This window comes from Lynx canadensis, chromosome B2 (assembly GCF_007474595.2).
Source record: "Lynx canadensis isolate LIC74 chromosome B2, mLynCan4.pri.v2, whole genome shotgun sequence".
In the NCBI taxonomy this organism is placed as follows: Eukaryota; Metazoa; Chordata; class Mammalia; order Carnivora; family Felidae; genus Lynx; species Lynx canadensis.
The window spans coordinates 29,418,207-29,488,818 of record NC_044307.1 but is presented as its reverse complement, the minus strand read 5'-3'; the positions used below and the strand labels follow the sequence as shown (position 1 = coordinate 29,488,818).

General features: G+C 42.5%; 4 protein-coding genes and 1 pseudogene across 7 annotated transcripts; 1 reads left to right on the top strand and 4 right to left on the bottom strand.

Annotated features, from left to right (window-relative positions):
- Positions 1–17,483: 17,483 nt before the first annotated feature.
- Positions 17,484–21,730, bottom strand: RPP21 (ribonuclease P/MRP subunit p21). Its single transcript, XM_030314984.1, has 5 exons — positions 19,068–21,730; positions 18,895–18,995; positions 18,717–18,799; positions 17,774–17,899; positions 17,484–17,627 (listed from the first exon to the last, which is right to left on the bottom strand). The coding sequence occupies exons 1-5, from the start codon at positions 19,122–19,124 to the stop codon at positions 17,530–17,532; spliced, it is 465 nt and encodes a 154-aa protein (XP_030170844.1). The 5' UTR covers positions 19,125–21,730; the 3' UTR covers positions 17,484–17,529.
- Positions 20,282–33,616, bottom strand: LOC115513670 (E3 ubiquitin-protein ligase TRIM39). 4 transcript variants are annotated; one of them, XM_030314982.1, is made up of 8 exons: positions 33,532–33,616; positions 31,061–31,520; positions 29,790–29,885; positions 24,925–25,155; positions 23,717–23,739; positions 23,019–23,134; positions 22,121–22,305; positions 20,282–21,822 (listed from the first exon to the last, which is right to left on the bottom strand). In XM_030314982.1, the coding sequence occupies exons 2-8, from the start codon at positions 31,511–31,513 to the stop codon at positions 21,751–21,753; spliced, it is 1,176 nt and encodes a 391-aa protein (XP_030170842.1). In that variant the 5' UTR covers positions 31,514–31,520; positions 33,532–33,616; the 3' UTR covers positions 20,282–21,750. The 4 variants fall into 4 exon arrangements, with proteins under 4 accessions (XP_030170842.1, XP_030170840.1, XP_030170839.1 ...); XM_030314980.1 differs by adding an exon at positions 32,830–32,874 and having other exon boundaries at positions 20,282–22,305; positions 33,532–33,588; XM_030314979.2 differs by having other exon boundaries at positions 20,282–22,305; positions 33,532–33,613.
- On the top strand, positions 32,869–60,436 carry LOC115514879. The gene is made up of 4 exons (XM_030317050.1): positions 32,869–32,917; positions 33,265–33,751; positions 57,779–57,833; positions 60,103–60,436. Exons 1-4 carry the CDS (start codon positions 32,869–32,871, stop codon positions 60,130–60,132), a joined length of 621 nt encoding a protein of 206 aa, XP_030172910.1. The 3' UTR covers positions 60,133–60,436.
- LOC115513671 (60S ribosomal protein L21) lies at positions 44,076–44,613 on the bottom strand. Its single transcript, XM_030314983.1, has one exon. The coding sequence runs from the start codon at positions 44,592–44,594 to the stop codon at positions 44,112–44,114; it is 483 nt and encodes a 160-aa protein (XP_030170843.1). The 5' UTR covers positions 44,595–44,613; the 3' UTR covers positions 44,076–44,111.
- A 3,848-nt stretch (positions 60,437–64,284) lies between the features above and the next one.
- On the bottom strand, positions 64,285–64,612 carry LOC115514878 (annotated as a pseudogene).
- Positions 64,613–70,612: the final 6,000 nt, after the last annotated feature.

Here is a 70,612-nt window from a genome sequence, read left to right as displayed (position 1 = left end):
ATTTTTTTAAATGTTTATTTATTTTTGAGAGAGACAGAAACCGAATGAGAGTGGGTTAGGGGCAGAGAGAGAGGGAGACACAGGATCCAAAGCAGGCTCCAGGCTCCGAGCTGTCAGCACAGAGCCCGACACGGGGCTTGAACTCACAAGTTGTGAGATCATGACCTGAGCCGAAGTCAGACACTCAATTGACTGAGCCACCCAGCCGCCCCTAAACGTATTTTGTTGAGTGATTTTATCATGGATGGATATTGTATTTTGTCAAATGCCTTTTCTGTGTCTATGGAAATGATCATATGCTTCTTATCCTTTCTCTTATTAATGTGATGTATCACATTGATTGATTTTTGAATATCAAACTATGCTTGCAACCCAGGAATAAATCTTGTTTGATCATGGTGAATGGTTTTTTTAATGTATTGTTGAATTCATTTTACTAGTATTTTGTTGAGGATTTTTGCATCTATATTCATCTAGGATATCAGCCTGTAGTTCTCTTTTTCAGTCGTGTCTTTATCTGGTTTTGGTATCAGGGTAATGCTGGCCTCATAGAATGAATTTGGAAGTTTTCCTTCCTTCTGTATTTTTTTCAAATAGTTTGAGAATAGGTATTAACTCTTCTTTAAATATTTGGTAGAATTTGCCTGGGAAGCCATCTGGCCCTGGACTTTTATTAGTTGGGAGTCTTTTGATTACTGATTCAATTTCTTTGCTGGTTATTGGCTTGTTCAAATTTTCTATTTCATCCTGTTTCAATTTGGGTAGTTTATATGTTTCTAGGAAGTTACCCATTTCTTCTAGGCTGTCCAATTTATTGGCATATAGTTTTTCATAGTATTCTCTTATAATTGTTTGTATTTCTGTAGGATTAGTTTTTATTTCTCCTCTTTCATTTGTAACTTTATTTATTTGAGTTGCTTTTCTTTTTTTCTTGATTAGTGTGGCTAGAGGTTTATCAATTTTATTATTATTATTTTTAAAGAACCAGATCCTGGTTTCATTGATCAGTTCTGTTTTTGTTTTTTAAGTTTCTATGTGACTTATTTCTCCTCTAATCTTAAAAATTTTTTATTTATTTATTTTGAGCAAGTGAGAGAGAGCACGAGGTGGGGAGGGACAGAGAGAGAAGGAGAGAATCCCAAGCAAGCTGTGCATTGTCAGCCCCGATGCTGGTCCCATGAACTATGAGATCATGACTAGAGTTGAAATCAAGAGTCAGATGCTCAACTGTCTGAGCCACCCAGGTGCCCCTCTTTTCTAATCTTTATTATTTCCCTCCTGCTGTTTTTAGGTTTTGTTTGCTGTTCTTTTTCTAGGTCCTTTAGGTGTAAGGTTAGGTTTTTCATTTGAGTGTTTTCTTGCTTCTTGAGGTGGACCTAAATTGCTATATACTTTCCTCTTAGGACAGCTTTAGCTGCATCCCAAGGGTTCAAACGATTGTGTTTTCATTTTCATTTGTTTTCATGTTCTTTTCTACTTCTTTTACTTCCTGGTTGACCCACTCATTGTTTAGTAGCATGATATTTACCCTCTATGTATTTGTGGTCTTTCTAGGCTTTATCTTATGGTTGATAGCGTTGTGGTTTGAAAGAATGCATGGCATAACTTCAATCTTCTTGGGTTTGTTGAGGCTTGTTTGTGGCTTAATATGTGATTTATTCTGGAAAATGTCCCATGTGCACTTGAAAAGAATGTGTATTGTGCAGTTTTAGGATGGAATGGTTTAAGTATATCAGTAAATCCATCTGTTCCAGTATGTCATTCAAAGCTACTGTTTCTTTGTTGATTTTGTTTAGATGATCTGTTCATTGATGTAAGTGAGGTGTTCAAGTCCCCTACTATTATTGTATAATTATCAATGAGTTCCTTTATATTTGTTTTAACTGTTTAATGTACTTGGGTGCTTCTATGCTGTGTGTACAAATATTTACAATTGTTATAACTTCTTATTGTATCGTCCCCTTTATTATGATATAATGTCCTTTGTCTCTTGTTACTGTCTTTGTTTAAAGTCTAATTTGTCCAAAAGAAGTATTGCTATTCTGGCTTTCTTTTGACATACACTTACATGACTGATGTTTCTCCATCCCCTCACTTTCAATCTGCAGGTGTCTTTCTTTTTTTTGTATTTTATTTATTTTTATATTTAAAATTTTTTTTCAACGTTTATTTATTTTTGGGACAGAGAGAGACAGAGCATGAACGGGGGAGGGGCAGAGAGAGAGGGAGACACAGAATCAGAAACAGGCTCCAGGCTCTGAGCCATCAGCCCAGAGCCTGACGCGGGGCTCGAACTCCCGGACCGCGAGATCGTGACCTGGCTGAAGTCAGACGCTCAACTGACTGCGCCACCCAGGCGCCCCTATTTTTATATTTTAGTCAACATACAGTGCAATATTGGTTTCTGAAGTAGCATTCAATGATTCATCACTTACATGCAATACCCAGTGCTCATCACAACAGGTGCCCTCCTTAATACCCATCACCCATCTAGCCCATCTCCCGCCCACCTCCCTCCATCAACCCTTAGTTTGTTCTCTGTCATTAAGAGTCTCTTGTGGTTTGTTTTCCTTTCTTCTCTTCCTCCTTATTTCCCATTTGTTCATCTGTTCCACATATGTGTGAAATCATATATTTGTTTTTCTCTGATTGACTTATTTCTCTGCAGTTGTCTTTGGGTCTAAAATGAATCTCTTTGTAAGCAGCATATGGGTAGGTCTTTTTTTTTTTTTTTATCCATGCTGTCACTCTATGTCTTTTGATTGGAGAGTTTAGTACATTTATGTTCAAAGTAATTATTGATAGATATGTATTTCTTGTCATTTTATTATTTGCTTTGTATTTGTTTCTGAAGATTTTGTCTGATCCTTTATTTTCTTTTTCTCATGGTTTGCTGATTTTCTTAGTGATATATTTGGATTTATTTCTTTTTATTCTTTGCATATTTATTAATGGCTTTTGATATGTGGTTACTGCTAGGTTTTATATAATCTCTTCTGCATATAACAGTCTGTATTAGGTTGATGGTCATTTAAATTTGAGTCCATTCTTTACTCCTTCCCAAGTTTTAGATATATGTCATTATATTTTACATTCCTTTATTTTATGAGTTCCTTCACTGATTTTTTACAGAAATATTTATTTTCACTGACTTTGTGTTTCCTTTCCTTTATACTCTCAGTTTTGGTCTCTTTTTCCCAAAGAGTCCTCTTTAATATTTCTTGCAGGGCTGGCTTAATGGTCATGAGCTCCTTTAGGTTTTGTTTGTCTGAGAAACAATTGCTCCTTCTATTCTGAATGATAGCCTTCCTTGCTGGACAGAGTATTATTGGCTGCAGATTTTTCCTAATCAGCATTTTGAATATATCATGCCACTCCCTTCTGGCCTGCAATGTTTCTGCTGAAAAATCTCCTGATACACTTAAGGGATTTCCATTGTAAGTTCCTGCCTTCTTTTGTCTTGCTGCATTTAGAACTTTTTTTTTTGTCACTATATTTTGACAACTTTTTTGTTAAAAAAATGTTTTATTTATTTTTGAGAGAGTGCAAGTGGGGTAGGGGCACAGAGAGAGGGAGACAGAGGATCTAAAGCAGGCTCTGTGCTGACAGCAGTGAGCCCAATACAGGGCTAACTCACAAACCATGAGATCACGACCTGAGTCAAAGTCGGACACTCAACTGACTGAACCACCCAGGTGCCCCTATATTTTGCCAATTTAGTTACAATATGTTTGGTGTAGCTCTGCTTTGTTGATTTTGATGATGGTTCTCTGTGCCTCCTGGGTTTGGATGTCTGTTTTCTTTCCTAGATTAGGAAAGTTTTTAGCTACTATTTCTTCAAATAGTTTTTCTGCCCTCTTTTCCCTCTCTTCTTCTTTTGGGACTCCTATAATGTGAATGTTGTTATGTATGATTGAGTCACTCATTTCTTTAAATCTATTCTCATTTTGCATAATCTTGTTTTCTTTTGTTCAGCTTGATTACTTTCCATTTCTAGGTCATGAATTAATTCCTCTGTTTCTTTCAGCCTGCTGTTCATTCCATCAAGTGTTCTTCTCAGTTAATTTAATGAGTCTTATACCTCTATGTTATTCCTTATCTCTATGTTAAGGGTCTCATTCATGTCTTTCACTCTTTTCTTAAGTCCAATGAGTATCCTCATGATCATGGCTTTAAATTCTCCATTATGCATGTTACTTATATCTCTTTTGCTTAGATCTCTGGCCATGGTCTTGTCCTGTTATTTCATTTGGGATACATTTCTCTGTCCTGTCATTTTGTCTAAGTTTCTGTGCCTGTTTCTCTGTGTTAGGAAAGTCAGCTGTGTCTCTTGTTCTTGGGGGTAATGGCCTTATGAAGAAGAGTTCTGTAGTGCTCTATAGTGTAGTGTCCCCTCTTCCCCAGAGCTTGGCACTTCCACGAGAGTCTCCAATGTTGTTGTGTGTGCTCTGCTGTTTTGTCCTGGCTGCTTTATCCTTCAGGCCAGTCATCTGCAGAGCCTTTCTTTGCCTATTGTGGGCAATTTTTTGCCCCTGGCCTGAATATGGCACATTTTAACTAGGTATGCTCTGGCCTCTTTGTGAAATGAGATCTGTCACCACTGCCACAGGAACCAAGGCTCCAGAAAATTCCCATGTGGGGAGATGTGGTCTGAGCAGGGCCAGTGTTCTGAGGCGGGGGGTGGGGGGGTGGGGTGTCACTGTGCTGGGACTGATGCAAGAGTGACTGGGAAGGGTAGTTCCACTGGAGCTAGGGGACAAGGCTAGATGTAAGCAAGTTAGATAGCAAGTGTTGGTGCTGCACTGGTTCCTGCAGGTGGCCCTTGGTTATGCTAGGGTGTGTGAGGGGGGGCGGGGGGGGAGGATGGCATTGGCAGTTCCTTTGTTCCCAGAGGGATCTCCCAGTGAATGCTCTCTGGGATGTGCTCGTTGAGCAAATACCTCCCCACTGTGTATTCCAGACACCTTTCAGATCACTGTTTCCACACTGTATGTCTGAGGGCTGTTTGCCCTGCCTTTTCTCCAAGGGCAGCACAATGTCTTCTGGGCTCTAGCCCAGCAAGCCTGCTGACCTTTAAAACTCCAGGTTTTAAGCTCCTTTCATTGCAAAAACTCATGAAATTCAGCCTTTCTCAGTTTCCAAACCATCTGCTTGGGTATTCGTTTTCCCTGTGTGCTGGTCTGTTTCTCACCCTTCTCCATGACTGTGGCCACAGGCATTTCTCTCCAAAACTGCATCTCTGCACTTCCTACCTTCTTCAATGTAGCCTCTTCTCTACCTTTAGTTGTAGAGTTTGTGCTGCCAGTCTTGAGGTCAATTTCTGGGGTATTTAGGATGATTTGTTAGTTATCTAGTTGTATTCATGGGATGAGATGAGCCTGAGGTCCTCCTACTCTGCTGCCATCTTTAATAGCTATGTTTTAAATTAGAGATACACAGCTATTTATTTATGGTTGAATTTGGATTTGCATAACAAATACTGTGGTAGTGAGATGCCTCCTATGGTCCCTGCCTCCTGAGATTCATGCCCTTTTGTAATCCTTTCCTCTAGAGTATGGGCCAGACTTAATCATGCAATTCTGGTGAACGGAATACAACAAAAGTGACGGCATATTGCAAAAGACTGTGAACCCATGGTGAGCATCCTGTTGACCCTCCCTCTATCTCTAATGAAAGCCAATTGCCATGTTGTAAATTGTCATATGGGGAGGCCCACATGCCAAGGAACTAATGTGACCCGTCAATAGCCAGGAGGGACCTGAGGCTTCCTAACAGCCATGTGGATGATCTTGAAACCATATCCTCCCCTAGTGAAGCCCTTAGATGGCTGTAGCCCCAGCTGATATCTTGATTACAGACTTCTGAGGGACTCTGAGCCAGAAGATCCAGCTGAGCTATGCCCAGATTCCTGTTCCTTAGAAATTGATATAAAATTGACTTCAGAAGATGGCAGCGTAGGAGGACGCTGGGTTCACTGCATCCTGCTGATCACTTAGATTCCACCTACACCTGCCTAAATAACCCAAAAACCGCCAGAAGACTAGCAGAACAGATTCTCTGGAGCCAAGCGCAGATGAGAGGCCCACGGAAGAGGGTAGGAAGGGCGGAGAGGCAGTGCACACTACAGGGACTGGCGGGAGGGAGCCAGGGTGAAGGGGCGGCCCACCGGCCAAGCAGAGCCCCCGAGTCTGGCTTGCAAAAGCAGAAGGGCTGGACGGAGTGTGTTTGGACAGCCAGTGGGACTTAACATCTGGAAGGTTATAAGTTAGCAGCTCTGCTCGGAGAGCGGGAAGGCTGGAGGACAACAGGAGGGAGAGTTGCTAAGCCCCGGGATGACAGAGCTCAGTTAGGCAGGGAACAAAGGGGCTCGCCAGCGCCATCTCCCTTGCCCATCCCCCAGCCAAAATCCCAAAGGGAACCACTTCCTGCCAGGGAACTTACTTGCACCCCGCAAACACCCAACACTGTGCTTCTGCGGAGCCACCCCTCCGGTGGCAGGTCTGACTCCCTCCCGCTGCTGCAGGGTCCCTCCTGAAGCAGTTCACCAAAGGAGAAGCAGGAGAAGCGAGCTGAGCCTGCCCCTCCCGCCCCCGTGCACCTTGCCTACCCATCCCAGCTAATACGCCAGATCCCCAGCACCACAAGCCCGGCAGTGTGCAAGTAGCCCAGATGGGCTATGCCACCCCACAGTGAATCCCGCCCCTAGGAGAGGGAAAGAGAAGGCACACACCAGTCTGACTATGGCCCCAGCGGTGGGCTGGGGGCAGACATCAGGTCTGACTGCGGCCCCACCCACCAATGCAAGTTATTCAAGACAGCACAGGGGAAATGTCCTGCAGTTCCACACCACTCCAGGAACTATCCAAAATGACCAAACGGAAGAATTCCCCTCAAAAGAATCTCCAGGAAATAACAACAGCTAATGAACTGATCAAAAAGGATTTAAACAATATAACAGAAAGTGAATTTAGAATAATAGTCATAAAATTAATCGCTGGGCTTGAAAACAGTATAGAGGACAGCAGAGAATCTATTGCTACAGAGATCAAGGGACTAAGGAACAGTCAGGAGGAGCTAAAAAATGTGATAAACGAGATGCAAAATAAAATGGAAACGACCACGGCTCGGATTGAAGAGGCAGAGGAGAGAATAGGTGAACTAGAAGATAAAACTATGGAAAAAGAAGCTGAGAAAAAGAGACATTAAAAAATCCAGGAGTATGAGGGGAAAATTAGAGAAGTGATGCACTAAAGAGAAATAATCTACACATAATTGGTATTCCAGAGGAGGAAGAGAGAGGGAAAGGTGCTGAAGGTGTACTTGAAGAAATAATAGCTGAGAACTTCCCTGATCTGGGGAAGGAAAAAGGCATTGAAATCCAAGAGGCACAGAGAACTCCCTTCAGATGTAACTTGAATCGATCTTCTGCATGACATATCATAGTGAAACTGGCAAAATGCAAGGATAAAGAGAAAATTCTGAAAGCAGTGAGGGATAAACGTGCTCTAACTTATAAAGGGAGACTATAAGACTTGTGACCGATCTCTCTTCTGAAGCTTGGCAGGCCAGAAAGGAATGGCAGGAGATCTTCAATGTGATGAACAGGAAAATATGCAGCCGAGAATCCTTTATCCAGCAAGTCTGTCATTTAGAATAGAAGGAGAGATAAAGGTCCTCCCAAACAAAGAAAAACTGAAGGAATTCGTCACCACAAACCAGCCCTACAAGAGATCCTGAGGGGGATCCTGTGAGACAAAGTACCAGAGACATCGCTACAAGCATAAAACATACAGACATCACAATGACTCTAAACCCATATCTTTCTTTCTTTCTTTTTTTTTATAAATTTTTAAACGTTTATTTATTTTTGAGAGACAGAGAGAGACACAGCATGAGCAGGGGAGGGGCAGAGAGCAGAGAGAGAGGGAGACACAGAATCTAAAGCAGGCTCCAAGCTCTGAGATGTCAGCACAGAGCCCGACGTGGGGCTTGAACTCACGGACCGTAAGATCATGACCAGAGCCGCAGTCGGACGCTCAACCGACTGAGCCACCCAGGTGCCCCTAAACCCATATCTTTCTATAACACTGAATGTAAATGGACTAAATGCGCCAACCAAAAGACATAGGGTATCAGAATGGATAAAAAACAAGACCCATCTATTTGCTGTCTACAAGAGACTCATTTTAGACTTGAGGACACCTTCAGATGGAGAGTGAGGGGATAGAGAACTATTTATTATGCTACTGGAAGTCAAAAGAAAGCTGGAGTAGCAATACTTATATCAGACAAACTAGACTTTAAATCAAAGGTTGTAACAAGAGATGAAGAAGGGCATTATATAATAATTACAGGGTCTATCCATCAGGAAGAGCTAACAATTATAAATGTCTATGTGCTGAATATGGGAGCCCCCAAATATATAAAACAATTACTCACAAACATAAGCAACCATATTGATAAGAATGTGGTAATCGCAGGGGACTTTAACACTCCACTTACAGAAATGGATAGATCATCTAGACACACGGTCAATAAAGAAACAAGGGCCCTGAATGAGACATTGGATCAGATGGACTTGACAGATATATTTAGAACTCTGCATCCCAAAGCAACAGAATATACTTTCTTCTCGAGTGCACATGGAACATTCTCCAAGATAGATCACGTACTGGGTCACAAAACAGCCCTTCATAAGTATACAAGAATTGAGACCATACCATGCATGCTTTCAGACCACAATGCTATGAAGCTTGAAATCAACCACAGGAAAAAGTCAGGAAAACCTCCAAAGGAATGGAGGTTAAAGAACACCCTACTAAAGAATGAGTGGGTCAACCAGGCAATTAGAGAAGAAATTTAAAAATATATGGAAACAAACGAAAATGAAAATACAACAATCCAAACGCTTTGGGACGCAGCGAAGGCAGTCCTGAGAGGAAAATACATTGCAATCCAGGCCCATCTCAAGAAACAAGAAAAATCCCAAATACAAAATCTAACAGCATACCTAAAGGAACTAGAAGCAGAACAGCAAAGGCAGCCTAAACCCAGCAGAAGAAGAGAAATAATAAAGATCAGAGAAGAAATAAACAATATAGAATCTAAAAGAACTGTAGAGCAGATCAACAAAACCAAGAGTTGGTTTTTTGAAAAAATAAACAAAATTGACAAACCTCTAGCCAGGCTTCTCAAAAAGAAAAGGGAGATGACCCAAATAGATAAAATCATGAATGAAAATGGAATTATTACAACCAATCCCTCAGAGATACAAGCAATTATCAGCGAATACTATGAAAAATTATATGCCAACAAACTGGACAACCTGGAAGAAATGGACAAATTCCTAAACACCCACACCCTTCCAAAACTCAATCAGGAGGAAACAGAAAGCTTGAACAGACCCATAACCAGTGACGAAATTGAATCAGTTATCAAAAATCTCCCAACAAATAAGTGTCCAGGACCAGATGGCTTCCCAGGGCAGTTCTACCAGACGTTTAAAGCAGAAATAATACCTATCCTTCTCAAGCTATTCCAAGAAATAGAAAGGGAAGGAAAACTTCCAGACTCATTCTATGAAGCCAGTATTACTTTGATTCCTAAACCAGACAGAGACCCAGTAAAAAAAGAGAACTACAGGCCAATATCCCTGATGAATATGGATGCAAAAATTCTTAAGAAGATACTAGCAAATCGAATTCAACAGCATATAAAAAGAATTATTCACCAGGATCAAGTGGGGTTCATTCCTGGGATGCAGGGCTGGTTCAACATTCGCAACTCAATCAACGTGATACATCACATTAATAAAAGAAAAGATAAGAACCATATGATCCTATCAATCGATGCAGAAAAGGCATTTGACAAAATTCAGCAACATTTCTTAATAAAAACCCTCCAGAAAGTCGGGATAGAAGGAACATACTTAAAGATCATAAAAGCCATTTATGAAAAGCCCACAGCTAACATCATCCTCAATGGGGAAACACTGAGAGCTTTTTCCCTGAGATCAGGAACACGACAGGGATGTCCACTCTCACCGCTGTTGTTTACCATAGTGTTGGAAGTGCTAGCATCAGCAATCAGACAACAAAAGGAAATCAAAAGCATCAAAATTGGCAAAGATGAAGTTAAGCTTTCACTTTTTGCAGATGACATGATATTATACACGGAAAATCTGATAAACTCCACCAAAAGTCTGTTGGAACTGATACATGAATTCAGCAAAGTTTCAGGATACAAAATCAATGTACAGAAATCAGTTGCATTCTTATACACTAACAATGAAGCAACAGAAAGACAAATAAAGGAACTGATCCCATTCACAATTGCACCAAGAAGCATAAAATACCTAGGAATAAATCTAACCAAAGATGTAAAAGATCTGTATGCTGAAAACTATGGAAAGCTTATGAAGGAAATTGAAGAAGATATAGAGAAATGGAAAAACATTCCGTGCTCATGGATTGGAAGAATAAATATTGTCAAAATGTCAATACTACCCAAAGCTATCTACACATTCAATGCAATCCCAATCAGAACTGCACCAGCATTCTTCTCGAAACTAGAACAAGCAATCCTAAAATTCATATGGAACCACAAAAGGCCCCGAATAGCCAAAGGAATTTTGAAGAAGAAGACCAAAGCAGGAGGCATCACAATCCCAGACTTTAGCCTCTACTACAAAGCTGTAATCATCAAGACAGCATGGTATCGGCACAAAAACAGACACATAGACCAATGGAATAGAATAGAAACCCCAGAACGAGACCCACAAACGTATGGCCAACTAATCTTTGACAAAGCAGGAAAGAACATCCAATGGAAAAAAGACAGTCTCTTTAACAAATGGTGCTGGGAGAACTGGACAGCAACATGCAGAAGATTGAAACTAGACCACTTTCTTACACCATTCACAAAAATAAACTCAAAATGGATAAAGGACCTGAATGTGAGACAGGAAACCATCAAAACGTTAGAGGAGAAAGCAGGAAAAGACCTCTTTGACCTCAGTCATAGCAATTTCTTATTTGACACATCTCCAAAGGCAAGGGAATTAAAAGCAAAAATGAACTACTGGGACCTTATGAAGATAAAAAGCTTCTGCACAGCAAAGGAAACAACCAACAAAACTAAAAGGCAACCAACGGAATGGGAAAAGATATTTGCAAATGACATATCGGATAAATGGCTAGTATCCAAAATCTATAAAGAGCTCACCAAACTCCACACCCGAAAATCAAATAACCCAGTGAAGAAATGGGCAGAAAGCATGAATAGACACTTCTCTAAAGACATCCGGATGGCCAACAGGCACATGAAAAGATGCTCCACATCGCTCCTCATCAGGGAAATACAAATCAAACCCACACTCAGATAACACCTCATGCCAGTCAGAGTGGCCAAAATGAACAAATCAGGAGACTATAGATGCTGGCGAGGATGTGGAGAAACGGGAACCCTCTTGCACTGTTGGTGGGAATGCAAATTGGTGCAGCCACTCTGGAAAACAGTGTGGAGGTTCCTCAGAAAATTAAAAATAGACCTACCCTATGACCCAGCAGTAGCACTGCTAGGAATTTACCCAAGGGATACAGGAGTACTGATGCATAGGGGCACTTGTACCCCAATGTTTATAGCAGCACTCTCAACAATAGCCAAATTATGGAAAGAGCCTAAATGTCCATCAACTGATGAATGGATAAAGAAGTTGTGGTTTATATACACAATGGAGTACTACGTGGCAATGAGAAAGAATGAAATATGGCCCTTTGTAGCAACGTGGATGGAACTGGAGAGTGTGATGCTAAGTGAAATAAGCCATACAGAGAAAGACAGATACCATATGTTTTCACTCTTATGTGGATCCTGAGAAACATAACAGAAACCCATGGGGGAGGGGGAGAAAAAAAAAAGAGGTTAGAGTGGGAGAGAGCCAAAGCATAAGAGACTCTTAAAAACTGAGAACAAACTGAGGGTTGATGGGGGGTGGGAGGGAGGGGAGGGGGGGTGATGGGTAGTGAGGAGGGCACCTTTTGGGATGAGCACTGGGTGTTGTATGGAAACCAATTTGACAATAAATTTCATATATTGAAAAAAAAACTGACTTCAGTGAGCAAAACAGCACCCCCAAGTGGGGGCCAGAGACACACCAACCCCTGCCTCTGGGTCCACCCCTGCACCCCCCCCCCCCACACCCTGCAGGTGCATCTCCACTAGGGCAAGTCCACCTGAGAATCAGTGCAGCCCGCCCACCTCCCAGCAAACCAGCACAATACCTTTAACTACAACAAAGAGTGCTACAAAGCTTCAGCTCTACGGTGAATAGGATCTAGCTTCCCCCACCCAACCCCACCACCCCCAGGATACAGAACAAGCAATTTATATTTTTATTTATTTTAAAAGAAGTTTAGTTATTTATTTTTGGATCTAGCTTCTTTTAACAAACAGACAAGACCACAAAACACAGCCTCCCCCCCAACCCTTTTTTGAATTTACAACATGAGAAGATGGAGAAATTCACCCCAAAAGAAAAAAACAGGAAGAAGGAATGGTCAGAGGTTTAATCAATACAGATATAAGTAAGATGTCTGAACTAGAATTTAAAACAATTATAGGGGGCCTGGGTGGCTCAGTCAGTTAAGTGTCCCATTCAATTTTGGCTCAGGTCATAACCTTAAGGTTTATGGGTTCAAGCCCAGTGTTGGGCTTTACACTGTCAGTGTGAAGCCTGCTTGGGATTCTCCTGCTCTCCTTCCCTCTCTGCCCCTCCTCCACTTGTGTTTATGCATGCTCTCTCTCAAAAATAAATAAATAAACTGAAAAAAAAATAAAACAACAATTATAAGGATACTAGCTGGGTTTGAAAAAAGCATAGAAGTCACAAAAGAATCCCTTACTGCAGGGATAAAATAACTAAAGCTGAAATAAAATGCTGTAACTGTGAGCAAACCAAAACCAAAAATAAAAGGTCCAAATCGTCAAGAAAGAAGTCACACTTTCACTATTTGCAGACAACATGATACTCTACGTAGAAAACCTGAAAGATTTTGCCAAAAAATTGCTAGAACTAATACATGAATTCAGCAAAGTTGCAGGATAAAAAATCAATGTACACAAATCGGTTGCATTTCTATACACCAATAACGAAGCAGCAGAAAGAGAAATCAAGGAATTGATCCCATTTACAACTGCACCAAAAACCAGAAGATACCTAGGAATAAACCTAATCAAAGAGGTAAAAGATCGGGACCCTAAAAAGTACAGAAAACATATGAAGAAAATTGAAGAGGACACAAAGAAATGGAAAACATTCCATGCTCATGGACTGGAAGAACAAACATTATTAAAATGTCTGTAATACCCAGGGGCGCCTGGGTGGCTCAGTTGGTTGAGCGTCTGACTCTTGATTTTGGCTTGGGTCATGATCCTAGGGTCATAGGATCCCATGAGCTCAGCATGGAGCCTGCTTGGGATTCTCTCTCTCTCTCTCTCTCTCTCTCTCTGTCTCTGTCTCTGTCTCTCTCTCTGTCTGTCTCTTTCCCCCGACCCTGTCTGTAAAAAAAAAAAAAAAAAAAAAGTCTCTACTACCCAAAGCAATCTACACATTTTTTTAAAATAATTTTTTGGAAGTCTATTTATTTTTGAAAGAGAGAGAGAGAGAGAGAGCAAGCGAGGGAGGGGTAGAGAGAGAGGGAGACACAGGATCCAAAGCAGGCTCCAAGCTCTGAGCTGTCAGCACAGAGCCTGACGCAGGGCTCGAACTCACGAACCGCGAGACCATGACCTGAGCTGAAGTCAATGCTCAACCGACTGAGCCACCCAGGTGCCCCACAATCTACACATTTAATGCAATCACTATCAAAATGACACCAGCATTCTTCACAGAGCTAGAACAAACAATCCTAAAATTTGCATGGAAACACAAAAGGCCCCAAATAGCCAAAGCAATCCTGAAAAAGAAAAGCAATGCTGAAAGCATCATAATTTCAGACTTCAAGCTATATTACAAAGCTGTAGTCATCAAGGCAGTATGGGTCAAAAACAGACACATGGATCAATGGAACAGAATAGAAAACCCAGAAATAGACCCACAACTATATGGTCGACTCATATTCAACTAAGCAGAAAAGAATATCCAATGGCATAAAGACTGTCTCTTCAAAATGGTGGTGGAAAAACTGGATTGCAAAATGCAGATGAAACTGAACCACTTTCTTACACCATACACAAAAATAAATTCAAAATGGATGAAAGACCTAATCATGAGATGGAAACCATCAAAATCCTAGAGGAGAACACAGGCAGCAACTTCTTCAAACTTGGCCATTGCAACTTCTTACTTGACACGTTGCCAGAGACAAGGGACACAAAAGCAAACATGAACTATTGGGACTTCATCAAGATAAAAAGCTGCACAGCAAAGGAAACAATCAACAAAACTAAAAGGCAACTTACAGAATGGAAGATCTTTGCAAAAGACCTATCTCATAAAGGGTTAGCATCCAAAATCTATAAAGAACTTAGTAAACACCCAAAAAACAAACAATCCAGTTAAGAAATGGGCAGAAGACATGAATAGACATTTTTCCAAAGTAGACATCCATATGGCCAGTAGACACATGAAAAGATGCTCAACATCACTCATCACTAGAGAAATACAAATCAAAACCACGATGAGATACCACATCACACCTGTCAGAATGGCTAAAAGTAACAACACAAGAAACAACAGGTGTTGGTGAGGATGTAGAGAAAGGGGAACCCTCTTGCACTTGGAATCCCTCTTAGTGGGAATGCAAACTGGTGCAGCCACTCTGAAGAACAGTATGTAGGTTTCCCAAAAAGTTAAAAATAGAACTACCTTACAATCCAGCAATTGCACTACTCAGTATTTACCAAAAGGATACAAAAATCCTGATTTGAAGGAGTACATGTACCCTGATGTTTATAGCAGCATTATCAACAATAGCCAAAAAAGAGCCCAAATGTCCATTTGATGAATGGATAAAGATGTGAGATACACACACACACACACACACACACACACACACACACAGCTGTCAAAAGAAATGAAATCTTGACATTTGCAATGATGTGGATGGAGCTACAGTGTATTATGATAAGTGAAATAAGTCGGTCAGAGAAAGATATCATTTGATTTCATTCATGTGGAATTTAAGAAACAAAACAGACAAACATATGGGAAGGGAATAAAAAAGAGAGGGACACAAACCATTAGAAACTCTGTAAAAAAATTTTTTTTAACGTTTATTTTTGAGAGACTGAGCACAAGTCGGGGAAGGACAGAGAGAGAGGGAGACACAGAATCTGAAGCAGGCTCCAGGCTCTGAACTGTCAGCACACAGCCTGATGCAGGGCTTGAACTCACAAACTGTGAGATCATGACCTGGGTTGAAGTTGGACACTTAATTGATTGAGCCACCCAAGCCACCCATAGAGACTTTTAATGATAGAGAACTGATGGCTGATGGAGGGAGTTGGGTTGGGGATGGGTAAATGTGTGATGGGTATTAAAGAGGTCACTTGTTATGATGAACCCTGGGTGTTGTATGTAAGTAATGAATCATTGAATTCTACTCCTGAAACCAATATTACACTATGTGTTAAGCAACTAGAATTTAAATTAAAAAAAATTAGTAAACATGAAAAAGGACACAGTTTTGGAAGGAGGAATAGGACCATGACCTCTAGTTAGAGGAATCTATTCTGATGAAAACACAAAACAGATGAACGAACCACAAACACCTAAGTGAACCATACTCCACATGGTTTCATCTATTTCCCAACTGGAACATGATTTCCACAGTCTCCCCACACGAGGGATATCACTTAATGAACTCAGCCATAAAATCAAAACTCAAAGTTCCCTCATTATCCCACTATGGGCATGTTCAGTCATGTGCAATCAACAAAACACTCCAAACAAACTTAGCCAAAAATCAGACCCAGTGTAGAAGAATGAATAAGATCAGAAATGAGACTCACGGATGCAGCCAAGGAACAAGAACTGAAGATGAAAAGCGTCCAGGTCTACAGGAGGTGCATTTTCAGGCTACATGTTTATGTTGGTTGTTACAGTTGACCCAGGTAGACACTATCTCCAGAAATAAACTGTTACAAAGTAACTGAGAAAGTTACTTGCACACTATTTACTATTTTTCATGCAAGTAACCTATTGACATACAGAGTCAATGGGAAAACTGAGTCAAGGATGAAGGCAAAATAAAGATGTGGCAGATTGCTACACTGGTGGTCCCAGGGAACAAATGAACCTTCTGGTATGCATGCTCCTTCCCTGTTGAATCTGGGCTTGGTTACTTGCTTTGTCAAGGGGACATCAATCAGCAAGTGTGATGAGAACAGAGGCTTGATAAGTACTTGCACCTTAGAGCTTGACCTCTTAATTGCTTTTGGTGGAAGCCAGAGGGCATGTAAGAGGTCCAACCTCCTTGAGAGACCTATGCTGTGAGAACATCAAAACCAGCTATGTAATAGGCCACACAGAAAAGCAAGGAGGTGGCAGACATGCATATGAATCTTCTGGGGTCTTCTAGACCAGGTACCACAGACAGCAGCTAAATGCAGCTGAGTCACTCCAGCTGATGCCATATGGAATAGAAGAAACTAGCCAGTTAAGCTCTCAGAAAGCATAGTCCACAAAATCATTGTTTGAAGCCACATCATGCAGTGATTTTTATGCAGCAATAAATAAGTACAACACAGGATTTATAAGAGCAAGAGAAGAAAGAAAATTGTATTCTGGGAATCGTGAATTTTGTTTGTATATGTTTGAGGGAAATTGATTAGCTGGCACCCAGCAAGAGGTCAGTCTGAAATTCTGTCTTTGAGTAAGTTCCCTAGGGACATCAAATAAAACAATTTTTGTTGTTTACTCATTCTCAAGAAAATCCTGAGGGTTTATCTATGGGGCACAGTTGTGTACTGTCCACCAACGTCCTTTCGTTATCACCTTTGACCTTGTTCAGGTTTGTACCACTTCTCATATTAGAATTTTATAGAAGAAAACCAAGAGATTGGGAAAGATCAGCTTGGAGTGAGCCTGGAGGATCTGAAGCCATTCTGACCCCCTAAACTTTTTTTCCTTGTCTAAAAACGACATCAGTGGCATCAGCAGTCTGTTTAGCCCTTTAGTCAACAGTGAGGGCTACCTAAATAAAAAATATTCTATGAAGGCTCAAGCTCTTGCCAACAACCCTGGATCCTGAGTTCCAAATGTGGCATTGCACTAAGGAAGCAGGGATGAAGGAGCACTGGGGTCAGTATCCTGGAAATGGAAGCTGCTCAGTGGGCAAGTGGTTTATAGAAATCAGGATCTCCCCAAATTGTAGGAATATGAACATGGTAAAGACAGAGAGGTTAGCCAGTGACAGAGAAATACAAACTGAAACAGAGGAAAATAGAATGAAGAGCTGAAATACTCACAGAATCACACAAAGTGAGACACCAATATACTTTATTTATTTCGAAGATAAGATGAATCCATCACTGGTGGCTGGAGCGCTCATGCTGCACTTTCTCCTCACAGAGGTGGGCTAGAATGGGGTGGGCTGTGTTTGGCAGGGGTTGTGGAGATTTGGGATCTGTGTAGATGAGAATTTGGGTTTTATAAGACTGTGGCACCTCTCCCAGCAACGTAGAATCCACCTGTGTAACCTCATCAGATCTATGCCCCCCATCACTCCTATCTTCCTGGAGTATCCTCAGTTTTCCTCTACAAACCTCTCACCTGCATGGCTCCCCAGCTGGGCCTCAGGCCGGTCTCCCCAGAGCAGATGATCAGGATCATTGAGGAAACGTTGGCTGCGCTGGCATGTTAGGCAGGTCTGTACTGTCCAGCGCTGTCCCCTGCATCCTGGGGTTTAAGCAGGGGTGGGGTGGGGAAAGAGTGCCCAGATTTAGGAGAAGAAAAGCTCTCCTTCATCCAATTTTGCCTCCACTGTTTTCCGGTACGAATTCCAACCCTCCCCAACTTTGCATACAAATTTGAGATGTCTTACCCCTGCTTAAAGTCCATCAATTTTTTTGTATCCTTTAAGATAAAGTCCAAAGTCCTTAGAAGTCTCTTTAAGATCTGCCCTGTTTCCTTCTCCAGCCTCATGCTTTAATCTTGCCCACCTCAAACTCCAGGCTCCTAAACTCTGGTCTCCTTGACAGCACCACAAGCTCTCTTGTCTCAGAGTCCTCACACATGCCTAGAATTTCCATCCCTTCACTCCTTTTGCTTATCATGAACCTCATCACTACTGGTATAAGTAATGTTACCTCCCCAATTAAAGCATTTTTCTACACTATTTTAATTGTTTCTTAGTCTATTCTATCAGACTATAATTTCAATGAGAATAATGTATCTCATACAATACTTGATACACCTTAGAAAGAAAAATCAATATTTGTTGAATGAATGAATGAAAACAGTGATGTGAATCCTGTCCTCCACAATGCAAAATAACACCTATTATTATGTATGGGTGGGTTACCTCTTATAGCAACATCATTTCCCTATTGTCCAGATCTTAGTTTGTCCCAGAGGAGTTACCAATTTAACCCAAAGCTGGAAAATGTCGGCTGCTGCAAATCCCACGCTAGACGCCCATCTAAAGCAAGGAAGGGGATCCCCTCCCCAACCCACTACTGCACCTCAATCACCCCACGTTAGTAGGAGCACTCACGTCTCTGACGCTGGGTGCAGGTGAGGCCAGGGATAAGAAGGGAAGAGCAGCCACGACAGAGGGTCCTCTTCACTGAGGGGTCCCTGTGGGCGGAGGGGGATGGTGATCCGAGCGCCTGCGCTCATTCTCCCCATTCTTCCCACGTCCCGCCCGCCACCAGGCTCCCGGAGCGTCTCACCGCCGCAAGACCAGCCGCTTTGCGATGGTCCTCTCCGTGTGGCAGTAAAACCTCGCCAGTGCCTGGTTCTTGGGGTCCTGCGCAAGGACACAGTGGGCGGCCTAGGGGAGGGAAACCGTCACTCGGTGGCCGGCCAAACCCAGTCGCCTCCCCAAACGCCCCGACGGACTTGCCTGGTACAGGAAGTTTAGCCTCTGGAAGGCCTCTCGGTCCTTTACTGGGCCAGCCATCGACGCTGCACTAGCGCCTCACAAGCGAGCGACCGCAGGTCCTGCCCCTCCGATAGCTCCGTCTCGGGCGCCTGCACAAGGCCTCCTGGGAAGTGTAGTTCCTGGGCCTCTCTCAGGGAGATCCTTACTCTGGCGCCACCCTGTGGCCTCACAGACCCAGCTGTTTGTAAACCCATACTCATCCATGCAATCCAAGCCCAGGGCGCCTTTCTGAGTTTTGGCTTTCTTCTAGTCTTCCTCAAGCACATGACCAACTGTACTAGGTAGGAAAGGCTAGTGGAACAGGAGATTATCTTAAACTAGGAAATATTTTCAGGACAGAATACTGGTCTCTTTATGTAGATAGGCTGGGGAGATGGTTATATGCAATTTATACCCGCTAGAACTTCTTCCCTACTCTCCACAAGCCAAAGGTAGATAGATGCCTGGAAGATCTACAGACTGAAGAAACAGAAGTTATACATTCAAAAAAAGCACTGGTACTGGTGGGAGTGAAATTGGAAAGGATCATGAGGGTGGTGGAGGGAGGGAAGTACAGCTTATTCCCATTCCTTTCCACTTACCCAAAAAACACTTCGTGTTATGCAGTTCTAGACACATAGTAGGTGATCCTAGCTAACTCCTAGTCTTAGGTACTGGAGCACAGAAATTTTGACAGCATCTCCTGTCTCTGAAACTCTCCTCTCCCCCAGACCCCTACCCAAGGCATATATTTAACATCCCTTACTCTGACCTCAGTCTCCTGTTTGTTCTGTTTGACATCCTGTGTTTACCTTTGTCTCATAGATAATGACCAGCATTTCCTGAAGTCAAGAGTAGAGGAATGTGGGGTGGAAGGGCATAACATGAATGAACCCTGAGACAGGGAGAGGGCAGAATTAAGTAAGGAGAGAATGAGGCCTCTCTCCCTTCTCAAACCCCATCAGGCCAGGCAGGGAACCAGCCCTTCAGCTCAGAAGAAATGGCCCAAACTTCCTCTGGGACTAATTTCCCAAAGTTCCCTAAATTCAAATGAGGAGTATGTTTAAAATGTAGAGGCCCAGCCCTACCCCAGACTTTGATCAATCACTGAGGATAGCCCCAAGAACATGCACTTTTAACATCAGTGATTCTTACATAACACAAGGCCATTGTCAAATTACCACACAACACAGAGATCACTTCAGTGGATCCTTTGTTCCATGTTATGTTTTACCAACCAAAGCATCTTGCCACAAAGAACCACAGTCAAGGCACAAAGGTAAGAGGAGAGTCTGGACAAAGTCCTGTTGAGGTGGTAGGAGGAAGTGAAACACTCTCAATAAACTGCAGTTTCTTGTCCCAATCTTCTGTGAATCCCTGATCACCCAAGTAGCAGATATTCCAAATCATTTTAGTTTGGTTTGGCATGCATCGCTTTAACCTTTTTTGACAACATATGTACCCTACAAGTTGTTTATTTTGGCCTAATGTTAAAATGATTTACATTCTCTGATAGGGGAAATGGCAAAAGGTGAAGGATGGCAACAAATATGCAAGAGACTGGCTCTTGTGAACACTAGTTCCAGGCCATATGAACATAGGCTAAAGGAGGTTGCCTATGTGACACTTTGCTCTACATACCCTGTCTTCTACCCTGTCCTCAGGGTGAGGAAGACTCCATTTTCCTTCTCCCTTTTTGGCTTGGACACCTTAGCCAAGTAACAAGGCTGACAACTTGGGAGCAGATACTTAGTAACATTCTTTAAGGCCAGGGCTTTGGATAGAAATACCTTTCTCTTTCCTCTAATACTTGACTGTCCTTTCCAGGTCCCCTTGGGAAAGCAGTGAAAGGGTAGACATGTCTTGAGGGGTCTCTGGCACCTCACCTCTGCAGGAGAAAGGTGACTGACCGATTCTTGGAGACAACCAACTCTAAGGAGACAGGCAATAAGCCAGCTTTGCTGAAGGCTGAGGCAGGGACTTGGGTTCTCCTCTCATTTCTTCTCACCCTCTCCTCCCCACATTCCTACCTCTGGCCAATCCTACTCATAATGGCAACTTACTCTGGGAGTAGAAGACCAAAGAAACCCTGTTAGGAATCTGTTCCTTTAGCCCCTTTCCCAACTTCCTTTCTAATCTTCTTGATGCCCAATCTCTGCTCTCAAAAACAAAAAACAAACAAACAAAAAAACTCCTTAACTTCTAGACCCACAAGAGCAACTATCATTCATCTTTATTTTAGTCTAGAGGTACACAGACCCCTCTGATCTTTCTCAACAAATAAGAACCCCTTAAAAGAACGTACAGGGGTTTCTGTTTCCTCTTCTGGTTTTGAGCAAGTCAGACCCTCTCACAGACTTTTTGTTTCTGGAAAAGCCTCTCCTTCCTTCCTAACCTATCCATGTGCAATAGAAAACCTGATGGACTTCAGGGGAGATAACCCCTGGGAACTAATTCCCCACCCTGACGGTTAGGAGAGAGACAGCTGTGTGCTCATCCCAGACCAGTCCTACATACTCCTCCATATAAACCATTCTAGAAACCAAGGTGCTTCTCCTAAACAGTGCAGGACTGGAACCAGGCAGACACGAAGACATTCCAGCAGGTCACAGGAAGGAAGGCCCATAGCTCTTGACCCTGACTCACCCCAATTATTCCCACATCCCTACCTGTCACTCCCAATCTGTTGGGGGCCTGATTGTAAGTGGTGCAGCATTCTTCCGACCAGCACGGATGCCTGGATAGAAGAGGGGCCAAAGTTTCTCAGTAAAAGTATCAGTAAAGGTGTAGATATGAGAGCGGTCTGTGACATTGTAAAAAGACAGTGTGCCGGCCTCATAGTCTAGGAATATGCCTACCCGTTTGGGTTTCACCTTGATGTGCAAAGGGGTAAAAGGCGTGGTGGTGGCTGCATATTTGTCCCCGTTCCACAGCCGCACCCGCCAGTAGCCAGTCTCAGGGAGTGGAGTCAGCTCGCCCTTTCGGCTTACGGAGTCCCGGCACACGCCCACTGCCCAGTGGGTCTTATCACCCACCTCCACCTCCCAGTAGTGTCGGCCTGAGGTGAAGCCCTCAGTAGCCAGGACACAAGGATAGAAGGTGAATCGCCGTGGTGTGTCAGGGAGATCCCGGAGTCTTGTCTCCACAAACTTGACGCTCTTACGATCTTCAGACAGGACTAGGTTAGGGTGAGCAGTCTCTGGGTCCAGGGTCACATCCGCTGGCGGGAGAAGCCAGAGTGGGGAGCTAGATGAGGATGGGAATAGCTAAATGCCCCTGCCTCACTCTCCCAGCCTGCCTTTACAAACTTGTTTCCTTAAAGGTCCCCAGAACACCATGGTTTGATTAACTTTCTCAATCCATGCTGTCACCTAAGGGAGAGGAGGGAACAACAGCTTCCCTTCTTACCCTGGCCCTAAAGTAAACAGATAATCTCAATTCTGCAAGGGCTGATGGTTTAGGCTCCTGCCTTATCCCTTTTTCATCCCCCTGTGACATCATCTCACTGAGTGATGAAGCACAAGTCACAGTCCAAGGGCCAGAAAGGACAGAAAATGTTAAGAAAGATACACAGCAAGACAGCAGCATAGTCCAGGGATAGGGTGACCATGTATCTGGTTTCCTGGAACAGTCCTGGTTTGTGACTATTTTCTCTGAGTAAATATTAATGGCACTCCCTCTCGTTCTCAAAAAGGGACAAGTTTAGGCATATTATTTAACTTCTATGGGTCCCTATTTAGAAAAGTGTGGGCCTAAGAGTAGATGACACCTAAGCTCTGTCACTCACAGTGAGATTGAAAGCCAGGTAAAGGGGTGGGTGTGGCCATGGGCACAAAATGACAGATGGTACAACTGAAGCCCAGATAAAGTGGGACTTAAAGACTTTCTTCTCTGCTGATTTCCTCTGCTAGTTTATTTTTGGGAACAACTCACCAATTAGCTGTTTAAGGATTTTCCTTAGGGCAAAGTACTGTCGGGGGAAATTGCTGAAGTTCTTTTCCAGCTCTATGGACACTGAAGTCACCTCCATGGTCTTCACCTTCTCACATCTAGGAGGGATAGGGAGATAGGGGAAGAAAGGGCAGGGTCAGGGGAAGCTCCAGCTGAGTGAGTATGCAGATATTGTCATATTTAGGGAGAAACTAAAATTCTCCATCCTCCCATTTTCTCCCTCCTCCCTGAAGACAAGTACTTACTGCTTTCTTTTGCCAATCTATGGAGAGCCATAGGGTCCCCTGGACAGAGTCTTATTTTAAGAATGAGTCTCAGAACTTTCTGGGGGTATTGCTGTATTTCATGCAAATGGGTAATCACCCTCCCCACTCTCCCAACCCCTTCCTTTGTCTGTCTTGTTTGGACACATTTCCACCCATGGACAAAGGTAGCATCTGGTTCTACATTACCTTGGTTTCTTCCTTACCAAGTTAGTCCTGATGCTCAATGGGGAAATGGTAATGTACTCTTACTCCCAATGATTTGCTCTCTAACAGCCTTCATGGACGCAATGAACCTTCTCCCACATCCTATCCAGACACTGTGTGACTTTCCCATCATTCTCCCCTACTCCTTACTGTACCCTTGGTTTCTAAGCCAAGACCTAACTCACTCAAAGAGATGCAAGAATCACTTACTTTTCCAGGGTACTTTTGACATCCTAGAGGGAAGGAGAAAAGAAAGCAATATTGGTCCTGGTAGTCAAGGGTCCTAAAGGCAAAAGGTTCCCCCTCCTCCCCAAAATTCTAGATCTATAAAATAGGAATAGGGCAATCTGAGGGTCAAAATGCAAAGGGAAGAGCTCCAGAGGGATCAGAGTACATCTTTCCCAATCTGATCTCTGTTTTCAACTTTTGGATAGCATCAAGCTTGGTAATTTATATCACTTCCAAATGGTTTCTTGTGTGTTTGTCTTGCTCCTCAAGGACACTGGGAGCTCAATGCAAGGGACAGGGATTGTGTCTGCTCTATACTCTGTCCCCCAAGTACCAACCACACACCTGTCTCCTTGAGGATCAGTACAGACTGGTGGCATTGGAATGAATCACTTTCCTGTTGTTGTTGTTGTTATCCCCATCTGGTACTGGTTAATAAACATTGATAATTGTGTGCCAATCCTGATTTTTGAATACTTGGGGTCCAGAAGACAAAGAAGACAAATCTTTGCCCCCCAAGGATTTCCCAGTTTAATGTGGAAGGCAGAACACACATACATGAAAGGACACAAGAATAAGTACCAAGCAATACATAACATGCAGATAAATGTACAATGAAGCCTCACTGATTCAAATGCTGGTAATCTGATCTCTAAAAAGAGATGTTTCCTACAACCTTGCTAACACCATTCATCTGCTTAAAGAACAAATTATTTCAAACATTTTAGAGTCATTATTTACATAGCAAAAGTTAATATATTATTTATACATAATTTCAAGTGTCCTTCAAACTAGGTTTCTATTTTTTTGTTTGTTTGTTTGTTTTTAGCACTAGGTAAATCAAGTTCCAGGACCTAAAAGTAATGGCAACTGCATTCACATAATTTTTAATGTATAGTTTTTTCACTGATTCAGACTAGATTTCCCTCCTTTCAAAGGAGTGAATTTTTTCTTTGGTACAAATTAAGCACATATTGTTCACAAGACATAAGAACACAGAAATGATTAGAAGGGGATGGGAGAAATCAGAAGAAGACTTTCTGTAGAAAAAGATCCTTTGAGTATGTCTGGAAGAAAGAACTGGATTAGAGAAGCAGAGCAGGAGGGTGAGCATCCCAGGTTGACAGAATGGCCTGTGCAAAGCTATACTGCACTTGACCTGAGAGGCTATACAGGGGCAAAGGTCGAACCTTAAGCATCTCGAAGCCCGACTGTAAGCACTTGCCCTCCACCTCAGCAGCCAAGTGGGCCAGGTCCCGGCGCCTGTCTCCAAGGTGAGCAGCATTTTCTCGGAGGCGCTGTAGAATGTCCTGTTCCTCCTCCTCCAGGCGTGAAAGCAACATCTGCTGTTCTTCATCCAGCCGCCTATGAAGCTCTTCAAATTCCTTTAAGATCTGTTGTCGGCGACACTCCACTAGTCTCTAAGAAAATAGGGAAAGCATTATACTTAACAGGGCCAGTGGGGCATAAGGGAGCCTTTCCCTACCCACCATGTGTATGAATTAACAGATTTCCAGTGTCATTGCAAATACTCTAACAGGACACTCATGTTTCTCTCCATTGAAATCTCCTCTAAGTAATGGCTCCATCCCCATTATCACCCCTACTGGTGACTTGGGAGTGAAGACTACTGGGGAGATTAAAAAAAAATCAGTGTTTAAAAAAATTTTAATTTTAGGGGTGCCTGAGTGGCTCAGTCAGTTAAGCGTCCAACTCTTGACTTCAGCTCAGGTCATGATCTCATGGTTCATGAGTTCAAGCCCCACATAGGGCTCTGTGGCGGCAACACAGAGCCTGCTTGGGATTCTGTCCCCTGCTCTCTGTCCCTCCCGCTTGCTCTCTGTCTTTCTTTCAAATAAAAATAAACTTTAAAAAAATTATTTGAAAAAATATTTAATTTTCTTTATTAAATTAACTTCTAAAAAAGCTATACTTCTGGTTTGGTGAAAAAAATGCAAGATATAAGAACTCAATAATATAGAGACATCTATTATTATGGATATAAGATATTTTTGCTAGTTCCAATGCTAAAGTTATAGCCAATGAAATTTATCAAGAAAAGGAAAATAATAAATACTGGGAAGTTGGAGACCAGATGATCATCATTTGTATATTGCTAGACATCTACCCACTAAAAACCAGAGACCAACTGGAAAAGTATCAGAATCAGTAAGATTTTAGTTATGAGTTGTTACCAAATATATACAGTTGACTGTTGAACAACATGACTTTGAACTGTGAGAGTCCACTTATACACAGAATTTTTTGGTTCAATATGGTATAGTACCATAAAGGTATTTTCTTTTCCTTACGATTTTCTCAGTAAGTTTCCTTTCTCTAGCTCACTTTATTGTGAGAATATAGTATACAATACAAACATATAAAATAGGTATTAATCACTTTTTATGTCATCACTAATGCTTCTGGTCAACAGTAGGCTATTAAGAATTAAGTTTTTGGGGAGTTGAAAGTTATATGCTGATTTTTGACTGGACTGGGGTTGGCACCCCTAACTTTGTTGTTCAAGGGTCAACTGTATATAGATTTCAGGGAATAACATGTTAATAGTTTCAAGTCACTTCAGACAACTGACAGTTCCCATCCCAGGAATAGGTTCCAGAAATTTGTTAGTGAATTATATATTGAAATTTGACATTTTTCTCTCAGCTACCACACAGACTTAAACCTTTAACATTCCTGAAATTTGATAATATGGGACTAAAACACCAGCCATAATACTTTCTGAGGGTTATTAGCAAGCACATCCTTCCTTCTCTACCTCCACTGCAACAAGTGATCCGCTCAGACATATTCTCCAAGTGTCATATGACTGATGGGGAGAAATAAACCCAACAGGGAAGCAAGAGAGAAGCAGAGATTGGGACTCTGGAAGTAAAATGCAGATAGAAACTGAAAGGTACGGCTGAGGGTGAATACAGAGGGGCTGCAAAGCCTTACAAGCCTGGTGTTTCTGGATTTCAAGCTAATTCTCAGCAGAGGCTGGCTAGCTCCAGTTCTAGAGTTGCTGCTTCCCATTCTACTGCTGCCTTCTCAGGTACACACTGGAACAAAATATATTCTTAACACATTTACTCTGTGAAAATTAATAAAAGGAAACCTGGCTAAAATGGTCAGGTTGCCAGCAGGGGGAGCACTCACGCCCCACCACTGGTCAACTGTTATCCCAACAGGTAGAGATGTACCTTATAGGTCCATACTACCTTACTACACCAGCAGGAGGAAGAAAGGTTTTCTTTTTGCAGTCAACAAGCCCAGCCAATGATAGACTGTCACAACCTAGCCAATAAGAAGTCACTATACTCTGAACTCCGAGTTTACTCCAAGGATTTTCTTCCCAATCCCCGCCTTTCCTATATAAAAGAGTGGTCCTCTCCTTTGTTCTCTGGACTTGCCTATGGTTTTGCCTTAACTTGCTTGTCCTGAATTGCAGTTCTCTACTATTCCTGAATAAACTCAATTATGCTGATAAAATAACTGAATTTTATTTCTAAGGTTACCAACCCTTGAAATACAACCTTTTTTCCTGTGTGTGTGTGTGTGTGTGTGTGTGTGTGTGTCTGTGTGTCTACATGTGTGTCTATGTTGAGAGGTGATGTATGGGTAGAATTTAGGATTAATAACTATGTTTAATAGGAAGCCAAAGGGGTCTCTCTTATATAATCCCATCATTCTTCTCTTTTTTTTTCCCACTCTATAGTTGTATGGCAGTGGTTCTTAATGAAGGTGTTACTTCCCACTAGGTATATTTTAGAAACAAGGGGCATCTTTTTGTTTGCCATAATAGGGGGTACTCTGGTGGGCTGCTAGCACTCCAATGTGTGAGATGACCCTGCAACATGCACAGTCCTGCATCATTTTCTATGTTCCGCTGGATATTCAAAAACATAGGCCTAGACTTAAATGCCATTTTATACATAAACAGAGTAATTCTTACCCAATTTTAATATACCTGATTTTTTCAGAAACAGCTGAATAAAACTAAGACTGTATTTTGGTTTTCTTAGAACTTTATCAAAAGTAACTTATCATTTTGAAAAATTATGTCATTAAGAGCTAAGCTGCTTGTGGTGCTTGTCAACATTACTACGCAATTACCTGAGTCTGAATTTGTATTTGTTGCATTGTTGATGGTGTCACAGAGAGATGCAAGGATAAAACTATATTGTGGTGTCTTTCAGGATAGTAATGCCCAAATATTTACATACCAGATTTTATTATAAATCACTTTCCTCTATGTTGTGTGTGTGTGTGTGTGTGTGTGTGTGTGTTTGGGCATAATAATCTCTTTTTAAAATTATGCAGATAAGTTATTTTATCTATAATTTCCACTTCAGCATGGTTAATTACAAATTATTTATTTTTAAAAGGGGCATTGGGTCTGATTCTGGAAATAGGGATGAGGGAGAGGTTTCGGAGAATTCAAATGGTTACAAAAGGAATGTTGGTGGTAGTTTCAGAGACCACTGAATTTTTAAAAATACCACAGTTCTGTTCAAGCATTTAAAAGGTTTTTAAAAATTTTTATTCCCCTCTTTATTCTTTACCTTTAGGAAGGTGATCAACAGGAACAGGAAAGTTAATGACTGGGAATAAGCTTCGTTTTCACATATTTTAAGTTTCTCAGGAGCCCTCCAAAAGAACAAAGAACTTTTTTTTAAAGTTCACCTTTGCAATCAAAATTAATTAATATTTTAAAAGTTCAAAATCTTGTTTTATTCAAATATATAAAGGACTAAGGTAATACTTAGTAATACTTAATAATACTTGTTTTCTGTCAAAATGTTGTCATTGTTAAAAAATTAGTGTTCCTACTATTTTCAAAGTTGTGTTTAATCTCTGGTGATCCCTAAATCTCAACTCCAAAAGCGAATTATTTCTTCTGGAAGCTTTTAATGAGGTCAAATTTCTATGTTGTCTTCTTATGAATTTGCAACTGTGCTTTTTGTGCCATGTCATTATCTGTTTTCTCTACTTGACTGTAAGCTTAAGCAGGACAGGGACTGTGTGTTTGCTCATCATTGTTCCCCAGTGTCAAACACAGAATTTGGCCTATACTGGAAACTTAATACATATTTATAGATTCATGCAGAGCTAATATCCCTGATTTTGTCCCATACTGGCTATGTGATCTTGGACTAGAACTTATCCAAGTTGTTTCCTCCTGTGATGACTAGGGGTAATAATACTCACTTTACAAGAGATCTAAGTTCACCCTTGCTAAAGATGACCTTCAGGACTTCCTTCCCTTTGTCTGACAGCTCATCTAGGTCCCACTAAAACTTAACACAGCCCTGTACATTTGGAATGTCATGGACACCCAATGAATTAACACACAGGACTCAATAAACAGTTATTACTGCCACTATTAGGAATTGTTCACTGTCCAATAAAATAAGACAGTTACCAAAATATCATGCTACAACTATGGTAATACATGAAAGAGAAGTAAAATTATATGAAAATTAAGAAAATCAATTTCTGAAGGGTCAAGAAAGGCTACATAGGAAGTGGCTTTTATCCTGCCTGAAGGACAGATAGGATCCTACAGATGTAGGGTAGACAGGGGAACAGTCTAGGAATGAACCAACATCATCTAGCATACCTGAGCTTACTTAAGAGAATGTAGTCCTAAAAGTCACTGGGCATTTTTGTGAGCTCTTGGTCAGTTGCTTCTTTCTTCCACCCCAGTGAGCCTTCCAAATTCTCCTCTCCTCAATCCCTCTAAGAAACTCCTATCCCTGCTCTCTCCCTGCCTCTCTTCCTGTTTTACAAGAAAAAAGACCAATGCGCATGAACTCCCTCAACTTGTCAGATGTAAAATATTCTGTCCATCCTTCCTTCACCTCTTACATCCTTCTCTACAATACTTAATTCATGACAAATACTTTAATGCAATGTTTAATGACAAAGAAGCCTAACAAAATACCATTGTTTTTAAGAGAAAAGCAGTTTTCCAATGAATCAGAACTGGTGGATTAAATAATGTATGGTTAATTGACTGCAAAGCAGCCCAAATGGAATCACCTGCCTTTACCTTGAGCTCTCCAGGCTTCTTCTCCTCAGAGGACTTGCAGCGGGTGATCTCCTGCAATTTCTGCTCCAGGGGCTCCAGGCACTTCTGCAGTTTTTCCTGAGGGTGGGAAGTGGGAGAGGTGGGATTTTGGGGTGGCTGGCATATCCTACATTCAGAGGTTAACCCATTAGTTTGAAACCATTTGTTTGCTTCCTGTCTATCTCACCACCTCTTGATCCCACTTCTTTCTTTGTCTGTCATTTGGGGTGTCAACTTTTGGTCCCTCCTCCTGCAACCAGTCTGTCCCCATCATCTTCCTTGCTCACCAAGAACTTTCCTTTCACTGAATCTCACAGTTGTCCAGCTGTCACCAACTCCGTGTCCTTCCCCAATCCTGTCATTTTGTTACTCAAGTGACTGCCTATTATGGTCAAAGTGACTTTCTGTATTCTGATAGTCTTCTTTAAACTTGTCCTCTCATCCAACTCTAACCACCTGCAAGTAAATCCGTATTACTTACACTGTAGACTACTTTAAATCTTGCTTCCAAGATTTTATTAACATAATTAAGCAAAATACTTGATACAGTGCTAACATATTAAAATCTTTAGTTCCTACTACTTGAACATTTACCCTGTGTCCCAGCAGTACTTAAATCAGATGCCACATTATCCATTATCTGGGAAGATGCAAACATCTTAGTCTGGTGGGGATCAGTGTAAACTGATGTTATCTATTCCCAATACCAATGGGAAAATAAGGAACATTTTGAGCAGGGGGATAGAATGAAACCAGACTAGGGGCACCTGGGTGGCTCAGTTGGTTGAGTGTCCAACTTCGGCTCAGGTCATGCTCTCACGGTCTGTGGGTTTGAGCCCCGCATCAGGCTCTGTGCTGACAGCTCAGAGCCTGGAGCCTGCTTCCGATCCTGTGTCTCCCTCTCTCTCTGCCTCTCCCCAACTCTCACTTTGTCTCACTCTGTCTCTCGAAAATAAATGTAAAAAAAAAAAAATGAAACCAGACTACTTTTCAGTTTTTCCTAAGTTTGATAATCTCCAAGTGGTTTCATTCATTTATATAATACATTACAACACCACACATATCCCCATGCTTGGGGATAACTGATTAGATGTACTCTGTGCCCTCTGTGTTTGTAGCTCTGAGGGGACTAGAGAGTAAAGACCAGTTATGGTCTTGCTGTTAGGAGCTTAGGATCCTTTACCTAGGGAGTCTCCCATCTTCTGTGCTCCTCCCTCATGCCCCATGTTGGCATCATGTGTGTGGTTCCCCACCTTGTACTCCTGTGTGGCATCATCCAGTGGCACGACGGTGTGGGCCCGGTGGGTGTGGGAAATTGCACATATCAAGCATACAGCCTCCTGGTCCTCATAGCAGAAAAGGCTGAGGGCCTCATGGTGCTGGGGGCAGAGGCTCTCATCTCGGATCTTCCGCTTGACAGCCTGGAGCTGCTTGGCAATTTCCACCATGCTGCCTAGCTGTCGATTAGGCCGGAGACTGCGGTAGCGAGATGTTTTTCGACAGACAGGACAAGGGAAGTCCCTCTCTAGGTCCTCCCACCAGCGGGTGATGCAAGCTTTGCAGAAGTTGTGCCCACACTCAATGATGACAGGCTCCTTCAGATACTCCAGGCAGACAGAGCAACTCGCCTCCACCTGTAAGTTCTCCAGAGCTGCAGCTGTAGAGGCTGCAGAGGCTCCAGCCTCTAACAGACTTGTTTCTGCCATTATTTAACTTAGGGATGAAAAGGGGGCAGAGAAAGAAAAATATTAGTTGGAGGTTTAATTTTTTTGTGTCCCTGGACTGGCATATACTCCCATGATAAATCCTAACTCCAGTTAGCCCCATCTTGGTATTTTACATTTTCTCTTCCACTAGATACAACCTCTCTTTTGTTTCTCTATTTCCAAACCTTGTGACTCCCAACCATCAATCTAATTTTTTTTCCTGTTCAGCAAACTGACACCCAACCACCAATCTCTTTTGTCTTTTACCTCTGCTTTCTCTTATTAGAGGCTTCTTTCAACTCTAGCCCAGCACACTTCTTCTGATCCAGGCTCAGTACACATGTATCTTAAAAGCAGACCATTGTATCCCTACTAGATATAGTTTTCTAATAGTGAGAAAGGATCTTGGGAAAGTGAAACATGCCATAAAAGTCCAAGTATTAAGATTTCTTAACTATATTTTAAAGTTTAATGTTACAGAAGAGTTTTATTACAATAGCCCCCTGGAGCATAGGCTTCTCTGCCATTGTCCTCTGTTTCAAGGGTAATAAAAGGAATATTAGGCAAGGGTAACAATCTCTTCTTTTCAGGAAAACTTGAAATTATTCTTCCCTTTATTAGAGTAGTCTAGGGGAAGTGTGTCTTCTTCTTGGAATGACATTATTCACCCAACATCTCATTTATTTGAGTGCACTTAGACATTTAGGACTGCTGAAAGTGATTAATACGTGGCAACTACACTAAAGAGTATATACTTCTTGAAAGTATATACTTCTTGAAAAGAAGGCTGACAAGTCTATCCTAAATATTCAGCAGTGACTGGAGTTTTGAAATAGCTACTGATAACTAATACCTTGGATGTACTGTGCCTCCAACTAGTAGGTTCTGGAGTGGCTGGGAATTAGAGAAAGAGGCAATTAAAGTCTCCCTCAAGTTAAGGCTCAAAATGTTGGAAATGCATCAAAGAGATTTATAAAGCTGGTCCCCCACTCCTTCCTTGAAAATCACCACTTTTATCGATGAAACCATGGATTTCTCTATCCACCCTCCCTTCCAACAGAAGAAAGGAAATTTAGTAGGTCGAAGTGCTAAGAAAGAAGTGGCCATGTGGTGAATAGGGTTAACAATGATTACTGTATATATTGTTGTTGGCACACATGAAAAGTGTTTAATTTGGAGTTGGAGCTGATACCTTATTTGGACCTGAATTCTTTCCTCAACTAGGAGAGAAGTTGAGTTAGATGATTTTTCTTTACCGAAGAGAATCCAACTAGTGAACCTGTCCCTTTTTTCTAGAAATTAGGTGGTCTCCTCACCTGGGGTAAGTTGAACTGTATGCAGAGTTAGGGACCAGGATGGATCTAGACTGGCAAAGAAGTGGTGTGAAAGAGAAATGGGGAAAAGGTTAGGGATGCATAGAGAGGACTTGGAGTTACAGCCATAGTGAGGCCTCGGGTGCCTCCAGGTTGGTAATTTCTTTCCCTCTATTCCTTGTGTCTCAGTAGAAGGGCAAACTTGAGGGACGTCCTCATTTTGTTTCTACCACTGTCCGGGGTCCCACCTTGTGACCCTCTCCTGAGCGTCGTCCACAACTCATGCCCACCCTCGTCTCCATCTTCTCTCGCCAGATCTGGCGTAGGGGGATTGGAGAAGGGGAGAGGAAACGTCGTGGTTGACAGGGAGGGAGGAATGCGTGTCCAGGTGAGGAGAAGGTGTGACGTGAAGGTGGGATGCCCGCCGCTATGACGCAGCCGAGGCCCGCGGTGACGGCGTCAGAGTTTCACCCGGGGAGGCGAGCGGCAGCGGGACGGGGGAACGGCGGGGTAGCCAAGCAACGCCGGACGCGCTGACGTCGCCGGGGCGGCAAAACGTCCGCCCGGGCCCGAGGCGGGCGGAGGCAGCTGTGGTTACGTGCGGGGGGCCGGTGACGCAGTCGCGGGGCGCTGGGACGCGGCGTGCCGAGCCGGCCGGCGGGGGCAGGCCCCAGGGCCCGGGCGCGGCAGCGGGACAGCACCTACCTTCCCGGCTTCAGGTCCGGGAGTGCGGGGCGCGGAGCCGCCGGAGCGCTGCCTCCCTCCTTCCTCCTCCCCCCGCCCCCGCCCCGCAGCGCGACACACAATACTCGCCGGAAGCGGAAGCCGCGCCGAGAGGCTCGTGTCAGTGGAAGCCTTGGTGTCGGCTGGCGGCCGCCGCAAGGCCTAGCAGTGCCTGCGGAGAAGGAGAAGGAGGGGGTCAGAGGTGAGAAACAGCTGGAGGAATCAAGAGCGAGAAGGGACCCGGAGGGGCAGGTGGCCGAAATGCGGTCGTTCAGGTGACCCGAGGAATCTTCAGGAGAAAGAGGGCCGCGCATGCGCCTGGTTGAGCGCTGAAGCCCCATTGCCCGCAGGGCGCCGATGGGTGCCAGAGACCGCTGCAGTCCCACTCGGGCTGCGGGCCCCGGCTCTGGCCACGCTTGCTGGTCCCGGGTGGGACTGGGAGCCGCTGGGGGCAGGGCAAGGGAGGTTGCGGACTTTGAGCTACACTTATCCTCTCTTCAGGCCAGTCCAGGGAGAAGGTGGCTAGCTGAGGCGGCGGCCAGTTACGTGGCGGACCTGCAAGTTTCAGCTGTCACGTCACTTCCGACTGGTTGAGTTTTAGCCTTTTAACATTACAGGATTAGGTAAATTGTCCCTGCCGTGGGCTTCAAATGCTCCTCGCATTCCTAGGCGGGCTTTAAAGACATTGTTTACCTCCCCCAGTGGAGTGGGAGCCCCGGGAGAGCTGCCATTCTGCTGCTCACCTTTCTATCCTAAGCTCTTCGCTCGCTGCCCGGCCTCTAGCAAGCGTGCGGTAAACACCTGTTAAGTGGGTGCGAGCCAAGTCCCATTTCTTTTCACTTTTCGGGCTATGACTTGAGATCTTCCCAAAGAGCAGATGATGCTTGTGTGGGAACTCCAGACTTTTGCATTATAGCCTTCCTGCTTTCCTCTTCTGTTACTGGAAGCTTTGCACGCCTGTGACTTTGGAGGAAGACTCTGCTGATAGAGGTATGATGAGACTGGGGAGGAGGTCCTGAATAGAGGTGATGGAGCTGGGGAGGACCTAGTGCAGGGTAGAGGTGTGATGAGGCTGGGGAGGAGTTAGTGCTAGGAGTGTCTGACATTGTTCATAGAAAAGGCAGCTTGTCCTGCCTCTTCTCCCCCAACACTTGGTATGCAGAATGCTGACTGAAAGAGATGGGCAAATTTTGGTGTACCCTATAGGAGGAAATGGCCCAACGGCCTATCTTGTTCCTATGTAAGTTGTGATATTGTCTACAAACACAGTGCAAGATTTAACCTTTTACTCCAGGGGGCCAGAGACGATTTACTTGCAGAAAATATCAAATGTAGGGATTTAGGGTCATGCATACTACATATAATTGGTCTACTTCCCCCACCCCCCTTTTTTTTTCCTGGTAGCCAATGATTTGAAGAGGATTAAACTTGGGAAATTAACATTTACTTTTTTTTCTCCTTGCTGTTTGACCATTAGGAATTTTAGTGGCGGTAAAATTTAGTTTACACAACGCCTCAATTCTAAGATAGGGTAGTTTGAAAGCCACTAACTGGGGAGTTAGCCTCTTTAGCTTCACCTTGGAGGGTGGCTGGTGGTGGTGAAGTTTGGTTTTGGTTTTGATTTGTTCATTTGTAACTTTTAAGGTGTTGCTAGCACTCCATTCTGGTTTTCTGTTTGTAGATGATCAGGGATATGGTTAGACTAAGGACATTCCCAGGAGGAAGTGCATTTCAAAGGTCTATGAAGAATGTGTTTGCCTGGAGAGTAATAGATAATTAACAAGACTTTATGCTGAATATGGAAGGAAAGGCTGGAGAATGTTTAGGTAAAAGTATAAAATTATGTAGGGCATGTAATGTGACACAGAACATAGGGGTTGGCAAATCTTTCCTGTAAAGAACCAGATAAGCTGTACTTTTGGCCTTGAGGCTCATACTTTCCTCTGTCTTTGTAGTGTGAAAACAGCATTAAACAATACCAAACAAATGACCATTGCTGTGTTCCAGTAAAACTTTTTGTATGGACACTGAAAATTTAATTTCATATGTCATAAAATATATGTATTTTTTGATGGGAGCGGGGGAGCACATGTGAGGAAAGGGAAGAGGGAGAGAGAGGGAGGGAGAGGGAGGGAGAGGGAGGGAGAGAGGGGAGAGAGAGAGAGAGAGAGAGAGAGAGAGAGAGAGAGAGAGAGAGAGAATCTTAAGCAGGCTCCATGCCCATCATGCAGCCTGACATGGGGCTCGATATCATGACTGGGAGGTCATGACCTGAGCTAAAATCAAGAATCAGACTCTTAACTGACTGATCCACCCAGGTGCCCCTACTTTTCTTTTGATTTTACCCGCAGTCATTTAAAAATGTGAAAACCATTCTTAGCTTTCAGGCCATATAAACAGGTAGCAGACCATAGTTTATTGACCCCTGACATAGAACAATAATGAAGTGTACCCAGTATTTTTCAAGGGAGATTTGGGAAAGAGGGTGAACACGATGCTATGATTTTATTTCCATCGGTCTATGTAATAATCCACAAAATAATAATGAAGGAAGCCTCAATCTTCCCCCACATTTGTTATTATGAGTTGTGAAACTTGGTAGGCTGAGATTTATGAATGTAGTAGGATACAAACACATTCTTTAGTCACAGAAGTGTCTATTCCTTGTTTAGAATTGAAAGGGATTGTAGTTCAGGAGATGTGGAATAACACTGATTTGTAATGTTGATTTATACCAAGGGATTTCTACCACAGGAGTATGAAAAAATTAATTATAGTAATGAGATAAAGGGTAATTAAAATTAAAAATATATACATTTTAATACCGTTTTTATATCTGGAAAGGAGAAAAGATATCTTGAAGCCACTGAGTTTTATAGAGGAAATGAGTATAGTAGTAGCGCATGTAGAAAACTGGTTGAGGTCAGATATGGTAGGTTGGGGAGGGAGAGGGTTCACCTGTTCAGACATTTGAGATTCTTAGAAAAGGCAAAGCATCTAATTTTCCCCGACCACTTTTTTTTTCAATTTCTCAAATTATGGAAAAATCATAAACAAATAGAGAGTGTTTTGTTTACATTTTATACTTCATAGTGGCTGTTTTTTCTTCCCAGTTCAGTGATACAGAGAGCTATCTCATTTTTTTTCAAGTTTGTGTTGTTACTTAATTGTGTATATGTATCATTGTGTATATGTATCATATGTATCATTTATTCAACCATTTTATTAAGAGTAAAGATTTAGGGGGTTCCTGAGTGGCTCAGTCAGTTGTGTCTGACTTCAGCTCAGGCCATGATGTCACAGTTTTGTGGGTTTGAGCCCTGTGTCGGGCTCTGTGCTGACAGGTCAGAGCCTGGAGCCTACTTTGGATTCTGTGTCTCCCTCTCTCGCTGCTCCTCTCCTGCTTGCACTCTGTCTCTCTCTCAAAAATAAACATTAAAAAATTTTTAAAAAAAAAGAAAGAATGAAATATGGCCTTTTGTAGCAACGTGGATGGAACTGGAGAGTGTTATGCTAAGTGAAATAAGTCATACAGAGAAAGACAGATACCATATGTTTTCACTCTTATGTGGATCCTGAGAAACTTAACAGAAGTCCATGGGGGAGGGGAAGAAAAAAAAAAAGAGGTTACAGAGGGAGAGAGCCAAAGCATAAGAGACTCTTAAAAACTGAGAACAAACTGAGGGTTGATGGGGGGGTGGGAGGGAGGGGGAGGGTGGGTGATGGGTACTGAGGAGGGTACCTTTTGGGATGAGCACTGGGTGTTGTATGGAAACCAATTTGACAATAAATTTCATATTAAAAACAAACAAACAAAAAAAGAGTAGACATTTACTTTCTTTCCAAGTCTTATTAAATAAAGGCTGTAGTGAAAATCTTATCTTGTTTTCCTCTGTTTTATTTAGATGTATAAATAGACATATAACATTGTGTTAGTTTAAGGTGTACAATGTATAATGATTTGATATATTTGCACATACATCATGCCATGTTTTAGTAGGACACATTTCTGGAAGTTGGGCTGCTAGGTCCAAATGCATGGGAATATAAAATTTTAATAGAGTCCTCTAGTTTCCTTCCCATAAAGTTGCACCTGTGTATACCCACACCAGCATATTATGAAATAGTCTGTTTCTCTACAATGGAGCCAGTGCTGAAAGTTTCATATTTAAAAATTTTTGCTAATGTTTTTCATTTAAGATTTGAATGATTGTATAACAGATTTTATTCTGCAGGTGCCATACATTTTTCAACTTTTTATTGGCAGATGGGAATTTATTTAGTTTCCTTTTTTTGCCTTAGTTTCCTTTTTTTTTTTTTTTTTTTTGCTGTTACACTAACAGTGTTATGGTAAATATTCTCTGAAGATATGTCCTTATAGATTTATATGTGCTAATAGATTTATTACTGAGAAAAAGTTTCTGGGGTTGTTTTAATTAAAAAAAATTTTTTTAATGTTTATTTTTGAGAGAGAGAGCATGAGCGGGGGAGGGCAGAGAGAGAGGGAGACACAGAATCTGAAGTAGGCTCCATGCTCTGAGCTGTCAGCACAGAGCCTGACGTGGAGCTCGAGATCAGAGATCAAGACCTGAGCCGAAGGCAGACACCTAACCAACTGAGCCACCCAAGTGCCCCTGGGGTTTTAATTTTAATGGATATTGGGGTATTGTTTTTTCACAAGGGTGTTATTCCTTACATTTCCCTGGCAGCAATGTATGCGGTGGCCTCCTTTCCACATCCCCAGTAGACATAAGTATGATCTGTGTTTGTATGTTTTTCTAGTCAGTAAAGAAATGTCTTAGTTAGTTGAATTGCATATCCTCTTCCTTAGTAATTTTGGGTATCTTTTTGTTATTGTTTGTCAATGGGATTTTTCTTTGTATTTCCCATTTTTCCTGTATGATTCTTTGTCTTTTTTATTCAATTGCTACATATATATAAAATATACGCATGACATGTTGTCTTTATTACAATATCCATCCTGACCTCCAAATTCTTATTTACTTTCCTAGATTTTAAAAAAGTTTTTATTGAAATACCAGTTAACATACAGTATAATATTAGGTTCAGGTGTATGACATAGTGATTTGACACTTCCATACATCATCCAGTGCTTATTACAAGTGTACTCCTTAATCCCTATGACCTATTTAACCCATTTCCCCCCAACTGCCTCCCCACTGGTAACCATCAGTTTGTTCTCTATAGTTAAGAGTCTGTTTCTTGATTTGTCTCTCTGTCTCTCCCCCCACTCTCCCCTGCCCTATGTCCGTTTGTTTTGTTTCTTAAGGTCCACATAGGAGTGAAATCATACAGTATCTGTCTTTCTCTGACTGACTTACTTCACTTAGCATAATACTCTCTGGCTCTATCCATGTTCTTGCAGATGGCAGGATTTCATTCTTTTTTTATGGCTGAGTAATATTCCAGTGTGTGTGTGTGTGTGTGTGTGTGTGTGTGTGTGTGTGTGTACACATCTTTATCCATTCATCAGTTGGTGGACATTTGGGTTCTTTCCATAATTTGGCTATTGTAGATAATGCTGCTATAAACATTGGGGTACATATGTCCCTTTGCTTAGTAATTTTAAATAGTTATTTTTAAATGTTTTTTTTTTAATTTATTTTTTTTTTAAATTTACATCCAAGTTAGCATATAGTGAGTGCAACAATGATTTCTGGAGTAGATTCCTTAATGCCCCTTACTCATTTAGCCCATCCCCCCTCCCATAACCCCTCCAGTAACCCTCTGTTTGTTCTCCATATTTAAGAGTCTTATGTTTTGTCCCCCTCCCTGTTATATTATTTTTGCTTCCCTTCCCTTGTGCTCATCTGTTCTGTGTCTTAAAGTCCTCATATGAGTGAAGTCATATGATATTTGTCTTTCTCTGACTGACTAATTTTGCTTAGCATAATACCCTCTAGTTCCATCCACGTAGTTGCAAATGGCAAGATTTCATTCTTTTTGATTGCTGAGTAATACTCCATTGTATATATATACCACATCTTCTTTATCCATTCATCCATCACTGGACATTTGGGCTCTTTCCATACTTTGGCTATTGTTGATGATGCTGCTATAAACATAGGGGTGCATGTGCCCCTTCAAAACAGCATACCTGTACCCTTGGATAAATACCTAGTAGTGCAATTGCTGGGTTGTAGAGGTTTTTTTTTTTTTTAGGTTTTTATTTGTTTTGAGAGATTGAGAACGAGCAGGGGAGAGGCAGAGAAAGAAGGGGACAGAGGATCTGAAGCAGGCTCTGTGCTGACCGCAGAGAGTCCAATGTGGGGCTCGAACTCATGAACCATGAGATCATGACCTGAGCTGAAGTTGGATGCTTAACCAACTGAGCCACCCAGGTGCCCCAACTTCGATTAGTATTTTTGTGTTCTTTGGGTAAATACATACTAGTGCAGTTGCTGGATCGTAGAATAGTTATATTTTTAACTTTTTGAGGAAACTCCACATTGTTTTCCAGAGTGACTGCACCAGTTTGCATTCTCACCAACAGTGCAAGAGAGTTCCCATTTCTCCACATCCTTGCCAATACCTGTTGTTTCTTGTGTTGTTGATTTTAACCATTTTGTAGTTATGATTTGTGTTTCCCTGATGATGAGTGATGTTGAGCATCTTCTCATGTATCTCATAGCCATCTGGATGTCTCCCTTGGAAAAATGTTTATCCATGTCTTCTGCCCATTTTTTAATTGGATTATTCATTTTGGGGGGGGGGGTTGAGTTGAGTTTTATAAGTCTTCATATATTTTGGATACTAACCCTTCATCAGGTATGTTGTTTGCAATGTCTTCTATTCCGTGGGTTGCCTTTTAGTTTTGTTGACTGTTTCCTTTGCTGTATAGAAGCTTTTTATCTTGATGAGGTCCTAATGGTTCATTTTTGCTTTTGCTTCTCTTGCCTCGGGAGATGTGTCTAGTAAGAAGTTGCTACAGCCAAGGTTAAGGAAGTTACTGCCTGTGTTCTCCTCTAGGATTTTAATGGTTTCATGTCTCACATTTAGGTCTTTAATCCATTTTGAATTTATTTTTGTGTATGGTGAAAGAGAGCGGTCCAGTTTCATTTTTTGCATGTTGCTGTCCAGTTTTCCCAGCACCATTTGTTAAAGAGACTTTATCCCAATGGACTTTCCAGCTTTGTTGAAGATTAATTGACCCTATAGTTGTGGGTTCATTTCTGCAGTTCCTATTCTGTTGAGGTATATTTCCTATAACCCTACTTTGTTGAGGGTTTTTGTCATGAATGGATGTTGTACTTTGTCTCATGCTTTTCCTGCATCTATTGAAATGATCATGTAGTTCTTATCCTTTCTTTTATTAATGTGGTGCATCATGTTGATTGATTTCAGAATATTGAACCCTTGCAGCCTAGGAATAATCCCACTTGATCATGGTGAATGATTCTTTTAATGTATTGTTGGATTTGGTTTGCTAGTATTTAATTGAGAATTTTTGAATCCATGTTTATCAGGGATAATGACCTGTAGTTCTCTTTTTTAGTGGAGTCTTTGTTTTTGGTGTTAGGGTAATGCTGGCCTTATAGAACGAATTTGGAAGTTTTCCCTTTTTTCCCCTAATTTTTGGAATAGTTTGGAATAGTTGAGGTATTAACTGTTCTTTAAACGTTTGGTAGAATCCATCTGTGAAGCCATCTGGCCCTGGACTTTTGTTTGTTGGGAGATTTTTTTATTACTAATTCAGTTTCTTTGCTGGCAGTTGTTCTGTTCAAGTTTTCTACTTCTTCCTGTTTCAGTTTTGGTAGTTCATATATTCTTAGAAGGTTATCTGTTTCTTCCAGGTTATCCAGTTTGTTGGTATATAGTTTTTCATAATATTCTCTTAATAATTGTTTGTATTTCCTTGGTGTTTGAGCCTTAGTATTTTTGATCTGTAAATCGTATATAACATGAGAGTGTCATAAAGACGATTTTCTTCAAAGGAATTGTTTAAAGTTAGACTTATGATATGAAAGTTTTATTTGTAGTTTGGTATTAATTTCTAAGATACTTGTCACCTCATGTATTTACATATACTTTATTTCATTTAGAGTTAACTGCAGCATCCAAAATGCATGATGATGAAATTGCAATTTGTCTGTGTCTGCATTATTTCTGGAAAACAGGTTTGAATGCAAAGGCAGAACCAAAGAAGTCTAGAATGAGAGCCTCAACAAGTAGTTTATTTTATTATTTATTTATTTATTTATTTATTTGGATGTATGTTTTCATTTTTTTTAACATGAAATTTATTGTCAGATTGATTTCCATACAACACCCAGTGCTCATTCCAACAGATGCCCTCCTCAATGTCCATCACCCACTTTCTCCTCCCTCCCACCCCCACATCAACCCTCAGTTTATTCTCAGTTTTTAAGAGTCTCTTATGGTTTGGCTTGCTCCCTCTCTAACTTTTTTTTTTTCCTTCCCCTCTCCCATGGTCTTCTGTTAAGTTTCTCAGGATCCACATAAGAGTGAAAACATATGGTATCTGTCTTTCTCTGTGTGACTTATTTCACTTAGCAAACACTCTCCAGTTCCAAGGGCTAGTATCCAAAATCTATAAAGAACTCACCAAACTCCACACCCAAAAAACAAATTATCCAGTGAAGAAATGGGCAGAAAACATGAATAGACACTTCTCTAAAGAAGACATCCAGATGGCCAACAGGCACATGAAAAGATGCTCAACATCACTCCTCATCAGGGAAATACAAATCAAAACCACACTGAGATATCACCTCACACCAGTCAGAGTGGCTAAAATGAACAAATCAGGAGACTATAGATGCTGGAGAGGATGTGGAGAAACGGGAACCCTCTTGCACTGTTGGTGGGAATGCAAACTGGTGCAGCCACTCTGGAAAACAGTGTGGAGGTTCCTCAGAAAGTTAAAAGAATTACCCTACAAGGCTGCAGTAGCACTACTGAGAATTTATCCCAAGGATACAGGAGTGCTGATTTGTAAGGGCACAATTACAAATTGTCTAATATGGGGTTCTTTATAGATTTTGGATACTAACCCTTTATCCAATATGTCATTTGCAAATATCTCCTCCCATTCTGTCAGTGGCTGTTTAGTTTCATTGATTGTTTTCTTTGCTGTGTGGAAGCTTTTTATCTTGATGAGGTCCCAATAGTTCATTTTTGCTTTTATTTCCCTTCCCTTGGAGACATTTCTTTTTTTTTTTTTATATATATGAAATTTATTGACAAATTGGTTTCCATACAACACCCAGTGCTCATCCCAAAAGGTGCCCTCCTCAATACCCATCACCCACCCGCCCCTCCCTCCCACCCCCCATCAACCCTCAGTTTGTTCTCAGTTTTTAACAGTCTCTTATGCTTTGGCTGTCTCCCACTCTAACCTCTTTTTTTTTTTTTTTTTTCCTTCCCCTCCCCCATGGGTTCCTGTTAAGTTTCTCAGGATCCACATAAGAGTGAAACCATATGGTATCTGTCTTTCTCTGTATGGCTTATTTCACTTAGCATCACACTCTCCAGTTCCATCCACGTTGCTACAAAAGGCCATATTTCATTTTTTCTCATTGCCACGTAGTATTCCATTGTATATATAAACCACAATTTCTTTATCCATTCATCAGTTGATGGACATTTAGGCTCTTTCCATAATTTGGCTATTGTTGACAGTGCTGCTATGAACATTGGGGTACAAGTGCCCCTATGCATCAGTACTCCTGTATCCCTTGGGTAAATTCCTAGCAGTGCTATTGCTGGGTCATAGGGTAGGTCTATTTTTAATTTTGTGAGGAACCTCCACACTGCTTTCCAGAGTGGCTGCACCAATTTGCATTCCCACCAACAGTGCAAGAGGGTTCCCGTTTCTCCACATCCTCTCCAGCATCTATAGTCCCTTGGAGTCATTTCAAGTAAGAATTTGCTGTGGTCGAGGTCTAAGAGGTTGCTGCATATTTTCTCCCATAGGATTTTGATGGTTTCCTAGTTCACATTCTTTAATCCATTTTGAATTTGTTTTTGTGTATGGTGTAAGAAAGTGGTCCAGTTCATTCTTCTGCACGTCACTGTCCAGTTCTCCCAGCACCATTTACTAAGGAGACTGTCTTTTTTCCATTGGATATTCTTTACTGCTTTGTCAAAGATTAGTTGGCCATACATTTGTGCGTCCATTTCTGGGTTCTCCATTCTATTCCATTCATCTGTGTGTCTGTTTTTTGTGCCAGTACCATACTGTCTTGATGATTACAGCTTTGTAATAACAGCTTGAAGTCCAAGATTGTGATGCCTCCAGCTTTGGTTTTCTTGTTCAACATTACTTTGGCTATTCAGGGTCTTTTTTGGTTCCATACAAATTTTAGGATTGTTTGTTCTAGCTCTGTGAAGAATGTGGTGCTATTTTGATTGAGATTGTATCGAATGTGTAGTTTGCTTTGGGTAGTAGAGACATTTTGACAATATTTGTTCTTCTGATCCATGATCATGGAATATTTTTTCATTTCTTCGTGTCTTTGTTTCTTTGTTTCTTTTTTTTTTTATTATAGTCTTGACATCTTTTATTTTTTTTACATTTATCACGCCATGAATTCATAGGGAATGGGTTCCAACAGCTCAGGCTCCTTTCCATTGGTTCTCACAAAGTGTGCTTCTCTGGGTGGGGCAGGCTGGCGCTTCAGTTGAACCCAAGTACCTTTCTCCTTGGCTTCCTTCTTTTTCTGATCATTTTCCTTCACACGCTTCAGGAAGCTGTCTCGGCTCTTTGAGTGCTTAATGTGCTCGATACGTACATTAATTCTCTTAGCAAGAATCTTGCCCTTAACTTGTTTGTTTACAACAATGCCAACAGCATGCTGGGTAACATTGTAGACTCTTCCAGTTTTGCCGTGGTAACATTTGTGGGGCATTCCTTTTTGAACAGTGCCCATTCCCTTGATGTCCACAATATCACCTTTCTTGTAGATTCGCATGTATGTTGCCAAAGGAACAACTCCATGTTTTCTAAAAGGCCTAGAGAACATATAGCGAGTACCTCTCCTTTTTCCCTTTGTGTTGGTCATTTTGGCAAATTACTGGAAGATGGTGGTTCCGGCCGAAAGGCGTGTCTTTGTTTCTTTACTAAGCTTTCTATAGTTTTCAGCGAACAGATCTTGGTATTTTACGATTTTGGTGCAATAGTAAATGGGATCAATTCCCTGATATCTCTTTCTATTGTTTCATTATTGGTGTATAGAAATGCAGTTGATTTCTATACATTGATTTTATATCGTGCGACTTTGCTGAATTCGTGTATCAGCTCTAGCAGTGTTTTGGTGGAGTCTTTTGGGTTTTCCACGTAGAGTATTGCGTCATCTGCGAAGAGTGAAAGTTTGACTTCTTCTTTGCCAATTCGGATGCCTTTTATTTCTTTTTGATATCTGACTGCTGCGGCTAGGACTTCCAACACTATGATAAAAAACAATGGTGAGAGTGAACATCCCTGTTGTGTTCCTCATCTCAGGGGGAAAGCTCTCAGTTTTATCCCATTAAGGATGATATTAGCTGTGAAACTTTTATGTATGGCTTTTGTGATGTGAAGTTATGTTTCTTCTATCCCAATTTTCTTGAGGCTTTTTATTAATAAAGGATGCTGTATTTTGTCAAATGCTTTTTCTGCATCTATTGACAGGATCATATGGTTCTTATCCTTTTTTCTATTAATGTGATGTATCATGTTGATTGATTTGCCAATATTGAACCAGCTCTGCAGCCCAGGAATGAATCTCACATGATCATGGTGAATAATTCTTTTAATGTACTGTTGAATTCGATCTGCTAGTATCTTGTTGAGAATTTTTGCCTCCAGGTTCGTCAGGGATATTGGCCTGTAATTCTCCTTTTTAGTGGGGTCTTGGTCTGGTTTGGGAATCAAAGTAATGCTGGCTTCATAGAATGAGTCCATTTCTATTTTTTGGAACAGTTTGAGCAGAGTAGGAATTAACTCTGCTTTAAATGTCTCCAGAATTCCCCTGGGAAGCCATCTGACCCAGGACTCTTATTTGTTGGGAGATTTTTGATAACGAATTCAATTTCTTCACTGGTTTGGGTCTGTTCAGATTTTCTATTTCTTTCTGTTTGAGTTTTGGTGGTGTGGGGGTGTCTAGGAATTTGCTCATTTCTTCCAGATTGTCCAGTTTGTTGGCATATAATTTTTCATAGTAATCTCTAATAATTGTTTGTGTTTCTGTTCGTTGTACTCTTTCCTCTGTCATTTGTGATTTTATCTATTTGGGTCCTCTCTTCCTTTTGAGAAGTTTGACTAGGGTTTTATTAATTTTGTTTATTTTTTTAAACACCAGCTCTTAGACTCATTGATCTGTTCTACTGGTTTTTTGGATTCTATATTGTTTATTTCTGCTCTAATCTTTATTATTTCCTTTCTTCTGCTGGCTTTGGGCTTTATTTGCTGCTCCTTTTCTAGCTCTTTTAGATCTAAGGTCAGGTTGTGTATTTGGGGCCTTTCTTGCTTCTTGAGTTAGGCCTGAAGTGCAGTGTATTTTCCTCTTAGGACTGCCTTTGCTGCATCCCAGAGGGTTTGGGCTGTCATGTTTTCATGTTCATTTGTTTCCATATATTTTAAAATTTCTTCTTTAATTTCCTGATTGGCCCATTCATTCTTTATTTTTTTATTTATTTTTTTTTTTAATTTTTTTTTTCAACGTTTATTTATTTTTGGGACAGAGAGAGACAGAGCATGAACGGGGGAGAGGCAGAGAGAGAGGGAGACACAGAATCAGAAACAGGCTCCAGACTCTGAGCCATCAGCCCAGAGCCCGACGCGGGGCTCGAACTCACGGACCGCGAGATCGTGACCTGGCTGAAGTCGGACGCTTAACCAACTGCGCCACCCAGGCGCCCCCCCATTCATTCTTTAGTAGGATGTTCTTTCACCTCCATGTATTTGGGGGCTTTCCAGTTTTTTTCTTGTGGTTGATTTCAAGCTTTATAGTGTTGTGATCTGAAAATATGCATGGTATAATCTCAGTCCTTTTATATTTGTTGAGGGCTGTTTTGTGACCCAGCATGTGGTCTATTTTGGAGAATGTTCCATGTGCACTTGAGAAGAATGTGTATGCTGCTGCTTTAAGATTAAAAGTTCTGAATATATCTGTTAAGTCCACCTGGTCCAATGTGTCAGTCAGAGCTGTTGTTTCCTTATTGATTTTTTGCCTAGATGATCTGTTTATTGTTGTAAGCAGAACATTAAAGTCACCTACAATTGCAGTATTATTATCAATAAGTTTGCTTATGTTTGTGAATAATTGACTTGCATATTTAGCTGCTCTCATGTTGGGGGCATAAACATTTACAACTGTTAGCTGTTCTTGATGGATAGACCCCTTAATTATGACATAATGCCCTTTATCTCTTGTTAGTGTCTGTTTTAAAATCCAGTTTGTCTGATACAAGTATGGCTACTCTGGCTTTCTTTTGACATCCAGTAGCATGATGATGGTTCTCCATCCCCTCACTTTCAATCTGCAGGTTTCCTCAGGTCTAAAATGAGTCTCTTGTAGGCAGCATATAGATGGATCTTGTTTTTTTATCCATTCTTATATCCTGTGTCTTTTGATTGCAGCATTTAGTCTGTTTACATTCAGTGTTTATTGAAAGATATGGATTCAGTGTCATTGTGTTATCTGTAGGTTTTGTGTTCATGGTGATGTCTCTTGTCCTTTGTAGTCTTTGTGGCTTTCCACTTAGAGTCCCCTTAGGATCTTCTGCAGGGCTGGTTTAGTGGTCATAAACTCCTTTAGTTTTTGTTTATCTGGAAAAGCCTTTATCTCTCCTATTCTGAATGTCAGCCTTGCTGGATAGAGGATTCTTGGCTGCATATTTTTCCTATTCAGCACACTGAAGATTTCCTGCCACTCCCTTCTGGCCTGCCAATTTTCAGTGGACAGGTCTGCTACTCCCCTTATGTGTCTACCCTTGTAGGTTAAGGCCCGTTTGTTCCTAGCTGCTTTCAGAATTCTCCCTTTATCTTTGTATTTTGCCAGTTTTACTATATGTCGTGGTGTTGACCTGTTTTTGTTGATTTTGAAGGGAGTTCGTTCTCTGTGCCTCTTGGGCTTGTATGCCTGTTTTCTGCCTCCCCCACCCCCCAGATTAGGAAGTTCTCATCTATAATTTGTTCAAATAAACCTTCTGCCCCTTTCTTTCTCTCTTCTTCTGGAACTCCTGTGATAGGATATTGTTTTGTTTCACTGAATCACTTAGCTCTCTAATTGTCCCCTCATGGTCTAGTAATTTCCTTTCCCTCTTTTTTCAGCTTCATCATTTTCCATAATTTTATCTTCGATTTCACCTATTCTGTCCTCTGCCTCTTCCATCCTCATTGTCACTGTATCTAGTTTATTTTGCGTCTCATTTATAGCATTCCATAATTCATTGTGACTATTTCTTAGGTCTTTGATCTCTACAGCAGTAGATTCTCTGCTGTCTTCTACGCTCTTTTTGAGCCCAGCTTTTAGTCTATGACTATAATTCTAAATTCTTGTTCAGATAATTTGTTTATATCTGTTTTGTGCAAATCTCTGGCTGTGGTTTCTTCCTGAATATTCTTTTGGGGGGGAATTCTTCTGTTTCATCTTTTTGGCTAGGTTTCTTTCCTTTGTGTGTTTTTCTAGCTTGCTATGTGTCCTACACCTGCGAGTGCTACTATGTTAATAAGGGGCCACTTCAGGAAGTATTTTTGGAGCATGTTGCATGCATGGTTGTTGCATATTTGGCTGCTCTATCCCACTGCCTGTAGTGGTGGATTGTTTGGACTGTCAACCAGGTGTGCTTTGATTTGTTCTTTGAAGTAACCATATAAAACCATACACATATTTGGGTTCTTCCACGTTTGGAGCATAAATGTTTACACTTGTTATATCTTCTTGGTGCTAGACCTCTTAATTATGATATAATGCCCTTCATCTCTTATTACAGTCTTTATTTTAAAACCTAGATTGTTGATATAAGTATGGCTATTCCAGCTTTCTTTTGGCAACCGTTAGCATGATAGATGGTTCTCCATCCCCTTACTTTCAATCTGAAGGTGCCTTTAGGTCTAAAGTGGGTCTCTTGTAAACAATATATAGATGGAATTTGTTTTCTTATCCATTCTGTTACCTTATCTCTTTTGATTGGATCATTTAGTCCATTGACGTTTAGAGTGAGTACTGAAATATATGAATTTATTGACATTATGTTGCCTGTAGAATTGGAGTTTCTGGTGGTGTTCTCTGGTCTTTTCTAGTCTTTGTTGCTTTTGGTCTTTTGTTTTTTGTGGGTTTTTTTTTCGTCTTTTCTCCCTTCAGAGAGTCCCCCTTAAAATTTCTTGTAGGGCTGGTTTAGTGGTCATGAACTTCTTTAATTTTTGTTTGTCTGAGAAACTTTTAATCTCTCCTTCTGTTTTGAATGACAGCCTTGCTGGATAAAGAATTCTTGGCTGCATATTTTTCTGATTCAGCACATTGAATATATCCTGCCACTCCTTTCTGGCCTGCCAAGTTTGTTGTGGATAGGTCTGCTGCAAGCCTGATGTGTCTTCCCTTGTAGGTTAAGGACTTTTTTTTTCCTTGCTGCTTTCATGATTCTTTCCTTGCCTGAGTATTTTGTGAATTTGACTATGATATGCCTTGTTGGTGGTCATTTTTTGTTGAATCTTAGGGGAATCCTCTGTGCTTCCTGGGTTTTGATGTCTGTGTCTTTCCCCAGATTAGGAAAGTTTTCCACTGTGATTTGCTCACATGAACCTTCTACCCCTTTTTTTCTCTCTTCCTCTTCTGGGACCCCTATGATTCTGATGTTGTTCCTTTTTAATGAGTCACTGATTTCTCTAATTCTTAAATCATGCTCTTTTGCCTTAGTTTCCCTTTTTTTTTGGTGCTTCAATGTTCTCCATAAGTTTGTCCTCTATATCACTGATTCTGTGTTCTGCTTCATCCATCCTTGCCACCATGGCATCTGTTCGAGATTGCAGCTCAGTTATAGCATTTTTTATTTTATCCTGAATAGCTTTTACTTTTTTTTTTGTCTCCACAGAAAGGGATTCTAATCTATTTTTTACCCCAGCTACTATTCATAATATTGTGGTTCTAAATTCTGGTTTAGACATCTTGCTTGTATCTGTGTTAAGTCCCTGGCTGTCATTTCTTCCTGTTCTTTCTTTTGGGCTTAATTCCTTTGTTTTGTCATTTTGAAGGAAGAAAAGGAATTAATAAGGTAAAATGTTAAAATTAAAAAATTTAGGGGCGCCTGGGTGGCTCAGTCGGTTAAGCGTCCGACTTCGGCTCAGGTCATGATCTCCCGGTCCGTGGGTTCGAGCCCTGTGTCGGGCTCTGTGCTGACAGCTCAGAGCCTGGAGCCTGTTTCAGATTCTGTGTCTCCCTCTTTCTCTGACCTTCCCCTGTTCACGCTCTGTCTCTCTCTGTCTCAAAAAATAAATGTTAAAAAAAATTTTTTTAAAAAATTAAAAAATTTAAAACAACACAAAAAATCAAAGGCTGCTAGATCTTAGGTGTCTTTTGGTCTGGTTGTTGAAAGTAGCTTGATAGGCTAGAGAAAAAAGGAAAAATAAGAAAAAAAAGAAAGAAAACATTTGAAAATTTGAAAAAATGAATACACCCACATAGAATAAAATGAAATTATGGAAGTAAAATCGTATTTAAGAAATTCACAAAAAAGTAATAAAATAGTAAAAAATTAAAAATCTTTTTAATAAAAATGGAAAATGAAAGTAAATTTTTTCTCCTTCTGTATTCAAGAATAAGAAAAAGAAAAAATTGAATAGATGGACCAGCAAACAGACTGAAATATGATTGAAATTACATCAGTTTCCCCTAGAAGTCAAACTATGAAGTACTTTATAGTCCTTAAACTAAGCAGGCGGAGAGACTTGCGGTGTTTCTGAAGAGTGAGGTTGGCCCAGTTGGGCAGGGTTGAGTGTAATGGCTCCATTCTCCTCTAGATGGTGCTGCTTAGCTTACTGGGGTGGATTGTTGTAGAGGCTGTAGGCATGTATGCGCATGTGCAGGAGGGGTGAAAATGGTGTCACCCAGCTACCCAGTCTCTCCTATCAGAAATCTGTGCTCTCCCGACTGACAGTCTAGCACCCCTCTTTGTCTCTGGTTTCTGTCCACTCCCCACTTTTACACTATCCGTGACCAAGCCATCCCGCTGCCAGGTAGCACCTCCCTCCTGAGTTTTATCCTAGATGCAGCTGTGTTTCCCAACCCCTCACTTTGTGGCTCAGAATGGATCAAAGGGGGAGGGTCTCACTGAGTAATGGCCAGGTGCCCACCTTCCCCCAGGAACGTTCACAGGACCATGCTGCTGCTGATGCTCAGAGACCACAGTTGGGTGCCCCGCCCCAGAAAAAGTTCACATGATCGTGTAGCAGCAGCATTTCAGGAATTATGGTAAATCCCACACACATCTGGCACCAGGCTTCTCCCTTAATGTCCTTGTTTCAGCACCAGTGAATATGGTTGTTCTCCAGGGTCTGCTGGGACCTTTGGCTGGGACCTCCACAGCCTCTACCAAATATCCTCCCAGCAGGGGAACTGCCTCTCCCCGTGTGGCCTGAGGACCCCTTGGACCTTGCTGTCTGCTCCTGGGGATTTGCCCTTTCCACCAGAGCACTGCTAGGTATTGAGCTGCAGAGTTTCAGACTCTGCACTGCCCCTGTTTATAGAGTCTTAATGGAATTTAAACCCTCTCCTTTCTCCTTTCTCCCTTTTTTGTCCAATCCCTTGTGTGCTCTTTCTTTTCTCTCCAGCTGCTTTGCAGGGGGAGGCAGGGGGATGCTTTCCCGTATTCCCCCTGTCTCTGTTCTCTCTCCACAAGCAAAAAAGCTCCTTGCCGTCCCCGGCTTCTCTCTCCCCCCAGTTCACCTCTTCACACCAAGTTTCTGCCAAGTTCTGTGGTTTAGGTTGTGCAGATTGTTGTGCTAATCCTCAAAACAGTTTTCTAAGGGTGCAAGATGGTTTAGTGTTGATATGGCTGCATTTCAGGATTGAGAGATGCAAAAAAAACCTTACATGCTGTTCTGCCATCTTCACCCCACCCCCTGCCTTTTAATTTTTTTTTTTTTTTTAAATTTCTGAGAGAGAGAGAGACAGAGCCTGAGTGGGGGACGGGTTGTGAGAGGGAGACACAGAACTTGAAGCAGACTCGTCTTCGCACTGTCAGCACAGAGCCTGATGCGGGTTTTGAACCCACCTACTGTGATGAGATCATGACCTGAGTTGAAGTCAGATGCTTAACCACCGAGTCACTCAGGTACCTCCCAGCTAGTATTATTTAATCATGGTTCTAAATTTTAGTTTAGACATCATACTTCTATTTGTATTGATTAAATCCCTGGCTGTCATTTCTCCATGTTCTTTCTTGTAGGGTGAATTCCTCCTTTTCATTTTGGAGGAAGAAAAAAATTAATAAAGAGTTGAAATTAAAATATTAAAACAAAGCCAAATCAAGTAAAAGAATCTAGATTCTAGACGTGTTTCAGTCTGCTTGTTGAGAGAAGCTTGATAGAAAAGAGGAAAAGAAGAAAAGAAAAAAGTTTTAAAAAATTTAAAAATTAAAAAATTTTTAAATAATAAAATAGGACAAAATAAAATAAATATAAAATTTGCTTCTCTGTAACCAAGAACGAAAAAGAAGAGAAAGAAAAAATTAACATAAAAACAGAAGCAATGAAATCTAACCAATGAACAAGCAAACAAAATGAAACCCAAATGAAGCTAGCTCCAGTTTCCCTAGAACTGAAATTTTGTAGTACACAAAAGTCTGTATTTGTGTTGGTCTCCTAAGGAATGTGCCTGGATGGCACAGATGGGTGGGGTTTGGTTTAACAGTTCTGTTTTCCACTTGGTGCTGCTTAGCTCCCTGGGGTCAATTAGTATGGGTGTGCTAGAGGTGAAAATGTCTTTGCCCTGCTCTCTAGTCACCAGTTCAGGAATTTCGAGCTTTCACAGATGCACAATCAAGCACCCCTTCTTTCTCTCAGGTTTCCATCTGCTCCTTGTCTTTACCCTGTAATTGCCTAAGCTGTCTGCCTGCCAGGCGGTGCCTCCCTCCTGAGTTTTATCTCAAATGGGCCTGTGTTTCAAAACTACGCACTTCAGAGATGAACCCCCCCCACCACCACCACCACATTTGGCTGGGACCTACACTGATTCTCTGGGGGAAGGTCTGACTGAGCAATGGCCAGGTACCAACTCGTCCCAGAAAATGTTCTCATGATCCTGTAGCAACAGAGGCTGACAGTTCATAGTAAATCACAACCCACAGATGGCACACAACAGGTTTTGCTGCACTTAGCTGGCATCTTTGTCCCAATATCCGGTAATATGGCAGCCCTCCGAGGTCTGTTTGGACTTTTGCCTGCTGGGAGGCCGTATTGCTTTTACCAAATGCACTCAACCAGGGGAACCTCTTCTCCCTGTATGGCACAGGGAATTCTCAGACCTCACTGCCTGCTCCCAGGGATTTCGCTCTGCTTCCTTGCTGGAGTACCACCAGGCACTGAGTTCTGAAACTTCAGACTCTGTGCTCCACTGTTTATAGAAGCTGGAGGTGTTGAAACTCTCTCCTTTCTCCCCATCAATGATTTTGAGGAACAGGTTTCTTGTCCAGTCCCCTGTTAGTGTTTTCACTCTCTTTCTCTCCAGCTTCTTTCAGGGGCAGTATTTTTATTGTGCGATCCTGATGTACTGCACTCTGTACTCTTTTCTCTTTCTCTGTCCTCTCTCTGAAAACAGCTCCCTACCCTCTGGAGCACCACAGCTTTTTTCCCAGTTCACCTCTCCACACCATGTGCCTGCCAAGTTCTCTTGCTCAAATTATGCAGATTGTTGCATTAGTCCTCAGGTCAATTTCCTAGATGTTCAAAATGGTTTGATGTTGATCTAGCTGTGTTTCAGAGATGAGACAAGCTCAGGGTCCCCATTCTACTCTGCCCTGTGCTACTTCATTATTATTGTGTGGAAATGTAACATTTTCTGTATGTTGATTTTATATCCTACAACTTTACTGAACTCATGTACTCTGATAGTTAGGTTTTTCTATATATGGTATCATGTCATCTGCAAATAGTGACAGTTTTACTTCCTTACCAATTTGTATACCTCTTATTTCTTTTTCTTGTCTAAATGCTGTGGCTAGGTCTTCCAGTAGTTGTTGAATAAAGGTGCCTTGTTCCTGATCTTAGGTGAAAAGCTCTCAGTTTTTCACCATTCAGTATGTTAGATGTGGGTTTGTCACATATGGCATTTATTATATTGAGGTATGTTCCCTCTGTACCCACTTCGTTGACATTGGAGTGAATTCCTCCATCTTGTCATATTGTCAAGGTAAAAAAAAAAAAAAAAAAAAAAAAAAAAAAAAAAAAAAAAAAAAGGAACCTAGATTCTAGGTGTGTTTTAGTCTGTTTGTTAAAAAAAAGCCAAGTCTAAAAAAACCCACAATTTTAAAATATTTAAAAAATGCCTTTTCTGATTCCCAAGGGACAAAACAAACAAAACAAAAAAAGAAGAGAAGCTAGATCTATTTCCCCTAGAGCTGAAGCTTTGCAGCACTCTATGATCTGTTTGGTGTGTGGGAATGGTTTGTGCTGGTCGTCTGGTTGTGGGCCTGCTATGCTGATTCTCAGGCAGTCTTGGTCTAGTGGAGATGGCCCCTGTAGGGTGCAGGTAGGTGGCCTCAGTGTCCACTTGGTGGTGGTCTTTTGCTCATTGAAGTAGGTCAGTGCTGTTGGGCTGGGTGAAAATGTCCTTGCCCTGTTCTCATGACCCAGAAGCAGAAAGCTGGTGCCCACCACTCTTCAGAAAGCCCTCACAGAAGAGCAAACAATCACCTCTCTTATTTCCCCAGCTTCTGCCAAATCCCTGCCTTCACCCTGCATTGGTCAGAGCTGTCTGCCTGCAAGACTGCACACCACTCCTGTGTTTCACCCCACTCCTGTCTTTTAGCTCAGATTCACAGCAGGGTTTCACTCCATATTTTAGAAATCTGTGCAGCATGGACCCACACTAATTCTGTGGGGGAGTGCCTTGCTGAGCTATGGCTGGCACTGGCTTCTCCCAGAAATCGGTTATGTTACCATGCAGCAGCTCAGAATTTATGGTAAAGCACAGCAGAAAGTCAGCACCAAGGCTTGTTGCTCTCAGCCAGCATTCCTGTTCCTATGTTAATGAATGGGGCAGCTCATTGGTGCCTGCTAGGTCTTTTGCCTCTGGAAATGCCTCTCCCAAATGCACTCCACACAGGGGAACTGCTTCCCCGTGCAACCCAGGGGACCTTCAGAACACGCTGTCTGCTCCCAGGTCTCCCCTCTCCTTCCCCATGGGAGTATGGGAGCACCACCAAGCCTGCCAGGCATGATCTTGGTGATGGCATGGATCTCCAAAACTTCAGACGGCATTCAGCTGTTTATAAAAACTTGTGGCTGTCCGCCCGTCTCATTTCCCCATTTACTGGTTTTGGGGAAGAGTTTTTCTTATGCAATTACATGCTCGCACTTTCTCTCTCTCTGTCTCTCTCTCTCTCTCCTGTCTTCATGATCAGGGCTCCCTTTATCCCAGTACCTGCAGCTTTTTTCTCCCCTAAATAAAATTTCTGTAGCTCCTATCTTCCATGATGTGGCAGAAATTTCTAATTGTGCATTTTTGCTATCTTAATCCTTATCGACTTCTTGGGTGTTCAGAATCATTTGGTATTTATCTAGCTGTGTTTGAGAGATGAGGCAAACTTATGGTCTCCCTACTCTGCCATCTTAACTCCTCTCATTGATAATGATTTATTGCTTAGATATCTAAGTTTTCCAAATATTTCTCTTACTATGGTAGATATATGGTTTGCAACTGTCAGAACCATTAATAGAGACTGCAGTGATATACACTACTTACAATCGTGTTAAAGCCTTTGTTTCCATGTAAAATGCTTTGCTTAATTGCACAGTAGATAATAACTATCTTTTTTTCTTGAGAGAGAATGCATGCGTGTGCACGCAGTTTGGGGAGGGGCAGAAGATAAGGGAGAAAGAATTTTTTTAAGTTTATTCCTTTTTGAGTGGGGTTAGGGACCAAATGAGAGGGAGAGAGAGGATCCCAAGCAGGCTCCATGCTGATCGCATGGAGCCTGATGTGCGGCTCTATCCCATGAACTGTGAGATCATAACCTGAGCTGAAATCAAGAGTTGGATGCTCAACCAAGTGAGCCACTCAGGCTCCCCGGAGAGGGAGAATCTTCAGTAGGCTCCATGCCCAACGCAGAGCCTGATGTGGGACTTGGTTGATTTCAGGACTGTGAGATCGTGACCTATACCAAAATCAAGAGCTGGACGCCTGATTGAGTCACCCAGGCACCCAGATAATACTAACATCTGATTGTTCTTTTTGAATGTTTGTTCCTTTTATCAACACTGTAAATATTATTATAGGAATTTTACTATTTCAAAGACTTTACTGTGTGAAGCTAATTTATAGCATTCTTCAAACATGTATTTATTTATTTACTTGTTTGTTTATTTATAATGTTTATTTTTTGAGAGGGAGAGAGACACAGAGTGTGAGTGGGGGAAGGACAGAGGCAGAAGGAGACACAGAATCTGAAGCAGGCTCCAGGCTCTGAGCTGTCAGCACAGAGCCTGACGTGGGGTTTGAACCCACAAACCATGAGATCATAACCTGAGCCAAAGTCGGATGCTTAACCGACTGAGCCACCCAGGTGCCCCCAAACCTTTTTTTAGTATTGCTAATGATTTTCGTTGAATTTTGAGCACTGACAGAATGTGCTTAGCACTTTAAACTTTCATACAGCTTTTGAACATGATTTGCATCTAATATCGTTGACGCAGAATGAACAAACATTTTAGAATGTCTCCAGACCAGTGCGGGGGGGGGGGGTGCGCCTGAGAAGTAATCAAATACAGGGACATAAGATATACAGTCTGGGAAGAATGGGGCCCATGCGCTGAGGACAGCCACCCCACCCTGAGTCCCCTGGGCAGTGCCGTGTCACACACTCTTCTTAGGCCCACCCTGGGTGAAAGTATTCTCAGGAGACCACAGGGCTCTGGGTTTGTGGAGTAGTACCTATAAATATTTATCTAGAAATATTTAGTTATAGGCTTCATTAGAGGGTAGAGAGTCTTTGAAAAAGGCTCTTACTTTGGGGGAAAATGTCAGAATGGGTTCCCACCCCCTTGTTGTGGGCCCTGGTCTCACCAGTGTTGGCTCCTTCTACCCCCAGATAGGGAACACTCCCTGTCTGACCCTGGTAGGAAGCCAAACCATGAGGAGTTATGGCATCTTGGTCTTTGGAGTACATGCTTTTTAAGAAGCCCTTGCCTTAGCCCTCCCTGTTTTGTCTTCTCTACCCTCCCAGAATACATGTGATCCACCCCCTCCCCCAAACTGCAACATCACCCTGAGGTGCTCTGTGCCCTGGGCTTCTGCCCTGCAAATATCACCCTGACCTGGAAGTGTGCCGGGGAGCACCAGACCCAAGACAGAGAGCTTGTGGAGACCAGGCCGAAGGGGATGGAACCATCCAGAAGTGGTGGCCATTGTGTTGCTTTCTTGAGATAAGCAGAGATACACATGCCATGTGCAGCATGAGGGGCTGCCTGAGCCCATCACCATGAGATAGGGTGAGGAAGGAGATTAGGAGTGGAGCCACATATCAGGGTAACAGGAGCCCTTCTAGAGGCTTTCAGCAGAGGCAGGGCACAGAGACACCCCTCACTTTTCCTTTCCTCCTCAGATCCATTTTCCCAGCCCACTATGCTCATTAAGCAGCATCTGCTGACTGGGTTCTCCTTGGTGCTCTTGTCGTTGGGATTGTTTGAACAGCAGTTTAGATTGTTGGAAGTATAGTTGCTAGAGGCGTGCTCTAGAACAACAAGAACTCTTTGGGGAAGAAGTCTAGGTTTCTTCATTCCGATCTAGAACTCTCTAACCCCAGGATACATTGGAAACTCCTGTTCCTATTAATTCTGAAGGAAATATGGAGACATCCTTCTGTGCAGCAAAACCTGGTGTGGGGGGGGGGGGAGGGGGGGCTCATGGCTGGTGGGAGGGCAGCTAGAAGAAGGTGGGAGGCTGGAGACTGCTGGACCCCCAAAGCCCCAAAACCAGGTGGGTAATGCATGTGGTTGCCTCTGCATTCCAGGATCTCGATCTAACTTCATATCTCCTGCTCCTTCATTTAGGAGGGTTCCAGAGCAGACATGGATGAGATCCAGAAAGTACCTGAGTTCCTGGGAAGTAGGTCTCTTTCTGGTGGGATGAAAATTCCCATGTCCTTCTCACTCAAGATCCTAAATATTTTAAAAAGATGAAGTGGGAGTGAACCTGGCCCTAATTGAATTGGCAAATGTGAAGGGAGGGTGTTATGTGTGTGTGTGTGTGTCTGTTTGGGTGGGTTCACAATCCCATTGAAATGTGTATGGGTATTTGTGTGTGGAGGTTTGTATAGATGTGTGTGAGCATATACAAGCATGTACGTGTGTTTGTATGTATATGTGTACCTGTGTGTGTTTGAGCATTGCTCTGATGTCGTAGACTCTAAGTCTAAAGTTCTCTTTAAGAGCAGACACAGAATTAAAAAGAGAGATGGCTAATGTCCAGGAAAAAGACAAGAGCCCCGAATAAGGGTCCTTGCCCCGTATTTATTCAGATCAGAAGGCTTGCAAACGTGATGGGCATGCACAAAGAGACAAAATAAACTAGGAACATTAACTTGTGGATGTGAGGGAGGGAAAGGGGATTTTGAAGATATACAGTGTTTGGGGTTTGGGTCAATATAAAACAAATTCCAGGCGCCGGGCAGATGGGTAGATGGTTGTTAAGAGCAGACAGGAGGTGCCGTTCCTATTTATCTTTGCCAGCCTAGGGGATGAGACAGACAGGGGGAATAACCTCAGGGTTGACAAGACTCCTATTCTTTTGTTAACCATCTCTGCTCTGGGCTGCTTTGCCTGCAGCTCTGTGGTCCGAAGTCCAGTTCACCAATTTACCTGCCCTGGCCCTATTTTCCTATGAAAGCAGCTTTCTGCTATAGTACTAAACTTGGGGTGCTTTCACCCTGAATATCTAATCTTGTTATTCCTATGTATTGGGCACCTTTGTGCTGATTCTATTTCAGGCCTTGCCTCTATTTTGGGGGGTTCAGCACCCCCTCCCTATTTTGGGGTGCCTTTGCACCTCCCTATTCTTGGCACCTTTGTGCCTCCCTATTCTTGGAGTGCCAATCTGGTTACCCAAACTTGGGTGTGAGCATTTTATGACTTTGTGTTTCTTTGTGCTTTGTTAACCCATTGGTGTAGGCCCGGGGGAGTCCTAAGCTTATCCCCCACACTCTGAGAATTCTTCACACTCTTGTGTCCACCCTGGCCATTTCATGGTTGCCTTACCCCCACCCTATGGGTTAGAAGTGGCAGAACAGCTTTCCATCTGCAGCACATGAGAGGGGCTCAGGGTGATGAGTGATGGGGAGAACTGGTACTTGTCATAGTAGGAAGAAGAAAACAGGAGCTAAATTGGTGGGACTCTTACTTCCTGGGTTGTACTTAATAAAAGTGTCACACACTGTTTTAAGGGATGTCATGAATTGAATAATTTAAAACCTCCTAATAGCCCTATAAGATGGGGAAAGTTATCAACCCCATTTTATAGGCAAGGAAAGCGAGGGCACTCAGAGGTTGAGTGACTCAGTTGGCTGAGCCATGATTCTACAAAATGGTCAGGCTGCTGAGCCCAAGTGCTGTTTTTGTTTTTTTGTTTTTTGTTTTTGGCTTCTGCACACTGTTCATCCGCCTCATTAAGGGTCACCTTACCAGCCTCATTCTGTGGTTCTGCTAGCTTCTTCTCTAGCACTGAGTCTTATCGGGAGTATGTGTTTTTCACTGTACCTACTGATAAGTCCATGGGGTTTGAAGTGACAGGAGAGTTGGTTCTACATTAGCTGATGGAGTGTGTTTGCTGGAGGTGGCAGGAATGGAGGGTTACATCTAGGCTGTAGGCAATCAGTGGTGTCTGCATCTGAGCTGTGAGGTGTGCTGTCCACAATGCTGAGGGGGGAAGACCAGCCATGGGAGGGCAGAGTTTCTCCATCACTGTTTTATTCACAGATCGAAAGTACAGCCCTGTTTGAAAGTACAGCCCTCTGAGAGACACTGGCATGATCACTCATGTCCTTCCAATCCCTGCTGCCCTTAACTTCTCTGTTTCTAAGTGACTCTCTGGTAATACCTGCTCTCCAAGGTGAGAGGTGAGGCAAAGTCTAGCCTCACCCCTGCTCATGGCACTTCCTCCCACCCTGCCTACTGCTCCCTCCTGGGGCCTCCTCAATGGAGTGAGAGGAAAGAACTTGACGTTCATGTTGTAAAGAGAAAGGATGTCTGTCTTCAAGAAAGGGAAGAGCTACCTTAGGGGGAGAACGGAGTTATTCCTTGTGGGCTGGTGGGCTGGGGGCCTCAGTGTCTTGCTGGATGTAGGCGGGATGCTGACCTCAGTTTCTGTCTTTCCAACATAGCTGCTTGCCTCAGCAAAGTTTGCAAGTTGAGAAGACAGTAGAGAGTCAGCTGGCAAGCTGGAAGTCATGATCCAATTTTCAGATCCAGCATCACCACTGCCACATCTTATTGGTTAGAAGATGATTCCAGGTCTTGCCCACACAAATTGGGAGGAGATTCCACAAGGCCATGTGGACCAGGAGGTGGAGACCATTGGGCCTTATTATAATCTGTATGGGGATGTTCCAGGTGACAGATGACAGAAATGGAGGGTAGCACAGTCTCTGAACTGGATGTGTTCATACACGGGTTGCACAACCTTTTTTTTTTTTTTTTTTAATGTTTATTTATTTTTGACAGAGAGAGACAGAGCATGAGCGGGGAAGGGGCAGAGAGAGAGGGAGACACAGAATCCGAAGCAGGCTCCAGGCTCTCAGCTGTCAGCACAGAGCCTGATGCGGGGCTCGAACTCACAGACTGCGAGATCATGACCTGAGCCGAAGTCGGACACTCAACTGACTCAGCCACCCAGGCGCCCCAGACTGCACAGTCTTTGACCAAGATGATTATAACTCCAGGTTCCATGTTGGACAAGATGATCTGCAGAGCTGAGCTGTGTTATCAAAGCAAGGTCCTAGATAACAAGATTCACACTGTGATTTGGAAAGGCCTGTCTCAACTTTGTTGCACCTGGCAGGTCGTCCTCTCTAATCATTTCCCCCTTCACTTTTCAGACCTTCTAAACTCTAGGAAAGCACCATCACTAAACTGAACCATTTTTTTTTTTCCTTTCCTGTGTTATGCTGCCAGAGAAATCCTCGTCTCCCATTATTTCTTCCACCCTATCTCATATGGGATCCTACAAAGTCACTTCTTGTGATTCTATTTTGTTCATTTCTTTCCCTTCATCCAGTTTATTTCTTCGTGATTTTCTCTTGTATTGGTGAGTCAGTTACATTAGGAAATTAGTATTCTCTAACTAAACCTTTCCACTAATTTTTGGGTCAAATGGGCAAAGATTCTCTTTCCAAATGTCAGCTCTGTCCTACACAGGGATAAGCCATGGTAGGAGGGTTCCTAGAAAGTCAGGTATTGCCACAGAAGCTCATCAGCAGGAGACATTTAGGTCACAAAGGTATGTACCTACATCTTCTTTATGTCCCTAGCATGTAGCACAACACCTGGGCCACAGTAGGCACTCAATAAGCTTCTGTCTGGATTCTGTTTCCCCAGAACTTGTTATACTAGTTGCATTTACTAGGTTATTCACCCCAGTGTGAATTCCTTCATGTTTCTCTCACTGAGGCCTACCAGACTGCTAGACAGCTACTGCCTAATATGCCTAATACATTTCTGAAAAAAGTGGGACTATCTTTGGTAATTCAAAATTTATTTCATTTGACTGATACATGCACAACGTTTGAAAACTTTATGTAACATAAAAGAGTATATAGAGTGAGCAGTAAATTTCCTCCTCCATGCCATCCATAATTCTAATTCTCTCCCTAGACATAACGGTTGTTACCAGTTTCCACAGTTACATAGAGAGAGATTCCATTTTAGCACGTGGTATTTTACCAAATATACCATCTGCATCATTTCTCAATTACCAATATATTCTGAGACTGCCCCACTGTTAGCATACAAATCTGGTTGAAGATTTGCTATTAATATTAAGATACTGATAATGACAATTCTGTCATTTCTGATTTAAAAAAATTTTTAAGTAAAGCAGAAATGATCCTTATTCCATAGGGATAGAATTTCAGAGGAGTACAGGGTCACTCAGATTAAAAATAGATTTCATTTACTTTCCTCCCATGAGGTGACTTTTGTCTGTGTGACTATTTTCTGGCCATTATGGTGAAGCAGAATGAGGTAGTACGTGTTGCCCTTAAAGGAGAGAAACATCCTTTTTCTGCTTGCCCTGTTCGTGGACCATGGACATGGTCTTAAGTACCCTGGCTCATGCTAATAAGGGCAGCTCACCACTATGAGGGAGGAGGACTTCCAGGAGTGGGTGGCCATGGTGGTCTGTTCTGCAGATTAGCAGAGAGTTTTATACAGGGTGCACCAGGGTGGGCAAGAATAGGAAATCGGTCCCATATGACAAGAATAGGGGGGAAAAATTAAAGACAGGGGTAGAGATGACCCAGTCCCACCTCTGCTGGAACAGAAAAGCAGATCAGTTTGGGGAGAGGTCCCCCACTGATGGATAGCAGTGGGACAATTTTCCCACCTCTTCACATTATGCTAATAGGAACACAGACATATTCAGACATTTTTAGCAGATAGAAATGTCCAGGGCTCTTGATGTCAAAAAGGTAGAAGTGTGAGCAAATCTTGCATCACTCAGTCCCCTACAAGGCAGCTGGCACACACTGTGAAAGAAAATAATGAACAAATTCAGGTCAATCATGTAAGTGTTTATATCTCAACAGCCCATCACTTGCTTATAATGTTCCACTCAAAGAATCCTCGTAACCCACTCATGTCCTCTCTGCCCCAACCCCTCCCCATTTCAGGCCCTCCGGGGTCTCACCTTTAGGAGTTCTGAGAGACACACCAGAACTCTGGGCACTGTTACTATTTGGCATAAAACAAACACGATGTGGTCAGAACCCATAGGAGATTAAAGGAGGAGCTATGAGGTGGATTAGCTATCCCATGGGGTCCCATCTACACTACCCAAGGTCTCAAGGATCACTCCCTCCATACTCTTTGCCTGTGACTAGCACCCTCCTTTATCACCTGTGGGAAGAAAACATGTCAGAGACCAGGGAGAAGACTGGACCATGGTATCCAGAGGAATACCCTAGTCCTATACCAAATCAAAGTTGCCAAAATTCTTACTGAAGAGTCACAGCTGTATTGGTAAGCATGAAAAAAGGATATATAGGAGCACTGGACCAACTGTCTTCCTGGAGGTCTGTCTACATCAGGGAATTTCCCTTGACCTTCAACTGCTGGGGATCAGGTCCCCAACGTCAGAATATAAAGGTGAAAAACGTCTTCATTTGCACAAGTCTAAAGAGTAATTGGCTACACAGTGAGGAAACATCTCATTAACAAAGCAGGACAAACTTTAGTCTGGGGTTTGAAACCTCCCAGTGGGATAAGAAAACTCAGATTCCTCCCAACTCCTTTCTCTACCTGAATGCTTCTTTCTCCACATCACAGCTCCAACTGCCACAGCTACAGTGACCACAAGGAGAACCTGGCCAGCAACGATGCCCATGATGGGGATGGTGGGCTGAGGAGGCGGTTCATGGGAAGGGAAAGGAAGGTGAAGGGCCCAGACTTCAGGCTTGGGTCATGACCTCGCTGATGTTCTACAGAAGAGCTACTTTCTGTGAGAAGAGGCTCTGCCCCAAACCCTCCTTATTCCATCTCAAGGTGGTGGGCTTGGGCAGCCCCTTGTGCTGCACATGGCATGTGTACCTCTGCTCTTCTCTAGAAGGTACCACCACAACTGCCCACTTCTGAAGGTCCCATCTTCCGTAGGTCTGGTCTCCACAAGCTCTGTGTCCTGGGTGTGGGCCTCCCCATCACGCTGCCAGGTCAGGGTGATCTCCGCAGGATAGAAGCCCGGGGCCCAGCACCTCAGGGAGACCTCATGGGATGGTGGGTCATATGTCTTTTGGGGGTTATGAGGAAGAAGAATCAGAAAATCACACTTTGGGTTGCTTTCATATGACCATCCCAACAATGGAAAGGATAATTGGTTTGGAAGGAAAAGGCACAGGAGCCAGAGACCAGCCTAGACTTCAGGATGTGGAATTATGTTGAATCAGGGAGAGCGCCCAGGGTAGGAGTGTGCAGGTCTAAAATGGGGAACACTCTAATGGTCTTGTGACTGCAGTGGAGGGTCAGTAACTCAGAAAACACTCCCGAAGATGTTCTCAGATGGAGTCAGACTCCCGAAGATGTTCTCAGATGGAGAACAAGGCCTTGAGAGAAAAATCATGGTTCACAAGGTGGCTGCCCAGGTCAAAGGAACTGCTGGTGGGTTGTTTCAGGGATGATCTCAATCTGCAACCCAGGAGACTGGGTTCCTCATCGCCCTCTAAGGGAGTCACTCCCTAGTAGGAATATGAATACACTGAGGCGGATCTCCCTCTTCCCACCAGTGGGAGGGGCGCTGTTCTGACACTGAGTCCATTTTCCCTTCCTCTGGAAAGTCAGCGGCAGTGGATGGGAGATCAGGGAGTCCTCGTGGTCCCTGTATCTGCTTCCAGCAGTGTCTTCTTCCCCATCTCCAGATACTTGAGGAACCACTCCATGCACGTGCCCTCCAGGTAGTACCTGTAGCGCTCCGCCTCACCGGCTGCCTCCCACTTGCAGCGGGTGATGTGCGGCGCGGTGTCCCGCCATGGTCCAGGAGCGCAGGTCCTGGTTCAGGGTGATGTAATCCGCGCGGTCGTGGGCCTCACGAAGGTAACGGCGGAGGCAGTGCCCATCAGGCCCCACGTCGCAGCCTATCATCCTTTGGAAGGTGTGAGACACTGGCCCCGCCCTGACCTGCAATCATTAAAGCCTAAACTGAAAACCAAACCGAGTACAGTCCCCAGGGGCTCTTACCTATTCACAGGACGGGGGTGGGGCGCAGACTCAGCGTGGCACTAGGACCCAGACACTCGGGGCGACCTTGGCGCGTCCGTAGGGACGGGGGTCGTGACCTGGACCCGGGCCCAGGTCGCTCACCGGCCTTGCTCTGGCTGTAGTGGACACGCAATTCATTCAGCCTCACTTGAAGAGTTTGTGTGCGGGTCCTGAAGTTCTGCGTCTGCTGCTCCCACTACTCCGGCCCCTCCTGGTCCACCCATGGCAACCGCGGCTCCATCACCGAACTCGGGGTGTCGCTGTCGAACCGCACGAACTGCGTGTCGTCCACGTAGCCGACTTCCAAGTACCCGGGCTCCCCGCGGCCCGGCCGGGACACCGCGGTGTGGAAATACCTCAGGGAGTGGGAGCCTGTGGGCGCGGAGGGGCTGAGACCCCGCCCGACCCTCCTCTCGGCGTGGGGCCCGGGTCCTAGGGGGAGGCGGCCGGGAGGGCCCGGACGAGGGGGCTTGTGGGACGGAAGAGGGGTGGCAGGTTGGAGAAGAGTCGGGACCAAGGGGTGGGTGAGGCGGAGGTGAGAGCTCTGGGTCCGAGGCGGTGGAGCAGCCCTTCCGTCTAGCGGTCCCCTGCCTCCGCCCACGCTGAGGCGTTTTCTCTCCCGACCCCGCACTCATCCGTCCTGGTCTCAGGGCCAGGGTCCCCGACAGCAGCAGGAGGAGGGGTCCGGGACGCAAGACTGACATCTCATGTTTTGCGGAGAAGCTAAGTCGCCGCCCTTCCAGTGATTACACTATAACCCAGAACCATGGTGTCGCTGATTGGCTTCCCTAGAAACCCTACACACAACGGGAGAGCGAACTGGGGCCGAATCATGAGTATCCCGGCAGAAGGACCTGACACAGGTTGTGACAGGGAGAAGTGAAACCAGGGGAGATAGGGACTCCCCAACACTGGGCTTCCCCGCCCCCGACACCGCCCTGGGACCTGAGACCCTGAGAGACAGGCCTAGGGATTTGGGACTTTGTCCTGACACCTTTTCCCCAGTATGGGAGTGCTCTGGTCACATTGTCTCCTTGCTGAGGCAGTGATTCTCAGACATTTTATTTTCAGGATATTTTCAGGATACAGTCTTACAAATTGTCTTACAAGTTAGTAAGTATAATTTTGTCTATGTGGGTTATATCTATCAGTGTTTACCATAGTAGGAATAAAACAGGTTTTAAAAAACTTTTATGAACTCATTTTGAATGATATTAATAAGCCATTGCATGTTAAGTAAATAATTATTTTTATGAAAAAAAAAACTACATCTCAAAATAAACAGGGTAGTGAAAAGATTGGATCTTTGTATTTTTGCATTTTTGCAAGTATTTTTTTTTTTTTTTTTTTTGTCTATCACATTAGAAGACTGCGGGATGTTCGTATTTGCTTCTGCATTTAATCTGTTATTTTTGTTGAAGTATATGAAGAAATATACAGCCTTGCACAAATATGTAGGAGTAGTATTTTAATACCTTTTCAGATAACTGTGGGTATCCATCTTTGATAATAAAAGTACACAAGTCATACTTTCTCAAAGGTTATTTGCAGAGTGGAATCTGAAACAGTATCAGTGAGTATTTCTTATTCTGTTACATTCAAATCTATAGGCTTATCTTGCACATTGTCTGGATCTTGTAGTAATTCATGATTTTTATTTAGTTTATTATTTCAATGTAAATGTTTTTATTTTATTTACTTATTTTTTAAATGTTTGTTTTTGAGAGAGAGAGAGAGAGAGATAGAGAGAGAGAGAGAGAGAGAGAGAGAGGAGCAGAGAGAGGGAGACAGGACCCGAAGTGGTCTTTGTGCTGATGGCAGATGTGCCCAATGTGGGGTTCCAACTCTCGAGATCATGACCTGAGCCAGAGGCTTAACTGACTGAACCACCCAGGCTCTCCTAATTCATGATTTTTAAAGAAAGGCTTTGTGGGGCGCCTGGGTGGCTCAGTCGGTTGAGCGTCCGACTTCAGCTCAGGTCACGATCTCGCGGTTCGTGAGTTCGAGCCCCGCGTCAGGCTCTGGGCTGACGGCTCAGAGCCTGGAGCCTGCTTCCGATTCTGTGTCTCCCTCTCTCTCTGACCCTCCCCCGTTCACGCTCTGTCTCTCTCTGTCTCAAAAATAAATAAACATTAAAAAAAATTAAAAAAAAGGCTTTGTTTCACTAAATTATATAGATCTTCCAGTATTGATTACACTGGAGTCAAATTATAAAAAAAATCACATTGGTCTTAATATTGCCATAGGTCCCAACAGAAAAGTTTGTCAGTACTGGGAAACTGCTCACCTTATTGGTGGTACACAGTTTTCCAAAATTCTGGTTTTGTCTAGAGAGCTGACATTTTATCAAGGCAACAAGTAACTGTCAGTTGTCATCTGTCAGTTAATTTTCTTGAAGGGACAGGCTCATGTTCATTTTTAAGAAACTTCCACCTACACAAGTCTAAATAATCCAAGTTTCTGTGTCATTCATTACTTCAAGTAAAAATGGCATTCCATACAAAAAGAGGCTATTTTGGTTCATACGCATGACATTCCTTGAGAAACAGTATTTAGGAATGTAACAGAAATGATTTATGGGTATATCCCATGTTTTCATACATTTTTAAAATGTGGATTTGAAGATAATTTAGTAAAGATAATTTTTAATGCTTCAGCTAGAATGCTTATTTATTTTAGAGAGAGAGTGCAAGTTGGAGTGAGGGACAGAGGGAGGGGTGAGAGAGAGAGAGAGAGAGAGAGAGAGAGAGAGAGAATCTTAAGCAGTCTCCATGCCCAGCGTGGAGCCTGTCACTGAGCTCAATAGCACCACCTGGGTTTATGACCTGAGCTGAAATCAAGAGTCAGATGCTCAAATGACTAAGCCAGGTGCCCTAGCTATAATGCTTCAAAGTGAGTGTAGTTTAAAAAATTATTTTCCAAATATAAGGAAGTGGGGGCAAAGAATAAGCACTATTGCAATTTGGACTTATAACCTCCTTTCTTGCTAAATTTTGGCTCAGTGAAAATATCAACATAGTGAAAAAGCAAATAATATAAGTAATGTTATGAGAATAGTTTTAACATAATGGATGCCATGAAAGGGTGTCACTGACTTCAAAGGTTCCACGGACCACACTTTTGAGAACTGCTGTTCTGAACCATCTAAGGAGAGTCTCCCAGCTGGTCCCTGTCTTTGCCTCCTCTTCACTTAACAGAATCCATTTACTTGAGCTAGACTCCATGCATACCAAAACTGAGCTTAAAGCTTAGCCCCTGGGCTTATCTAAAGGAGAACTCACCTCCCACCCCCGGAAATGTGATATCAGTGTTCCCAGTCTGGGAAGGGATATAGAGGGACTGGTGGTTCTCCTTTGTGACTGGGAACAATTTGTGCCTGAAGGTGTCAAACTCATACATAACCTAACTTTGGTTTTGTTTTACATGACATTAATATGTATTCATATCCCAGAAAGAAATCTGATGTAGTCAATAAGAGTAAAAACAGTGGACTTTTCATTTCACATGGGTCTTATGTACCCGACTTGAGGCACACAAATCTTGAAGAAGAGTACTATAGAATAAAACATTATATAATGAAGGAATTTTTTAATCTGTGCTGTCCAATATGGTTGCCACAAGCTATATGTGGCTATTGAGTTCTTGAAATGTGACTAGTGTGTTAAGCAGTTCAATTCTTTTCTTTCTAAAATTTTTAAATTTAAATTCGAGTTAATTTTTTTTTTAATTTTTTTTCAACGTTTATTTTTTTGGGGGACAGAGAGAGACAAAGCATGAACAGGGGAGGGGCAGAGAGAGAGGGAGACACAGAATCGGAAACAGGCTTCAGGCTCTGAGCCATCAGCCCAGAGCCTGATGCGGGGCTCGAACTCACGGACCGCGAGATCGTGACCTGGCTGAAGTCGGACGCTTAACCGACTGCGCCACCCAGGCGCCCCTAAATTCGAGTTAATTAACGTACAGTGTAATATTAGTTTCAGGTGTACAATATAGTGATTCAGTACTTCCATACAACACGTGGTGCTCGTAATAAATGCACTCCTTAATTTCCATACCTATAGTTTTGATTTGTATTTCACTGATGATTAGTGATGATGAGAATCTTTTCATCTTCTTTGGTAAATGTCTATTCATGTTTTCTGCCTATTTCTTAACTTGATTATTTGTTTTTGGGTGTTGAGTTTGATAAACATATATACATACATTTATTTATTTATTTATTTATTTATTTACTTATTTATTTAATTTAAATCCAAGTTAGTTAACATATAGTGTAATAATGATTTCAGGTATAGAATTTAATGATTCATCACTTACATATAACACCCAGTGCTCATCTCAACAAGGTCCTCCTTAATGTCCCTTGCCCATTTAGCTCATCCCTCCACCCAACATTCCGCCAGAACAAGCCCTCAGTTTGTTCTCTGTATTTAAGAGTTTCTTTATGATAATGTTTTAAGGTTCTCTTGATAATTTTAGGCTTTCCTCCCTATCTGTTATTATCTTATTTTTGTTTCCTTCCCTTATGTTCATCTGTTTTGTATCTTAAATTCCACATATGAGTGAAATCACACATTTGTCTTTCTCTGACTGGCTTATTTCACTTAGCATAATACATTCTAGTTCTATCCACGTTGTTGCGAATGGCAAGATTTCATTCTTTTTGATGGCTGAATAATATTCGATTGTATATATATGCCACATCTTCTTTATCCATTCATCAGTCGATGGAAATTTGGGCTCTTTCCATACTTTGGCTATTGCTGATAGTGTTGCTATAAAAATTGGGGTGCATGTGCCCCTTTGAATCAGCATACTTGTATCCTTTGGATAAATCCCAAATAGTGAAATTGTTGGGTTGCAGGGTAGTTCTATTTTTTTTATGTTTATTTATTTTTGAAATAGAGAGAGAGACAGAGCATGAGCAGGGGAGTGGCAGAGAGAGAGGGAAACACAGAATTGGAAGCAGGCTCCAGGCTCTGAGCTGTCAGCACAGAGCCCAATGTGGGGCTTGAACCCACGAACTATGAGATCGTGACCTGAGCCAAAGTCGGGCTCTCAACCGACTGAGCCACCCAGGTGCCCCGCGGGTAGTTCTATTTTTAATTGTTTGAGGAATCTCCATACTGTTTTCCAGAGTGGCTGCACCAGTTTGCATTCCCACCAGCAGTGCAAAAGAGATCCTCTTTCTCTGCATCCTTGCCAACATCTGTTGTTGCTTGATTTGTTAATGTTAGCCATTCTGACAGGTGTGTGTCATTGGGGTTTTGATTTGCATTTCCCTGATGAGTGATATTGAGCGTTTTTTTCATGTGTCTGTGAACCATCTGGATGTCTTCTTTGGAGAAGTATCTACTCATGTCTTTTGCCCATTTCTTCACTAGATTATTTGTGTGTGTGTGTGTGTGTGTGTGTTGAGTTTGATAAGTTCTTTATAGATTTTGGATACTAACCCTTTATCTGATATGTCATTTGCAAATATCTTCTCCCATTCTTTTGGTGGCCTTTTAGTTTTGCTGATTGTTTCCTTCACCGTGCAGAAGCTTTTTCTCTCGATGAGGTCCCAATAGTTCATTTTTGCTTTTATTTCCTATGCCTCTGGAGACATTTCAAGTAAGAAGTTGCTGTGGCCGAGGTCAAAGAGGTTTTTTCCTGTTTTCTCCTCCAGGATTTTGATGGGTTCCTGTCTCACATTTAGATCTATAATCCATTCTGAGTTTATTTTTGTGTATAGTGTAAGACAGTGGCCCAGTTTCATTTTTCTGCACCTTGCTGTCCAGTTTTCCCAACAACATTTCCTGAAGACTGTCTTTTATGCATTGGATATTCTTTCCTGATTAGTCAAATTTAGTTGGCTGTATGTTTGTGGGTCCACTTCTGGGTTCGCTATTCTGTTTCATTGATCAATATGTCTGTTTTTGTGCCCAG

Bases quoted from the DNA above. Each gene is read 5' to 3' on its own strand.
- LOC115513671 (XM_030314983.1), bottom strand. From the start codon at position 44,594: ATGACCAACACAAAGGGAAAAAGGAGAGGTACTCGCTATATGTTCTCT.
- RPP21 (XM_030314984.1), bottom strand. From the start codon at position 19,124: ATGGCTGGCCCAGTAAAGGACCGAGAGGCCTTCCAGAGGCTAAACTTC. The intron at 17,900-18,716 runs GTGAGTGCTCCT...CTTAAACCCCAG, and splicing joins CTGCACCCAGCGTCAGAGAC to GATGCAGGGGACAGCGCTGG. The intron at 17,628-17,773 runs GTGAGAGGTTTG...TCATCTACACAG, and splicing joins CCAGCTGGGGAGCCATGCAG to ATCCCAAATCTCCACAACCC.
- LOC115514879 (XM_030317050.1), top strand. From the start codon at position 32,869: ATGGATCTAGACTGGCAAAGAAGTGGTGTGAAAGAGAAATGGGGAAAA. The intron at 32,918-33,264 runs GTTAGGGATGCA...GCTATGACGCAG, and splicing joins GAAAGAGAAATGGGGAAAAG to CCGAGGCCCGCGGTGACGGC. The intron at 33,752-57,778 runs GTGAGAAACAGC...TCCTTCATTTAG, and splicing joins GGAGAAGGAGGGGGTCAGAG to GAGGGTTCCAGAGCAGACAT.
- LOC115513670 (XM_030314979.2), bottom strand. From the start codon at position 31,513: ATGGCAGAAACAAGTCTGTTAGAGGCTGGAGCCTCTGCAGCCTCTACA. The intron at 23,135-23,716 runs GTAAGTGATTCT...TATCCCTCCTAG, and splicing joins GTCAAAAGTACCCTGGAAAA to ATGTGAGAAGGTGAAGACCA. The intron at 22,306-23,018 runs GTGAGTTGTTCC...TTCTCCCGCCAG, and splicing joins AATCCTTAAACAGCTAATTG to CGGATGTGACCCTGGACCCA.